The sequence below is a fragment of the Gastrolobium bilobum genome, unplaced genomic scaffold (assembly GCF_033153095.1).
Source record: "Gastrolobium bilobum isolate Gb01-03AN ecotype WA unplaced genomic scaffold, APGP_CSIRO_Gbil_v1 utg24468, whole genome shotgun sequence".
NCBI lineage: Eukaryota > Viridiplantae > Streptophyta > Magnoliopsida > Fabales > Fabaceae > Gastrolobium > Gastrolobium bilobum.
Window position 1 is genome coordinate 267,563 of NW_026898146.1, and position 60,948 is coordinate 328,510.

At 36.7% G+C, this 60,948-nt stretch overlaps 3 protein-coding genes and 1 non-coding gene across 4 annotated transcripts; 2 read left to right on the forward strand and 2 right to left on the reverse strand.

The window, feature by feature from the left end:
• Positions 1-6,446: 6,446 nt before the first annotated feature.
• LOC133313205 (uncharacterized) lies at positions 6,447-7,280 on the reverse strand. The gene has a single exon (XM_061514538.1). It carries the CDS (start codon positions 7,278-7,280, stop codon positions 6,447-6,449), a length of 834 nt encoding a protein of 277 aa, XP_061370522.1.
• A 1,668-nt stretch (positions 7,281-8,948) lies between these two features.
• Positions 8,949-9,055, forward strand: LOC133313221 (small nucleolar RNA R71). The gene has a single exon (XR_009751790.1). It is a non-coding gene; the product is annotated as a small nucleolar RNA R71 (small nucleolar RNA).
• Positions 9,056-38,701: 29,646 nt separating this feature from the next.
• LOC133313211 (uncharacterized) lies at positions 38,702-48,993 on the forward strand. Its single transcript, XM_061514545.1, has 14 exons — positions 38,702-38,723; positions 38,874-39,216; positions 39,381-39,458; positions 39,806-39,963; positions 40,779-40,842; positions 43,268-43,335; positions 45,374-45,626; positions 45,809-45,943; positions 46,068-46,174; positions 46,249-46,302; positions 46,412-46,495; positions 47,351-47,514; positions 47,986-48,135; positions 48,686-48,993. Exons 2-13 carry the CDS (start codon positions 38,934-38,936, stop codon positions 48,131-48,133), a joined length of 1,596 nt encoding a protein of 531 aa, XP_061370529.1. The 5' UTR covers positions 38,702-38,723; positions 38,874-38,933; the 3' UTR covers positions 48,134-48,135; positions 48,686-48,993.
• Positions 48,994-49,808: 815 nt separating this feature from the next.
• On the reverse strand, positions 49,809-59,021 carry LOC133313209 (very-long-chain aldehyde decarbonylase CER1-like). The gene is made up of 10 exons (XM_061514544.1): positions 58,962-59,021; positions 58,132-58,355; positions 57,710-57,942; positions 56,540-56,759; positions 52,769-53,144; positions 52,584-52,691; positions 51,424-51,624; positions 50,572-50,670; positions 50,078-50,251; positions 49,809-49,991 (listed from the first exon to the last, which is right to left on the reverse strand). Exons 1-10 carry the CDS (start codon positions 59,019-59,021, stop codon positions 49,809-49,811), a joined length of 1,878 nt encoding a protein of 625 aa, XP_061370528.1.
• Positions 59,022-60,948: the final 1,927 nt, after the last annotated feature.

Genomic DNA, 60,948 nt, shown 5'->3' on the forward strand with positions numbered 1-60,948 from the left:
GCCCTTCGAAGGGCAAGAAGGTCGAAGATAAAGATGAGGAATTCCAAGAAGCTGAATTTGAGTGCAACGTGATAAGCGAAGCTTTGGGTGGAGGAGGCGACACAGCAAATGCAAGAAGAAATTACCTGAAGGAGGTCATGTCGGTAAGAGACAGGCCGACCTTCAAAGGGAAAGCCAGCAATCTCGCTCCCCAAGATTGTCCTTTACTCAAGAAGACCTAGAAATGGTCGTACCTGGACACACCGATGGTGTGGTGATCACCGAGGTGCTAGTTAACTGCCGGGTTAAAATAATCTTCATTAATCATGGAAGCTCGACGGACATACTCTTTTGGGACGCTTTCCAAAGGATGAACTTGGATGAAAAAGACTTGAAACCATGTGCCACTGAGTTGATTAGGTTCAACGGAGAGCCATCCCCTCCAAAGGGCTATATAGACTTGAAGCTGACCTTAGGAATGAAGGATGCATTTCGAGCTGGAAGGGTTCGGTTCGTCGTAGTAGACTCTTCTTATTCCTACAACGTGATCATTGGCCGACCTACAATCCACGACTGGGACATGTTAATCTCCACCAAACACCAGGCACTGAAGATGCCGGGGGCAAAGAACGAGGTCATCACCATAAGGGGAGATCAGAAAGAATCCAGGGAGTGCTACTACAAGACTCTAAGGGTCAATCACGGAGGCCCATCATCTCCCCTCGGCTCCAAAGTGGAGGTAAAACCTCCACTAGAGACCAGTCGGTATACCCATGTGGAAACGAGGTAAACTTGATCGAATTGGACATGAGGGAGGAGCTCCAAGCACCTCTTCCAGAACCCCAAGGAGAACTGGAAGACGTCAGTATTGGGGAGGACGGTAAAGTATACACCAAGGTGGGAAAGGCCCTTGAAGCTGAGACCAAAAAGGAGTTGGTCTCTTCTCTCAACGAGAACTCCGACGTGTTTGCATGGAGGGCGTCTAAGATCCCGGGAATAGACCCAACATTTTGCTGTCACAAGCTTTCCATGTACCCAGGGTCAAAACCAGTGTCCCAAAAGAAGATGAAGTTAGGTCCTGATCGACGTCAGGCCTTAAACGAGCACGTGGACGAGCTGTTAGAAGCTGGTTTCATTAGAGAAATACAATACACCACCTGGTTGTCCAACGTGGTGATGGTGAAGAAGCCTAGTGGGAAGTGGAGAATCTGCGTTGACTACACCAACCTCAATAAGGTTTGCCCGAAGGACTCGTACCCGATGCCAAACATTGACCAGCTAGTTGATAATTCATCAGGATTTCAATTACTATCATTCATGGATGCATATTCCGGGTATAACCAAATCCCATTACACCTAGATGACCATGAAAAGACCGCATTCATCTTAGAAAAGGGAAACTTTTGCTACAACGTCATGCCTTTCGGCCTCAAGAACGCCGGGGCGACCTACCAAAGAATGATGAACTGCGTCTTCCAAAACCAAATTGGAAGGAACCTGGAGGTGTACATTGACGACATGATCGTCAAATCGGCGCATATAACTACACATGTAGCCGACCTCAGAGAAACTTTCGAGCAACTGAGAGCTCGGAAAATCAGACTGAACCCGGAAAAATGCGCTTTCGGGGTACCCGCTGAAAAATTTCTGGGTTTCATGCTCACCAACAGGGGAATTGAGGTCAACTCTAACAAATGCAGGGCCCTCATTGAGATGAAGCAACCAGAAAGCAAGAAAGAAATTCAGCAGCTCACAGGTCGCCTTGCGACCTTAACCAGGCTCCTGCTTAAGTCGGCAGAAAAAGCCTTGCCTTTCTTCAAGCTCCCGAAAAAAGAGGCGGAGTTCAGATTAGGCGAAGACTGCAAAAGGGCATTCGAAGAAATAAAGAGTTGCTTAGCCGACCCACATGTGCTGTCGAAGCCAGAGCCCGGCAAAACGCTGATCCTATATCTTTCTGTATGAGAAGATGCTATTAGTGCAGCCTTGGTAAAAGAGACCGACAAGGGGCAGCAGCCGATATACTTCGTAGGTAGAACATTGCAAGGACCTGAGCTCTGATATCAGAAGCTGGAAAAGGTGGCATTCACCCTACTCACCACAGCAAGAAGGTTCCGACCTTACTTCCAAGGGCATCGAGTGGTCTTCAGAACCAACCATCCCATCAGACAAGTGCTACACAAGCCGGATCTAGCTGGAAGGATGATTAACTGGGCCGTTGAGCTCTCGGAGTTCGACATATCTTACGAGCCCCGGCAGGCAATCAAGTCTCAGGCCTTGGCCGACTTCGTCATAGAGCTCACCTCCCCTAAAGATAAAGAAAAAGAGAATGAAGACCTTTGGACGATATACGTCGACAGATCCTCAAACTCTAAGGGAAGCGGAGCCGGGGTGGTAATAGAGAGGCCGGAGGGAGTGCCCATCGATCATTCACTCTATTTGGCATTTCCGACCTCCAATAACTAAGTCGAGTATGAGGCCTTCATTGCAGGAATCATACAGGAAAAGGAGCACGGAGCAAGACAGATAAAAATCCTCAGTGATTCGCAGCTGGTAACTTCACAAATTGAAGGAAAGTATCAAGCTAAGGGGCCCCTCATAATGAAATACCTCCAACAAGTCAAAGAGATGTTGGTCGAGTTTGATGAGGTGGTGGTCCAGTACATACCTCGAAATGAGAATAGTAGAGCAGACATCTTGTCAAAGCTCGCAAGCTCGAAGGGATCAGGAAATCATCGTACAGTGATACAGCAAAGCATCCCAGAGCCGACCTGCGTCATGGTAATAACCTAGAATGAAGACTGGAGAAGGCCAATAGTGGCCTACTTGGAAAAAGGAGTCCTGCCTGACGAGGCCCAAGAGGCTAGAAAGCTCGTAAGAAACTCTGCCTGCTTCACTATAGTAGAAGGGCAGCTCTACAAAAGAGGTTTCTATACACCCATGCTGAAATGCCTAAATAAGAATGAAGCTGAATACGCCCTGGCCGAGATCCATGAAGGAATAAATGGGCATCACATGGGAGGAAAAGCTCTAGCCAGGAAGGCAATTAGGGCAGGGTACTACTGACCTACTATGGAGGCGGACGCGGAACAACACGTCAAAAGATGCGAACAATGTTAGAAGCACAAACCCATCCTTCGTGCACCTCATAAAGAGCTACAAACCATCACGGCACCCTGGCCATTCTACAAATGAGGGATGGACCTGTTGGGACCTTTCACCGCGGCTAAAGGACAACTCAAATGGTTGATAGTAGTGGTTGACTACTTCACCAAATAGATTAAGGCTGAACCCCTCACCACCATAACCTCGGCCAGGATTCAGAGATTCTTTTAAAGAAACCTGATCAGCCGATTTGGAATCCCTGCCGAGATCATTACAGACAATGGAACATAATTCACTGATAAGAAGTTCCAAGAGTTAATGGCCGACTTCAAGATCACACACCGGTTTGCCTCAGTGGAGCACCCTCAGACAAATGGACAAGTCGAGTCAGCTAACAAGGTGATCATTGTTGGATGGTTTGCTGTTGGTGGAAAAATATATATTTTGATGGAAGACGTTCCTCTATTCTAAATTAGCAAGAAAAAATATATTTGTTCCCTTAGTTCCAACCCAAGTGTACAAGTGCACGCATCAAGTAATAATGAGTGTATTAATGCCCAGATTATCGTTTCCACGAGGATAGAACTCTAAATAATGCCTTAAACTATTTTATAAAGAATAAAAATGAGAAGAAAAGTTAGTGATTGAACTGTCTGGTCAAATGTTCCCTACTGCCTTGACAACGTTCCTCAAGAACAGTAAGTTCAGTCTGATGGCAAACAACTCCTTGCGTCGTTATATATGTGATCCTTCTTGATGAGAGAAGGCACAACAATAGTCATTGGAGGTTGATAGATACAATAGTTGAATAGATTAAAAATAACATAGTGATAACTATACTCAAGAGACAACAAGGTGGATGGTTTTAAAACAATTTTAACACAAGGAACAGATTTACTGCTCCATTCTTAAATAATTATTTTCTCTGCTCAAGACTTAGCACTTTTTGGCTTTGTCTCAGTTTCTTAACTGCCAACTCTGATCCTCAGCTCATGGACTAGATGGCTCACAAGTTTCCATATTCCTATGGCTTCCTTGACTCCAACAGATACTTGGTACAGAATCTTAAAATGGACGAAGTGGCCCCTTATTCCTAAGGTAACCAATAGTGTCGTTGCCAAAACATTATCTTTCCCCACTGGCTAAGCTGTCTGAAATCCCTTCCTTAAGGAAGTTTCTTTCTCAGTATGTGTTCAATTTCCATTTATAGACAATGAATATAGCTTACTTAGCCAGAGAAATACAAAAAGCTTCAGTACAAGAGTTTTGAAAACAATTCTTTAAGAAATTTGCAGCTTATCCGTTCCACAGATAGTTTAGCCCATGGCTGTTACTTTAAACATAATTATTCTAAACTGAAGTTCCATAGACCCGAGATCCAGTTCAGAGATAACGAGTGGAAAGGAGAGAAGAAATACTTATATTGAAATGAAACAAGAAAGATTACAACAAAATATAAAGTGGAGAAGATGGTTGATGCTCGTGAGGAGTCTCAAGTGAATGTTATAGAATAAAGGAGAAGTGTTGCACTTAACTATAGCTACCACTATACAAAATTAAACTACGAATTAACTAAATACTACTAAGTGATCTCTTCTTAAGGAATTCGATCCCTTAGGAATTCGATGATGTCTTCGTGTTTGGGACGTCCTATTTATAGGCAGAAGAGTGAGTGGCAATCTTGTAAAATTCCTTGAAGTTGGTTTCTTGACTGTATGGACAGGACGGTGGCAACAGTGTTTGGAAGCTTGCAACTTGCTGGATGAGACAGTTTTTGTTGAGATTTGCCATTTCTTGCAATCTCCCATGTCTTGCTTTCTTCTAAGCCAATGAGAACTCTTTATTCCCTGCTGTACATGTTTCTTCATGCTTAATTGATGCATCGCCTCTGCTTTATGGAAACTTCATTTTACATTTCCTGCAAAGTGATCAGAAGTATTAAATGAATGGAGCAGGTGCAATAAATGCTCTCAATCCGTTTCCCTTTTAATATGTTTTCCAAAGGGTTACGTCATCATCCGTTCCACCACTGTGTTTTTGTCACAAAGATGTAAAACAAGTGATTTTCATGCTGAAGTTGCTCATCAAATGAGGGAACAAATGGTATTTTGCCATCAAAATGGGCTTAGATGGGAACGAATTTACGTCCCATCAAACACCCCAAAACTAAACTGTTGGATGTCCTCAAACAACTCAGAAATAATGATTTAGGCTACTCAATTTCAAAGAATAACTCAACATCAAAAACTTGAGCCAGTGAGCAATCATAATATATTCAAAAAATGAACTACTTTCCATAGGTGTCAAGTAGAAAGAATTTGTTCCAAGGTAAGTGAAGGTTGCTGATCTTCTGTCTCACTATCACTCAGGGCTTGGTGTTTCTCTGTCCATTCCTGGATGTGATTCTTCAGAACTTTCTTTTCTGCTGTTTTCCTATGAAGTGCAGATGTCTTCCCTTCCAAGGATATTTTGAGAGGAAGGTTTGTGAGGATGTGGAAGAATGGTGGTCATAATTATGGGGCCAAGGAACGTTCGTTTTTGTGCTTTTGAACTGGACTTTTCCTAGTTGAGGGAACACCTTGTCTTTTTGTACCTTTTTTTTAAGGAAGGTTTTCTGGTATCTTTTTTTGAATTCTTTTGAATGGCTATTCCCGTATTCTTTGTTTTCCTTCTTCTGTCCTTTTTGCTCATTTTGGATCTGTTCCTTGCCTTTTTTTGGTTGACTTGGTGACTTGTTGGTGATTATGGATGGAATGGAAGTGTTTGTTTGAATGAAAAGGAGTGAGTGTTTGGTTGGTTGATCCTTGTTAGTGAAATCCATATGTTCTTCAGCAATACTCACAACATAAAGGCAAGTTTAGAAGTTTCGTTGTGGTTACACCTCAGGAACGCTCTCATGAGTAAGTGTTTGGCCTTTTTCCGTTCCTTACCAGCTTTAGTTCACACAGATCAGCATCCCTCAAAAATCTGAAGATTAAATTCTCTTCATTTTTCCTATTTCAAGTACTCAAAGAAAGAATAAGAATGATTAATCATTGACTTTGTGTTTCATGTCATTGGCTATTCAAAATTGTACAGCCATAATACTATAACTGAAATGTGTGTACCAAGCAGTTTGAACAAAAAGATTTTTCATTTTTTTTATATGGGGATTGTGTGGTTAGTGAACCACCCCAAAACTACGTTCTTGGAACAGAATGTATGTTATTTGGACTTTGGAGTTGAACATCAGACGTTCCCTCCTTTTGGAAGCTATGTGATTAAAGTTAACTACCCCAAAACTTTGCTCTTTGTTAGAGAGCCACTGGGTTTCCTCCCAGTCAGTGCTTAGTTTAATGTCTTTAGCTAGACATGATACTTACCTTTCAGTTGGGCTCAGAAATAGGGTTACTCTCTTTTTTTTCATTGAAGGTTTCATCAGTGTATAGCTTCAACCTGTGCCTATTAACTTTGAAAGAACGGCCATGTTCAGATCCTTGAATCTCAAAAGCTCCATTTCCTGCATCATTTATAATTTTGTATGGCTCAGTCCATCTTGATTTGAGTTTTCCTGGGAACAGTCTGAGTCTGGAATTGAAGAGTAACACTTTTTGGCCAATTTTTAGATCTCTGTTCCTGATCCTTTTATCGTGCCACTTTTTCATCTTTTCTTTGTATAATTCGTGATTCTCATATGTGTTCCCTCTGAATTCTTCTAACTCTTCAAGTTGTAGCAGTCTCTTTTCTCCTGCTGCCTTCTCATCCATGTTGAGAGCATAAACTGCCCAGTACGCTTTGCGTTCTAGTTCGAGGGGAATGTGGCATGCTTTGCCAAATATTAATCTATATGGGGAACATCCCAAGGGTGTTCTGTATGCAGTTCTGTAAGCCCATAATGCTTCATCTAACTTGAGAGACAAGTATCTCCGAGAAGGGTTGACTACCTTCTCCAAAATCCTCTTAACCTCTCGGTTAGAGACTTCAATGAGACCACTGGTCTGTGTATGAGATAGGGTTGCAACCTTGTGTCTAACTCCATATTTTTCCAACAATCTCTCAAGTTGGCGGTTAATGAAATGTTTCCCACCATCGCTGATGAGACAGCGAGGGGTCCCATATCTGGTCAAAATGTTTTTCTTTAGAAATTTTATAACCACCTTAGCATCATTAGTGGGTAAAGCTACCGCTTCCACCCACTTGCTTACATAATCAACAACCATTAATATGAATTTGTTCCCACAAGAAGGAGGAAAAGGTCCCATAAAATCAATGCCCCAAACATCAAATAATTCAACTTCTAAATGGGATTGAGGGGCATTTCATTTTGTTTGGTTAAGTTACCTTCCCTTTGACATTTATCACATTGTTTAGCATATTGAAGTGCGTCTTTAAAAAGGGAACGCCAGTAAAAACCTGATTGAAGAACCTTGGATGCAGTCCTTATTCCACCCAAATGGCCTTCATACGGGGATGAATGGCAGTGTAGAAGGATTTGGAGTTGTTCCTCTTCTGGAACACATCTCCTTATCATCTGATCTGCGCATCTTTTGAATAATAATGGTTCATCCCAGAGATAGTTCCTGCAATCATGAAAAAATTTCTTCTTCTACATCCTGTTTGCCTTATATGGTTCCAGTCCTGCTGCAAGGAAGTTGGCTATATCAGCAAACCAAGGAACGTCCGTTTCTTTGTGATTTATGACAAATAATCGCTCGTCAGGGAACGTTTCCTTGATTGGTAGTCCCATTTTAATGTGTTCTAATCTGGACAGGTGATCTGCAATTTGATTTTCACATCCTTTTCTTTCTTTGATCTCCAGATTGAATTCTTGCAGCAGTAGGATCCATCTTATCAATCTTGGCTTTGTTTCTTTCTTGGTAAAAAGATACTTGAGAGCTGCATGGTCAGTATGAACAATAACTTTTGATCCTAAAATGTAAGGTCTGAACTTTTCACAGGCATATACTACAGCCAACAGCTTCTTTTCAGTGACTGTATAGTTCACCTGGGCTTCATTATTCAAAGTTTTGCTGTCATAGTATATGCTATGAAAGAGTTTGTCCTTCCTCTGGCCCAGAACTACCCCAATGGCTTGGTCACTTGCATCACACATTAATTCAAAGGGTACGTTCCAGTCTGGAGGCTGGATGACAGGTGTAGTAATAAGCTTGTTTTTGAAGGCTTCAAAAGCTTTCAGACAATCAGAGTTAAACTCAAATTTTATATCTTTTACTAACAAGTGGCATAAAGGTCTAGCTATCATGGAAAAATCTTTAATGAACCTTCTGTAGAAACCTGCATGCCCAAGAAATGATCTGAGTTTTGATATTAACCGGTGGTGACATCTTTGCTATTACTTCTACTTTGGCTTGATCCACTTCTAGCCCTTTTCTGGAAATTTTATGTCCCAAGACGATTCCTTCTTTCACCATGAAGTGGCATTTTTCCCAATTAAGCATCGGATTAGAGGAGAGACATATTTGGAGGACTTTCTCTAAGTTATCCAAGCAATGGTCATATGACGCTCCCAACACCGAGAAGTCATCCATGAAAACTTCTACTCCTTCACCTATCAGATCAGAAAAATAGAGAACATACACCTCTGGAACGTTGCTGGTGCATTACTTAACCCGAAAGGCATCCTTCTGAAAGCAAACATTCCGTATGGGCAAGTGAAGGTGGTTTTGTGTTGATCTTCTGGTGCTAGAGCAATTTGGTTATATCCAGAATAACCACCACTGGAGACATCTTTCTGCAGTACCTTCAATGATTTCATACCTGGATTCAAGAGTTCCTGTAAAAAATATCCTCCTACAGCAAAATCTAAATGTGATTGAGAAATATGGTCAAGTCCTTTATAAAAAGATTGTAATACTCCCCAACTCTCTACTCCATGGTTTGGACATTTTTTGATGTTGTCCTTGTATCTCTCCCAAGCTTCTTAGAGATTTTCTCCATAAAACATCTTGAAGTTAGAGAGCTCTGCTCTCACATCAGCTTGGCGAGACATAGGGAGAAATCTCTCTATAAACTTGTTGGAGAGTTCCTCCCACGAGTGTATTGATCCAGGGGTGAGAGTTTTCATCCATGTTTTTGCTTTTAGGCCCAAGGAGTGAGGAAATCACCTCATTCTCATACTTTCCTCTGTCACACCCTCAGCTCTAAAATTATCACAGATATCTTGAAATGTTGTGAGGTGTGTGTAAGGATCTTCTGCAGGGAGTCCATTGAAGACTCCAGCTTCTCTGATCATGTGAAACATGATGGGTTTCAGTTCAAAATTAGGTGCTACAAGAGGGAGGATTACTCCTCTCTCTGGTCTGTTCCTGAAAGAAGCAGCCAAAGTTCTAAAGTTTTGTTCCGGAGGAATATCTTCATTATTATTGTGATAAGCCATATTTCCACAAATTTCTTCCCTGAGGTTTCTTCTTCTGTGCAAGGTACATTCTGGTTCACGATCAAAGAGAAACTCAGGTATTTCAGTGGAGTGGTCAGAATCTGTTTCAGACTCTTGACTCATAAACCATAAAAACACAGGTTATATGAACAGCAGAATTAGTGACAAGAAAAATAAAGGAATATGAAATATACAGAGTATGTACTAAAAACAATAATAAGAACAAAATTTAGTGTTTCTATCCCCGACAACGGCGACAAAAACTTGTTGGATGGCTTGCTATTGGTGGAAAAATATATATTCTGATGGAGGACATTCCTCTATTCTAAATTAGCAAGAGAAAACAGATTTGTTCCCTTACTTCCAACTTAAGTGCGCAAGTTCACGCATCAACTAGTAATGGGTGTATTAATTCCCAGATTATTGTTCCCACGAGGATAGAACTCTAAATAATGCCTTAAACTATTTTATAAAGAAAGAAAATGAGAAAAGTTAGTAATTGAACTGTCTGGTCAAACGTTCCCTACTGCCTTGACAATGTTCCTCAAGAACAGTAAGTTCAGTCTGATGGCAAACAACTCCTCGCGTCGTTATATATGTGATCCTTCTTAATGAGAGAAGGCACGACAATAGTCATTGGAGGTTGATAGATACAATGGTTAAATAGATTAAAAATAACATAGTGATAACTACACTCAAGAGACAACAAGGTGGATGGTTTTAAAACAGTTTTAACACAATGAACGGATTTACTGCTCCGTTCTTAAATAGTTATTTTCTCTGCTCAAGAATTAGCACTTTTTGGCTTTGTCCCAGTTTCTTAACTGCCAACTCTGATTCCTCAGCTCATAGACTAGATGGCTTACAAGTTTCCATATTCCTATGGCTCCCTTGACTCCAACAGATACTTGGTACAGAACCTTAAAATGGACGAAGTGGCCCCTTATTCCTAAGGTAACCAATAGTGTCGTTGCCAAAACACTACCTTCCCCCACTGGCTAAGCTGTCTGAAATCCCTTCCTTAAGGAAGTTCTTTTCTAAGTATGTGTTCAATTTCCATTGATACACAATGAATATAACTTACTTAGCCAGAGAAATACAAAAAGCTTCAGTACAAGAGTTTTGAAAACAATTCTTTAAGAAATTTGCAGCTTATCCGTTCCACAGATAGTTTAGCCCATGGCTGTTACTTTAAACATAATTATTCTAAACTGAAGTTCCATAGACCCGAGATCCAGTTCAGAGATAACGAGTGGAAAGGAGAGAGGAAATACTTATATTCAAATGAAACAAGAAAGATTACAACAAAATATAAAGTGGAGAAGATGGTTGATGCTCGTGAGGAGTCTCAAGTGAATGTTACAGAATAAAGGAGAAGTGTTGTCACTTAACTATAGCTACATCTATACAAAATTAAACTACAAATTAACTAAATACTACTAAGTGATCTCTTCTTAAGGAATTCGATCCCTTAGGAATTCGATGATGTCTTCATGTTTGGGACGTCCTATTTATAGACAGAAGAGTGAGTGGCAATCTTGTAAAATTCCTTGGAGTTGGTTTCTTGACTGTATGGATGGGGCAGTGGCAACAGTGTTTGGAAGCTTGCAACTTGCTGGATGGGACAGTTTTTGTTGAGATTTGCCATTTCTTGCAATCCCCCATGTCTTGCTTTCTTCTCAGCCAATGAGAACTCTTTATTCCCTGATGTACATGTTTCTTCGTGCTTAATTGATGCATCGCCTCTGTTTTATGGAAACTTCATTTTACGTTTCCTGCAAAGTGATCAGAAGCATTAAATGAGTGGAGCAGGTGCAATAAATGCTCTCAATCCGTTCCCCTTTTAATATGTTTTCCAAAGGGTTACGTCATCATCCGTTCCCTCACTGTGTTTTTGTCACAAAGATGTAAAACAAGTGATTTTCATGCTGAAGTTGCTCATCAGATGAGGGAACAAATGGTATTTTGCCATCAAAATGAGCTTAGATGAGAACAAATTTACGTCTCATCAATCATCAACGGGCTCAAGAAAAGGCTGTTCGATGCTAAGGGAAATTGGGTGCAGCAACTACACCTCGTCTTATGAGGATACAGAACAACTGCCCAATCTGCCACAGAGGAAACTCCTTTCAAGCTGACATATGGGTGTGAGGCTATGATTCCCGCCAGTGGCGGACCCATGATATTTTTTTTTAGGTCTGCACAATTTTTTTATTTTTATTTTAAAGATCATAATCATGATTCAATTTTTGCTTCCACTTCAAAAGTAAAGCTTTGGTGAATCAACCAAAGTTTTAAGGAAATAATAGATAATGATAATTTAAAAAAAAAATAAACACCACAAAAGACATTTGTCAAATATAGTATAATTATAAGAGTTAATCAATCAAAAACCAACCTTTGTCGATGTCTATTTGATCCAAAGTTGGTCACTTTTGTTTCAAAAAAAAGGTGAAAAATTTCGTGAGATTCTCCTCCACTTGATGAAGATTGAATTTCAGGAATGTTGATGTTTTTTAAGATTTGGAGCTAATAAGGTTTATAAAAGAGAGAGAGAGAGAGAGAGAGAGAGAGAGAGAGAGAGAGACAAAGCAATGAGCTAGGGTTTAAGCTTTAAGCTTTTAATTATAGGGGTTGGTTGGGTTGGACATATTTTTTCCTTTTTCCTTTAATCTTTCTATTTTTTCTTTCTATATTTTTACTTGACTTGAAGCACTCATCTAATGTGAAAAAACAAATTTCCCAACTTTGTGTCTGCAAGTGCAGACACTTGCACTATGGTGCGTCCGCCGTTGATTCCAGTAGAGATCGAAGAATCGTCCTAGAGGAGGGTGCAAAGACTATAGGGAACTGTGGAACAAAACAACGAAGCACTAGCTGTAGAACTCGACCTACTAGATGAAAGCAGAGAGAACGACAGATATAAGAATATGATGGCTAAACGTCTGGTGGAAGCTAGCTTCAACAAAAAGGTCTGACCTCGGTCATTCCAGAGAGGCGACTTGGTACTGAGGAGAGCAGACATCGGCAACAAGAATGCCAGAGATGAGAAGCTCGCCACAAACTGGAAAGGCCCTTACAGAGTTAAGGAAAACTTGGGAAGAGAAGCTTACACATTGGAAACCATCTCCAAGAAGCCAGTGAAGAGAACTTGGAACACGGACAAGCTAAAGGCCTACTACAGCTAGGCCTGAAGTCTGACTTCCAAGAATTTGTAAATAAATTTTCTATTCTTGCAAATAAGACGAGCTTTTAAGCTCAGTCAGTAGATAGATTTACTTCTACGCAAATAAGACGAGCTCTTAAGCTCAGTCAGTAGGTAGATTTATTTCGAAGCAAATAAAATGAGCTTTCAAAGTTCGGCATTGTAAATAGATTTCATTTGAAATGCAAATAAATAAGTATTGACATCAATCTTGTTAGTGCATATCGATTTCTATTCAAGCAATAAAAACCCTCGAGCTTAACGATCTAATAAGGAATAAAGTTTTGTTGACGAACAAAATTTGCCCAAGATCAATCAAAACAACCTTGGCAAACCATACGCCGAGATATAACAGAACGAGATCAAAATTGAACCTCGAATATGCAAATTAAAAGAGAAGTAAATCAAAGCAACGATCTCAGAAAATCAAAAGGCAATACAATTGCAAGATTTAAAGCCGACCTAAAGCGGAAAATATGTTCATACGAAATCAAAAAGGGGATCAAAACCCCCATAACAAAAAGAAACATTATAAAGGTCGGCATTCCGACCCATTCATTAATCAGCACGTGGAAAAACGGCCTCATGAACCTCGGCTTCAGTCTCCTCCTCATCAGCAGAATCAGAGCCCAGAGATCCAAGAATAATAGCGCCATCCTTCACGTCATAAGAAACGTCCATCCCATCAGTAATGAGGGCAGGGTTCAGAACCTAGGCTTGAGCAATAGCATTAGCAAAGGTTCCAATGGCAGCATTCACGACCACGGCCTTCGCCTCTTCAAATTCAGCCTGCAGTTGTCAGATCTGAGCATCCTTGTCGGCCAAAGACTTGGAGAGAGTCTCCTTCTCAACCCTCAAACTTTCTGCCCTGGTGTTGGCCGACTCCGAAGCCTTCTTAGCCTCGGAAATCTCCAAGGATAGATTCTCAATTTTCACTTCAAGCTCGGACTTAGCCTTACCAAGCTTGTCATGCTTCCTCAAAAGCTCCTCCACCTTAATAGTGAAAGATGAGTTAGATGCAACAGATAGATCGAGCCTTTGATGATGATCTTGGAAGGGCTGGAGCAAAGAAGATGCTTTCAAAGAGTCATCCTCCAACCGAGCTATCAGTTCCTTAAGGTCAGAAGTCAAGGTCGAGCTGCTGGGGGGCTTCAGAACGGCCCTAAGTCGGTCCGAGACTCTGACCTTCCACAGCTCCCCAGGCTCCAAGACAATCACATCCCCTTGTGGAATCACCAAAGGCGGGGGGAGTGAAGATGATGAGGGAGGAGAAGGAAGATCGGTTGAGACCATCTCAGCATCCACCGAACTGCCACCAAGTATGGAGTCAAGCCATCTCTTCTTTGAAACCTCCGGCTCGAGGGAGAAAACCTCTTTAGCTTTCCCTTTGGAATTTTTCTTGGGCTTAGGCAGAAAATTTTTATACTCAGAACTCGTCATGCTAACTGCAAAAGAGAATCAAAGATCAAAATGTAGGTTATAAGTTATGCTATAAACAAACCATGAAGATAAACTACATGCCGAGCTCATAAAGGGCATCTTCCCCAAACTTATCTACAATTCGACTTAGATCAATAATGCCATACTCGTTGGCATATTCGATCAAAACGGAAACCGCCAACCTCTCCAAACTGGAAAGAGCTGCTACTGGGGTAGTATAGTCTTTAAGACGCCTTCGATAATGCTTTTGCGTTTAGTACAGTTTGAATCGGCATGATAAATCCCCGGCGCCCAGCCATTCTTCGCCGAACCAGGGAAGAGAGTTAGAACGAGATGCCACCTTAAAATAGGCATCCTTGAAACCTTTGAATGATTGGGAGTAAGGGATGAAAATACCCCTACCCAGAGTACCTCGGAGGGTTACCCACCCCTTCTTTTCTTTGGCCTCGGCACCAGTCCGGGCAGTATATACATCAAATAAAAAGAAGAAAAGAGAAACTGTACAAGGCAGACAGAGGTAGGCACACAATTGCTCAAAACCCCGAACAAAAGCCCATGAATTGGGATGAAGCTGTGAGGGCGCAATCCTAAGTCGGCGGATCACGGCCGTTTGAAACTCGGTAAGAGGGAATCGAATCCCCAACTTGGTAATCAGATCCCGGTAAAAATAAAAGAAATGAGGCTCGTCCAAGGTAGGACCCGAGCACACTGGATGATCGCTTGCTGGGAGAATATCAACCCCACTGGGGTCTCCAACCGAAAGTTGGGCTACGTCGGCAGAAGACATCGTAGATCGCATGTGGAGAATCTCAAGAAGAACCCAATTTTGGACGACGGACTCTTCCATAATTGTAAGAACCTGCACCGTTAATTAAGGTATTTAATTAATTAATTATGTGAAAATAGGAAATAATTCCATAATTGACCCTAATAATTATTAAGATGCTTTAATAATTATGGTAAGTGATTAAGAATGCTGAAAGTCGCTTTTCGGAAGAAAAGTGCAGATACCGGTTCTGCTAGTCGGTATAAATACGTACCGAAAAAGTATCCCAGAAAATTAATGTAAGTGTATGATAATTACTAGAATAATATATAGGACTTGTAAAACGATTTTCAAGTCAAAATAATGAGAACTGATGCCAGAAGCTGATACTGGCTATGAAAAACGCGTACCGGAAAGGTGCTCAGAAAAATATAATAAAAATATGAAAATTCTTGTAAAATTGAGTAGGTTATGAATCCAGAGTTTGGGATTAAAATGCTAAGCGTAGCAATTAAAGCTAATATTGTGTGTTTTAACCCTTAAGTGGCCTATAAATACAATAGTTGGGCACAAAACCCTAGGTATGTTTTTTTGAAAGAAACTCAGCGGCTGAGTGTGGCTTCTCTTTAGAGTTTCTTGGAGTCCTAGCCTTCTTCTCTAAAGTTTCCATTTTTTTTCTTCCCCTCTTCCATTAAAACACCACCCATCCATTAAAGCTTTAGTTGTGTTGAAGGAGAACCCTTTGTTGAAGATTTGGGTGCTTTCTAAACCTCTCAAGTTGTCATTTTTCTGTTCTAAAAAGAACCAAGGTAAACTTAATTATCCCTTTGTAAATCCATAAATTGGTTATAACCCTTGTATTATGTGTTACTGTTATTTGTGCGCTCTCTGTAGATGGCCATTGTTTTGCCATTTTTGTTTTATCGACTTGCTTGAATTCAAAATATAAGTCTGTACCTTTTGTACAAGAAATCGGTCACTGAGTCAATGTGTATAATGCTTTTTCTGAATCCACTATGTCCAAGTTGTTTATATATATGTATATATATTTATATATATAAAAGAACCCACAGGGAGTCGAACCCACAGTGAGCCAAGTATTAGAAAAAGTTCGTTTATCTATGTATGTAGTTTCATTTATATATATAAGACAGTGTGTATATATATATATATATATATATATATATTGTCAACGTATACATAGTCGAAGTTGTTACAGGGAGTCGTTGAAGTCATTGTTAGAAAAGTAAGCAATTATATTATATATATATATATATATATAATAAATATATATATTTTGTGGCTATATATATATATGTATAAAAGATAATAATTATCTAAAACTAAAGAAGTTAAAGGTTATGTCTCAAAAAGGATCTCTAGGTTCGAAATGAAAAAGAAAATAATATCCGATTGCCTTGGAATTTTAGAATATGTATATTGATACTATGATGGTCATTGAACCAGATCTGTGAGTGCATTGGATTCTATTTGTGGTGTGGACCCTTGTGATACCGAGTTCGAGTCGGAGGGGCATACGGGTACAGGTAAGCTTTCGTTTCCTCGGTTTAGCCATGTTGTGGTTCCACCATGTCCCATGGGGATATGGTATATGCATGCTGTGTTACATGCTTTTGATGTTTTGGAAATGCTGTTGAGCTATTATATGTTAGTGCCTTGTTGATATGCATGGAGGTGTTCCACCTATACGGTAAGCCTGAGTATGTAGAACATACAAGAGGGTGAGGTGCAAGGGGTGTTCCTTGTACTACATGTAGGGAATAGACGTATTCCTACATTTCTTTGGCCAGTAGATAGTGATTACACACATGCCATAGATATCTGTTGCACTACATAGTTTTCGAACTGATAATGATATAAATGCTTTTTGAACTTATATTGCACATGTAAGTGAGCTTGGGGTGGAAGATCATTGAGGACCCCTTGTCTTACTGAGATTTCTTGTTTAGAGATCTCACCCCACGTTTGGGGAATGCTTATTTCAGGGTCAGGTAATGTTGAGACCTCAGGCGGCAGGAGGCCGGAGCTGAGTTAGAGTGTTGTTATATTATGCTGCCATGATTGGATGCTGGATTTGTATGCTGTTTTTATGCTTATAGCTTCAGTTTATGTTTTGGAATTTTATGTTGAGACTTGTTGTTTACTATGTTTATTTGGTGAGCATGGGGATTGTCCATGACACATAGTATTGTTATGTCTTGTTTATGTCTTGAGTCTTTTGGAGTTGTAATAATGTATCAGGATATTGTCCGGATTACGAGATGTAATACCGTGATTTAGATACACACTTTATTTATATATTAAGGTATTTCAGTAGATGTCTTATTGCAATTTACATACAGGCGATATTTTATGAAATTGATTAAGTAATCAAGTTGGTAATTGATAATGACGTCATAATTGAAAAGAAAAAGAATATTCCGCAATTTTTAATTAAGCACCGCTTAATACGATGTAATGTTAATATTCCGAGTATACACGAGGTGTTACATTCTATGGATGGGTGGTGTTTCAATGGAAGAGGGGAAGAAAAAAATGGAAACTTTAGAGAAGAAGGCTAGGACTCTAAGAAACTCTAAAGAGAAGCAACACTCAGCCGCTGAGTTTCTTTCAAAAAAACACACCTAGGGTTTTGTGCCCAACTATTGTATTTATAGGCCACTTAAGGGTTAAAACACACAGTATTAGCTTTAATTTCTACGCTTAGCATTTTAATCTCAAACTCGGGATTCATAACCTACTCAATTTTACAAGAATTTTCATATTTTTATTATATTTTTCTGAGCACCTTTCCGGTACGCGTTTTTCATAGCCAGTATCAGCTTCTGGCATCAGTTCTCATTATTTTGACTTGAAACTCGTTTTACAAGTCCTATATATTATTCGAGTAATTATCATACACTTACATTAATTTTCCGGGATACTTTTTCGGTACGTATTTATACCGACTAGCAGAACCGGTATCTGCACTTTTCTTCCGAAAAGCGACTTTCAGCATTCTTAATCACTTACCATAATTATTAAAGCCTCTTAATAATTATTAGGGTCAATTATGGAATGATTTCCTATTTTCACATAATTAATTAATTAAATACCTTAATTAACGGTGCAGGTTCTTACATTCACCCCACCTTTTTAGGATTTTGACCTCAAAATCAGAAACATACCTGGTCGAAACTCGGGGTACTGCAGGAGAAGCTCGTCCTCACGCTTCCAAGTACACTCCTCAGGAGTTCTTCCGGTCCATTGCACCTTGACCATTAGAATGATCTTGCTCCTCAGCTGCTTCTCGCCACGATCGAGAATTTTGAGTGGTCCGACGAGAGTTTTCAGGTTCTCCCGAACCTCCACATCATCCGGTTGCACCACGTGCGAAGGATTGTACTTCCGAAGCTGAGACACGTGAAACACGTCGTGGATGTTAGCCAGGTTCGGAGGCAAGGCAAGCCGATAGGCAACAGGTCCTACTCTACCAAGGATCTGGTATGACCCAATATATCGCGGGCTCAGCTTCCTCACTCTGAGTGCCCGACCAACACCGGTGACAGGTGAAAGTCTCACAAACACGTGCTCACCCTCACTGAACTCCAGCGAACGATGCTTGACATCATAGTAGCTCTTCTGGCGATTTTGCGCCTGCTTCAACTTTTCACGGATCATCTGGATCTGCAAGGTGGTATCTTGGACAAAGTCCAAGCCAAAAAGCTCCTTGTCCCCAACCTCAGACCAACAAGTAGGAGTCCGACACCTCCTACCATACAGTGCTTCGTAGGGCGCCATGCCCAGGCTAGCATGAAAGCTGTTGTTGTAAGAAAACTCAACCAACGGAAGGTACCTATCCCATGCTGAGCCCTGCTCCAACGTGCAAGCTCGCAACATGTCCTCCAAGGTCTGGATGGTCCTCTCAGTCTGTCCATCAGTCTGAGGGTGATAGGCGGTACTCAATCTAAACTACGTACCAAAATCCTCCTGCAGCGCCTCCCGGAACCGAGATGTGAACTTCGGGTCCCTATCACTAATGATACTCTCGGGCACCCCGTGAAGCCTCACAATCTCGCGGACATAAAGCTTGGCCAACTACTCTGTAGTGAAGCTCACCTTCACTGGAAGAAAATGGGCAGACTTCGTCAGTCTGTCCACAACGACCCAAATAGAGTCACAACCCGCCTGAGTCTTCGGCAATCCCACCACGAAATCCATGGAAATACCTTCCCACTTCCACTGTGGTACTTCAAGAGGTTGAAGTTCACCAGACGGTCTCTGATGCTCAATCTTCACCTTCTGGCAAACCAAACACTTAGACACAAACATAGCAACATCTTTCTTCATGCCCGGCCACCAGAAGTTCTTTTTCAAGTCTTGATACATCTTAGTAGCACCAGGGTGGATAGAAAACTGACCCTTATGGCCTTCTGCCATAACCTCCTCTGTCAACGGACCTCGAGGAACTACAATCCTCTGCTGAAACAAAAGCAATCCATCATCATTCCAAGACACACCGTCTTGGTTCTTCACATAATCCAGACACTCTCTCTGAACTTGTGCCTCTTTAATCTTTTCAAGCAGCTCGTTCACAACATCAGATGCTTCCAACTCGAGAAGTACACTCTCACACGGAGCGGTCACTGCCAAGTTTCAAAACTTCTCAACCATATCAAAGTTACCAAGTAACAAGCTGGATGAACTACTGGATTTTCGACTCAAAGCATCAGCTACCACATTGTCCTTGCCAGGATGATACCTCAGCTCGAAGTCGTAGTCCTTTATGAACTCCATCCATCTCCTCTGCCTCATGTTCAACTCCTTCTGGTCGAACAGGTACTTCAAACTCTTGTGGTCACTGAACACCACAAACCTCAAACCAAAAAGATAATGCCTCTAAATCTTGAAAGCAAAACACAATAACAGCCAACTCCAAGTCATGAGTAGGGTAGTTCTCCTCATGAGGTTTCAACTGCCTCGAAGCATAGGCCATCACTTTGCCCAACTGCATCAACACACAACCTAGCCCCTTCCCGGAGGCGTCGGTGTAAAGCTCAATCTCAAGCGCAGGATCAGGAAGGACCAAAACAGGAGCAGTAGTCAGTCTCTCCTTCAACTCCTGAAAACAGACCTCACACTCGTGAGTCCACACAAATGGAGTTTCCTTCCGAGTAAGGCGAGTCAATGGCAAAACCATGGTGGAGAATCCCTTGATGAACCTCCGATAGTAACCTGCCAAACCCAGAAAGCTCCTCACTTCCGTAACTGTCTTGGGTCTCTCCCAATCCAACACGGCCTTAATCTTGTTCGGATCCACTGCAACTCCTTCAGCAGAAATAACATGCCCAAGAAACTGCACAGACTTGAGCCAAAACTCACACTTTGAAGGCTTTGCATACAGCTTCTTCTCCTTCAGCACTTGCAGAATAGTTCTCAAATGCTCCACATGCTCTTCCTCCGTCTTGGAGTAAATCAAAATATGGTCAATGAAGACGATCACAAACTGATCCAGGTACGGCTGGAAAATCCTGTTCATGTAATCCATGAACACAGTAGGTGCATTGGTGAGACCGAACGGAATCACCAAGTACTCAAAATGAACATATCTCGAGCGAAATGCAGTCTTCGGGACATCCTCCGGCTTCACCCGAATCTGATGGTATCCGAACCGGAGATCAATCTTGGAATACACACAAGCACCCCTGAGCTGATCCAACAGATCATCAATCTGAGGAAGGGGATACTTGTTCTTGATTGTCACCTTGTTCAGCTGCCCGTAGTCGGTGCACAATCGCATTGTCCCGTCCTTCTTCTTCACAAAGATGACCGGTGCTCCCCAAGGAGACACACTCGGTCGGATGAAATTTTTCGCTGAAAGATCCTCAATACGCTTCTTCAGCTCTGCCAACTCCGGTGGCGACATCCGGTATGGAGCTAAAGAGATCGGCCCCACACCAGGCAACAGATCTATGGAGAACTTTATCTCCCTCTGTGGCAGAAACTCAGGAATATCCTCAGGAAACACCTCGAGGAATTCCCTCACCACAGGAATGCCGGTGATGTCCTCCTGTGTACCACTCACCAAACCTCCCAACATGACATAACCAAATGCCCCTGCTCTCAAGGCTCTCCTAGCCTGCAGCAACGAAATGTACGGCGAGGAACTGGCTGTGGAATCACACGAAGACAACACTACACGCTTGGCACAACAGTCAATCATCACACAATTTCTGGATAGCCAATCCATGCCCAGAATAACCTCTAAGTTGGCCATCGGCAATCCTATCAGATCCACCGATAACTCACGGCCATCCCACTGAAACGCCGCATCGCGTTGAACAGTGGTAGCATCACATCTTTCTCTGGTGGCGGTAGTCACCCGCATCGGTGGAGAAAGCACATCACTGGGCAACTCAAGCCCCACAGCAATCAGGGTAGCAACAAAAGAATGCGTAGCCCCAGAGTCAAACAACACATCAACAGCTGATGAACCAATTGTAACAGTACCTCTGATAAGGTTCGGAGCTCGGTCCGACTGCTAACGATCCAGGGTATAAACTCGCCCCGTGGAATGTGGCACATCTGATGCCGCGGTAGGTGGAAGGGGAACCATTCGTAGTGGAACTGCCTGAACTGCAGCAGCTCTCGCTGTCGCCGACGGACAGTCTCTGGAGAAATGGCCCTCCTTGCCACACTGAAAGCAAATCAAATGGTCGGTAGAGCACGGCCCAAAATGAGTCTTCCCGCATCCCGAACACCTGGGAGCAGGAGGTCTCGCTGCACTCCCCTGAACAGAAGTCCTCTTGAACTGACTCGGCGCCTGCCGAGCTGCCAACTGTTTACCCTTGCCCTTGTTCCCAAACTTCCTGTCTCGCCAAGAAGTGGAACTACCAGCTGCAACCTTCGTCGCCTCAGCAACCTTGGCCTTCTTGGCCTTACTCGAGCTGTAGTAATCTTCAATATCACGACACTGCTGAACCAGTGTCCCAAAATCTCTAGAAGCAGAACCAGCTAGGTAACCAGCAATATCCTCACTAAGTCCCCTGCGGAACTTAGCAGCCAGAAATGTAGGAGTAGGCCTCGCCATCCTGAAGTGTGCAAACTTCACCAACTGGTTGAACTTGGCCAGGTACTCGTCCACAGACAACGAGCCCTGAACCAATCTGTCAAACTCTCCCTGCTGCCTCTCCTGAGCGTCATATGGAAAGTACTGACCCAAGAAGAAATCCTCGAACATAGGCCAAGTCATCACATGACCCTGCATCTCGTAGACATGAGAAAGGTTTGCCCACCACTCATGGGCATCGCCCTCCAGCATGTAAGTAGCGAACATCAACTTCTGCGGATCTGTGCACTGCATGACCCGAAATATCTTGTCCAACGCCTGAAGCCATCGCGCCGCAGCAATAGGGTCATAAGACCCATCAAAGGCAGGTGGCTTATGCTTACGGAAAGCATTCAGCCGGCGATCGATCTCATCACGATCCTCAACAAAAACAGGGACGGTCTGCATGGCCCCCGTAAGATGACTGCCATCTCCCATCTGACTCTGAGAGTCATCCTGTAGACTGGGTGGAGGTGGTGGTGGTGGTGGCGGTAGAGGTGGTGGCGGTGGAGCATGACCAACATCAGGGCCATTCCTCATCTCTTCTAACATGACTCTAAACATCGTCATGTTCGCCAGACGGTTGGCCTCCAACACGTCCTCAGTGGCCTTCCTGTTCGCCTCTCTGACGGCGTCCAACATGGCCTGGTTTGCCATTCTCATGGCCTCCTGGTCGGCTAGTCGGGCCGCCTGCATCTCAGCCAATGCAGCCAGGACAGGATCGGGCCGATCCTCCGGAGTCTCGCGATTTCTCCCGGGTCTTACCATGACTCTGCACAAGTTACACAAATTATGAGTTGATCAGGCCCACGCAATGTGGTCACATATGCATTATCATAATAATACTCGACGGAGCAAACACACAGAACAGACACAACCAAACTTCCTAATCATTGCAATACATACAGGCTTTTCCCTTGAACCGTCGCTCTGATACCATAGAATGTAACACCCCGTGTATACTCGGAATATTAACATTACATCGTATTAAGCGGTGCTTAATTAAAAATTGCGAAATATTCTTTTTCTTTTCAATTATGACGTCATTATCAATTACCAACTTGATTACTTAATCAATTTCATAAAATATCGCCTGTATGTAAATTGCAATAAGACATCTACTGAAATACCTCAATATATAAATAAAGTGTGTATCTAAATCACGGTATTACATCTCGTAATCCGAACAATATCCTGATACATTATTACAACTCCAAAAGACTCAAGACATAAACAAGACATAACAATACTATGTGTCATGGACAATCCCCATGCTCACCAAATAAACATAGTAAACAACAAGTCTCAACATAAAACTCCAAAACATAAACTGAAGCTATAAGCATAAAAGCAGCATACAAATCCAGCATCCAATCATGGCAGCATAATATAACAGCACTCTAACTCAGCTCCGGCCTCCTTCCGCCTGAGGTCTCAACATTACCTGACCCTGGAATAAGCATTCCCCAAACGTGGGGTGAGATCTCTAAACAAGAAATCTCAGTAAGACAAGGGGTCTTCAAGGATCTTCCACCCCAAGCTCACTTACATGTGCAATATAAGTTCAAAAAGCATTTATATCATTATCAGTTCCAAAACTATGTAGTGCAACAAATATCTATGACATGTGTGTAATCACTATCTAATGGCCAGAGAAATGTAGGAATACGTCTATTCCCTACATGTAGTACAAGGAACACCGCTTGCACCTCACCCACAGCCTCACCCTCTTGTATGTTCTACATACTCAGGCTTACCGTATAGGTGGAACACCTCCATGCATATCAACAAGGCACTAACATATAATAGCTCAACAGCATTTCCAAAACATCAAAAGCATGTAACACAGCATGCATATACCATATCCCCATGGGTCATGGTGGAACCACAACATGGCTAAACCGAGGAAACGAAAGCTTACCTGTACCCGTATGCCCCTCCGACTCGAACTCGGTATCACAAGGGTCCACACCACAAATAGAATCCAATGCACTCACAGATCTGGTTCAATGACCATCATAGTATCAATATACATATTCTAAAATTCCAAGGCAATCGGATATTATTTTCTTTTTCATTTCGAACCTAGAGATCCTTTTTGAGACATAACCTTTAACTTCTTTAGTTTTAGATAATTATTATCTTTTATACATATATATATAGCCACAAAATATATATATTTATTATATATATATATATATATATATATATATAATTGCTTACTTTTCTAACAATGACTTCAACGAATCCCTGTAACAACTTCGACTATGTATACGTTGACACTATATATATATATATATATATATATATATATATATATATACACGTTGTCTTATATATATAAATGAAACTACATACATAGATAAACGAACTTTTTACGAACTTTTTCTAATACTTGGCTCACTGTGGGTTCGACTCCCTGTGGGTTCTTTTATATATATAAATATATATACATATATATAAACAACTTGGACATAGTGGATTCAGAAAAAGCATTATACACATTGACTCAATGACCGATTTCTTGTACAAAAGGTACAGACTTATATTTTGAATTCAAGCAAGTCGATAAAACAAAAATGGCAAAACAATGGCCATCTACAGAGAGCGCACAAATAACAGTAACACATAATACAAGGGTTATAACCAATTTATGGATTTACAAAGGGATAATTAATTTTACCTTGGTTCTTTTTAGAACAGAAAAATGACAACTTCAGAGGTTTAGAAAGCACCCAAATTTTCAACAAAGGGTTCTCCTTCAACACAACTAAAGCTTTAATGGATGGGTGGTGTTTCAATGGAAGAGGGGAAGAAAAAAAATGGAAACTTTAGAGAAGAAGGCTAGGACTCCAAGAAACTCTAAAGAGAAGCCACACTCAGCCGCTGAGTTTCTTTCAAAAAAACACACCTAGGGTTTTGTGCCCAACTATTGTATTTTAGGCCACTTAAGGGTTAAAACACACAGTATTAGCTTTAATTGCTACGCTTAGCATTTTAATCCCAAACTCTGGATTCATAACCTACTCAATTTTACAAGAATTTTCATATTTTTATTATATTTTTCTGAGCACCTTTCCGGTACGCGTTTTTCATAGCCAATATCAGCTTCTGGCATCAGTTCTCATTATTTTGACTTGAAACTCGTTTTACAAGTCCTATATATTATTCGAGTAATTATCATACACTTACATTAATTTTCCGGGATACTTTTTCGGTACGTATTTATACCGACTAGCAGAACCGGTATCTGCACTTTTCTTCCGAAAAGCGACTTTCAGCATTCTTAATCACTTACCATAATTATTAAAGCCTCTTAATAATTATTAGGGTCAATTATGGAATCATTTCCTATTTTCACATAATTAATTAATTAAATACCTTAATTAACGGTGCGGGTTCTTACATTCACCCCACCTTTTTAGGATTTTGACCTCAAAATCAGAAACATACCTGGTCGAAATTCGGTGTACTGCCGGAGAAGCTCGTCCTCACGCTCCCAAGTACACTCCTCAAGAGTTCTTCCGGTCCATTGCACCTTGACCATTGGAATGATCTTGCTCCTCAGCTGCTTCTCGCCACGATCGAGAATTCTGAGTGGTCCGACGGGAGTTTTCAGGTTCTCCCAAACCTCCACATCATCCGGTTGCACAACGTGCGAAGGATCTGCTATGTACTTCCGAAGCTGAGACACGTGAAACACGTCGTGGATGTTAGCCAGGTTCGGAGGCAAGGCAAGCCGGTAGGCAACAGGTCCTACTCTACCAAGGATCTGGTATGGCCCAATATATCGCGGGCTCAGCTTCCTCACTCTGAGTGCCCGACCAACACCGGTGACAGGTGAAAGTCTCACAAACACGTGCTCACCCTCACTGAACTCCAGCGGACGATGCTTGACATCATAGTAGCTCTTCTGGCGATTCTGCGCCTGCTTCAACTTTTCACGGATCATCTGGATCTGCAAGGTGGTATCTTGGACAAAGTCCAAGCCAAAAAGCTCCTTGTCCCCAACCTCAGACCAACAAGTAGGAGTCTGACACCTCCTACCATAAAGTGCTTCGTAGGGCGCCATGCCCAGTCTAGCATGAAAGCTGTTGTTGTAAGAAAACTCAACCAACGGAAGGTACCTATCCCATGCTGAGCCCTGCTCCAACGTGCAAGCTCGCAACATGTCCTCCAAGGTCTGGATGGTCCTCTCAGTCTGTCCATCAGTCTGAGGGTGATAGGCGGTACTCAATCTAAACTGCGTACCAAAAGCCTCCTGCAGCGCCTCCCAGAACCGAGATGTGAACTTCGGGTCCCTATCACTAATGATACTCTCGGGCACCCCGTGAAGCCTCACAATCTCGCGGACATAAAGCTTGGCCAACTGCTCTGTAGTGAAGCTCACCTTCACTGGAAGAAAATGGGCAGACTTCGTCAGTCTGTCCACAACGACCCAAATAGAGTCACAACCCGCCTGAGTCTTCGGCAATCCCACCACGAAATCTATGGAAATACCTTCCCACTTCCACTGTGGTACTTCAAGAGGTTGAAGTTCACCAGACGGTCTCTGATGCTCAATCTTCACCTTCTGGCAAACCAAACACTTAGACACAAAGATAGAAACATCTTTCTTCATGTCCGGCCACCAGAAGTTCTTTTTCAAGTCTTGATACATCTTAGTAGCACCAGGGTGGATAGAAAACTTACCCTTATGGCCTTCTGCCATAACCTCCTCTGTCAACGAGCCTCGAGGAACTACAATCCTCTGCTGAAATAAAAGCAATCCATCATCATTCCAAGACACACCGTCTTGGTTCTTCACATAATCCAGACACTCTCTCTGAACTTGTGCCTCTTTAATCTTTTCAAGCAGCTCGTTCACAACATCAGATGCTTCCAACTCGAGAAGTACACTCTCACACGGAGCGGTCACTGCCGAGTTTCGGAACTTCTCAACCACATCAAAGTTACCAAGTAACAAGCTGGATGAACTACTTCCGACTCAAAGCATCAGCTACCACATTGTCCTTGCCAGGATGATACCTCAGCTCGAAGTCATAGTCCTTTATGAACTCCATCCATCTCCTCTGCCTCATGTTCAACTCTTTCTGGTCGAACAGGTACTTCAAACTCTTGTGGTCACTGAACACCACAAACCTCAAACCAAAAAGATAATGCCTCCAAATCTTGAAAGCAAACACAATAGCAGCCAACTCCAAGTCATGAGTAGGGTAGTTCTCCTCATGAGGTTTCAACTGCCTCGAAGCATAGGCGATCACTTTGCCCAACTGCATCAACACACAACCTAGCCCCTTCCCGGAGGTGTCGGTGTAAAGCTCAATCTCAAGCGCAGGATCAGGAAGGACCAACACAGGAGCAGTAGTCAGTCTCTCATTCAACTCCTGAAAACAGACCTCACACTCGTGAGTCCACACAAATGGAGTTTCCTTCTGAGTAAGGCGAGTCAATGGTAAAACCATGGTGGAGAATCCCTTGATGAACCTCCGATAGTAACCTGCCAAACCCAGAAAGCTCCTCACTTCCGTAACTGTCTTGGGTCTCTCCTAATCCAGCACGGCCTCAATCTCGTTCGGATCCACTGCAACTCCTTCAGCAGAAATAACATGCCCAAGAAACTGCACAGACTTGAGCCAAAACTCACACTAGAAGAGGTATCCACACCCTTATAAGGCATGCTTCGTTCCCTTCTCCAACCGATGTGGGACATTACATCCTCCACCACTGGGAATACAGCGTCCCCGCTGTACACACCAGTCCAGGGCCAGGCTCTGATACCAGATGTAACAACCTCAAACCCTGTAGCATGATATTGTCCGCTTTGCCCTCGGGCTCACGGTTTTGTTTCTTGGGACACCCCACAAAAGGCCTCACACTAGAAGAGTTATCCACACCCTTATAAGGCACGCTTCGTTCCCCTCTCCAACCGATGTGGGACATTACAATAATCATGGCCCTCGAACACGAAGGATGAGGATCAGTACAAAAATCAGCCAAATCTGACCTCGAACTTCCGAAATCAGACGGCAACGAGCATGGACTCCAAGAAAAAGGGATAGAGCCGTCAGAACTACTGACAAGATCAACAAACGGCATCCGGCTTGAAGTCGAATCATCAAAGTGGAAAAAAGAGACATTTGACTTCAGAAAACCCAGCTCGGATGAAGAAGAGCTGGAAGAACTATCATTCAACCCAAGAGGAGGAATCCGATCTAAAACGGACCTCAGACCCTGGGCGACCTGAGATGACGACAAAATGTAGGATAAAGGAACTGGATCAGGGGAGGAGCTTAACCCAGGAGTCAATGGGTTAGAGACCGAAGGGGGATCACCCCTACCAAAATTAAGATGAGTTTGACGATCCCCTCCTCCTCTCCGACCTCTCCCTCTCCTACCGCGTCCACCTCGGGAAGTCTGACGAACTCCTCGAGGGCCCCGGAGACGTTGTTGGAGCTTCTCCTCCTCAGTATACTCCTTACCATAGAACCAATACTGGAATGCCCGAGGCAATTGTTTCACTACCTCCTCATCCTCCTCATCACCTCGGCCGAAAGCCGGACCTAAAGATGTGCTGGGAACACTTATATCCAGTCCCAAAATCAAAGGAGACAAAGAAACCCCCCTAAAAACTCCCGAACAGAGACTCAAAGGAAACACAAACTTTTCCCTCACCTCAATACCAGATACATGAATTCAACAATGTCGAAGCCGACTTAACGTCTATGCACCCCGGCAGTCCGAGCTTCGTAAGACCGGGCTGAGGGGAAACTGTTATGGATATATTCATCATATCCTAACCACCTACTCAAGAGATCATCAAAGGATAGATTCTCTATAATCCTAAAAATATTAAACAACAAGGATACTCAAGATAAGGACCTCATCCCAACAGAAAAGGGGAGGAATCCTAATGCAATCTGGGAGATCTCAAAAGGCCCAAGCCTAGGAAGGTAATCCTTATAAATAAGAGCCTAAAGACCCCAGGTACACACTTTTAACCTATTTACTATTGCTGCCAACACTGTGCACACACCCACGTCTTGGCTATAAGCCTATTGCTTGTGCGCAGTGATTGGGACATCGGCTATAAGCCAAGTATACATATGATTATACAGTATCTCTAAGCGCATACCATACGGTATAGCAATACGGTCTTTCCAGGACCGAACACTAACATATTATAAATACAGGTGGATCTTTGTCCACAGGCCTATATTATTACCCACATTAATCAATATTACATATATCCAATCCCAAACCAAATAATTACTTAAGGGATGTATTGGATTGAGATTTAAAAGGATTTTAATCGGTTATTTTTTGACAAAAAAATCCATTGGTATTCAATTAGGATTTTAAAGGATTGAAAAAGAGTCATGTGTTATTCGATTAGGATTTTAAAAGATTATTTTAGAGTTCGTCCAAATTCGTTGGTTTCAATCGGAATTTTAAACAAAGAAAAACAATCTTGTGCTATTCAAAAATCTAACAATTTAATGGATTTTCTATTGTGTGAATTTCGTGAGATTTTTTAGTAAAAAATATAAATAGGATGTTTATAACACCCCGTGTATACACGATTTGTTATCATATCATCGTATTAAGCAGCGCTTCATTAAAATGCGGAAATAACTTTTTCTTTTCAATTATGACGTCATTATTAATTACCAAGTTGATTACTTAACTCATTTTCAAAATATTTCTTGTATGTAATTGCAATTAAACAGATATCTACACTGAATAACCTCATAATATAAATAAGTGAGTATCTAAGTCACGGAACTACAACACGTAGTCCGGACATAATCCTGATAATTTATACATCACCAAGCAAAGCATAATTAACATCAATGTGGCATGGATAATCCTCATGCTCACCAAATAAGGCAACAAGGCCCAACAAAGTCTCAAAGCAAATAATCATATATTGTATAAAACATCAACACTAAATCAGACATGTCAGTAATCAGCATGCATAATCAACTCAACTCAGCTATGGCCTCCTACCGCCCGAGGTATCAACCCTCGAGTTACCTGAACCTGAAAATTTGCCACAAACATGGGGTGAGATCCCTAAAAAGAAATCTCAGTAAGACAAGGGGTCATCAAGGACTCTTCCGCCCCAAGCTCACTTATAAGTATAATATAAGTTCAAACTGTCTTTACCATTTTAAAAAATGCAATTGCAAATATGTACCAAATATTCTAAAATTTTAATATGTTAAACTAGACATCTCAAGCTTTCCAACGACATATTTTATGTCTCAATCGGAGTTGTATAACTCCGGTTATGATTTTCGCAAAGTGACAGTTGCAAGCTGAATTTCCAGCAACCAAGACGCGACTTCAAACTAACACTGAGATCAAACCACTTATCCAATGGCTACAAAATTTTACATGGTTGTATCTCTATGTTTTAGCTACGCATAGATTCAAACGGAACCCAATTTGGAGCTCCGTATCTCGAGATATATAATTTTTAGCAAACTATGTTCACTGTCGATTCCTGTACTCGGGTAACAGGGTATGTACCCGGGTAAGATGCTGAAGAAAATCTACCAGGGTAGGGTTGAAGATGTACCCGGGTAGAACATCAGCAGAACCCAGATTCCGACCAAAAATGCCAATTTTCGCAAACCAAAACCACAACTTGTCATTCTTAAGGTTCATAGAGGTTCAAGTTACCCTTTTAACGTATGTTCTACCTAGTAGTCCACTAAGTTATCATTTTTACTCATTAAACATGTTCAAAACTCAATCTTTTCAACAAAATTCAAGAGAAAGGGTTGAGAGGTATACCCAAGGCTTCTAATACAGAAAAAGAAGGATCTTTGGAGACTTTGATGCTACCATCAGCTACTGCCCAACTTCACCCACAAAAATGGTCTTCAAGTTTGATTTATTTTCCATCAAGAGTGCCTCTAGGTGGTCAATGGTGTGTTTGATGTTTCTTGAAGGCAAAACTATGGAGTTGTGAAGAGAGAAATTGTGGCAGCCAAATGCACCTACGTAGTGTTCCCAAAAATCTGCCTAGGGTTTTGTGCTTTTAGAATTTATAGGTTCATTAAACTAATCCCACTATATTAGCACTAATAGCTTCGCTAATCATTTTAACCTCAAATTTCATATTCTGAAACTAGCCATTTTTCTAAGATTTTTCATATTTTAATTTTAATTTTTAGCAACACTTTTTCGGTACGCGTTTTCACTCTGTCAGTATTAGTTCAGACACCAGTTCTCATTATTTTGACTTGAAACTTGATATTCCAGTCCTAAATATTATTATAGAAATATTCCCATACTTATTATAATTTTTCGGGATACTTCTCCGGTACGCACTTATATCGTGAAGCAGAACCGGTAGCTGCACTTTTCATCAGAAAAACGACTTTCAATATTATTTTCCTCTTACTATAATTATTTAAGTCTTCTAATAATTATTAGGGTCAATTATGAAATTATTTCATTAATCTCATAATTAATTATCTAAATTAATTAAATTTTTAATTAAACAGTGCGAGTCCTTACAATGTTTCTCTCACAATCTCACTCTAACCCCTAGGATTTCTTGAGATTTCTCAATTTCAGTGTCTTCTTCTTCTTTTGGCAAGTTGACTTGCTCGAAATCGGGTTTCTCCATGGAAGCTTCATCAAAGTTCAAAAATAACATATTTTTGAGCGATTTTCATCACACAACAACTCAGAAACAACAATCCAACAAGATTTTAATCTAATCCATCTCAAAAACAGTCAATTTTTGAGCAATTTTTAAGAGTTTTTGGAAGTTTAAAAATAATTTTTCAAGCTATTAAACTCGATTTTTCTTGGCACAAAATTATGTAATTTTTGTATTAAATATAATATAAAACAGTGGAAAAAAACAAAGGAACAAAACCCCCCAAACCATTTTTCATTTTAAATCAATGAAACAATATCAATTTAAAGAAATATTGAAACTTTTATAATATGAACCTTATGTTTAATAACAATACATTCATGAACGAAATTTCTCTGCTGTAGAAAACGATTTCAAACAATTTTTGTGTTAATAGATCACTAAAAATTTATTTTTCAAAAGTTTCAAAGCAATTTAAGTTTTCAATGTATCGATTGAAAATAATTTGGAAAATTTTTCTAAGCTTTTATGTAATAAAATCCAGATATCCAGATTCAAATTTTCTTGGAATAATCAATGAAAATATGCATATGATATATGGTTAGAAAACTCTCATCACATAGAATAAAAATCTCAAGGTTTACAAGATCAATTGCAAAAAATTCTAAATGGAATTTTATCATGATTTTTTTTTGGTAAACTATCATGAATTTTACTGATTGAGAAAATTATATTAGGTTTTACTTTTTTTTATTAATATCATTGTGTTTCTTTGTTATTTTTTTATTGACTTTTGTAATTTTGAATATTTGTTAAAAATTCATATGATTTTTTAAAATCTTATAAATTCACATTGTCCTTTCAAATCTTATAAGTTATATTAAAATTCTTTAAAATCCAATCTTAATTGTAAAAAATATCTTTTAAAAAAGTCTTTAAAGTCCCTCAAATTCTAAATAGTCTTTTAAAATTTATTAGATTTTTTATTTCAATTTTTTTTTTTAAATTCTAATCCAATACTCCTCCTTAATTAAATACATCCCATATAATTCACGACTTAACCCATTTTTTATAAAAGATAAAATAAATACAATTAATTGCGCCTTGTAATAATTATAAAAAAATCTAACATGATTCCCCCAACTTGTTCGTGAGGGATTTCAATGATCGCGTTGGATGCCACCTGCATGTAATGCCACATCAATCGCCATTAGTCATGTAGACAGATTGGTTGAGTGTGTTATGACAACCATAAACGATAGGGACTTATTTGGGTATATTTTTCCGTATAGAGATAAAAATGAGAACGAGTGTTACGTTTTGGGACTAAAGTTTTATTTTAACCCATAAATTACTATAAGAACGAAAACCTAAATTGGTAAAAAGCATTGAAACTAAAATCTTCATCAAATCTCCGGTTTCATTTTAGTTGTAGTTTTTACATATTTCAAAATTTCAAAATAAAATTATAAATACATTGGTTATAATTGAGTTTCCATTAATATGTATCACTAGTATTGTGATACAATAGAAATTGTGAAATTAGTTCTTAGTCAACATATCAAACTAAAAATAAAGATTTTTAAAAATTTTATAACTAAAATTAATATAAACACATATATAAATTAACAAGAAATTTTTTGATTATAAATGAAATTTAAAAGTATTTATAAAAAAATATATCAAACTAAAATAAATTGAAACAAACACTGTCTATATTCTCATGTGATTTCATATTAGATAATGTGAAATAATTTCAATTGTTTATGAACAAATTTATGATTATGGAGAATAGATAATAAGGATATAATACCCATTAATTTAATTATGAATGATTAATATCCTCTCAGGTCACTTACACGGCATGCGATGAATCATTACCAAGGAAGCACAGACACTTGTAAAAACATGAAGAGTCGGGTCCGACACGCTCCGACATGGCGACACACTCCGACACGCTCCGACACGGTGTCGGACACGCGGTTGAATTTTTTCGACACGTTGACCATTCCGACACGAGAAATTGACCGTGTCCGACACGGTCAAATGACATTTTCGTAATTTTTTTTTTTAATTTTTTTTAAAAAAATTATTTTTTAAAAAAGTTAAAATATACTAATAAAGCTTCCACCTGATCATATCAATTTTATTTTTTTGTCTTTTTTCCCCCTTAAGTAGATAAGAGATCATTTCAGCATCATTGTTGTCAATTCCTATCACGCTCTTGTTGTATCTTCTTCTCTCTGATCTCTCTAATATGATTTGATCTCTCTATATGATATTATATCTCTCTCTCATCCCAGTTCTTATTTTTTTTATTAAAGCTTCCATCTTTATAACGTGTTGATGGGTATTATTAATTTAGTTTCATTTTTTTGTTAAATTATTAAATATTAAATGAAATATACATTATATAAATTAAAAATATTATTTAATATTAAAACGTGTCCCAACGTGTCGAAATCCATAATTTTTTAGGATTGACGTGTCGGAGTGTCGTGTCGTGTCGTGTCACGTGTCGCGTGTCGTATCGGTGCTACATAGTTCATTACCACTCTAAACTCAGTGGCGGACGTACGTTTCTGCATTTGTCTGCACTTACAGACACAAAATTTTGAGAATTTTTTTTTCAAAGGGGTGAGTGATTTAGGTCAAGTAAAAAAAAAAGATTTAGGAAGATTGAAAATAAATTTTTTTTGGAGGATGTTTATTGTCCTAAAGGGAGATCAAGATGGAGATTGGAATCATTCACATTCTTGCACTACTTTAAGGTGGAGTTATTTAATAGAGTGATAGATACTCAAGTTCTGATAGATACTCAAGTTCAAGAGTTGGGTGATCGATTTGATAATGTCAATACCAAGTTGCTTGAGTGTTTGCGTTGTCTTGATCCTCGTGATTCATTTGCTAAATTTAACAAAGAAAAGTTGATTGAGTTTGCTAGATTTTATCCTTTGGAGTTTAATGAGCTTGCATATATTCCTTTTCTTTCTTCAAGTCTAGGTAATTTTATTGCTGACGTAAGAGCTGATTCTGATTTTGTCATTTTGAAAGAAATTTCTGACCTTGCTTTGAAGATGGTTGAGAAGAGAAAGGATATTGTTTATCCATTGGTCTATTTGTTGATAAAGTTGGCAGTCATTCTACCGGTAGCAACTGCTAGTGTTGAGTGAGTTTTTTCTGCAATGACTTTTGTTAAGGATAAGTTGCGCAATTAGATAAGTGATGATTGGTTTAACGCATGCATGTTAACTTATGTTGAACGTGATATATTTGATAAGATTGATGATGAAGATATAATGTAATATTTTTAAGGAATGAAGAATCAAAGAATGCTTTTATGATCGTTCTATTGTAACAGCTTAGTTGATTCTTGATTATTTTTTTATGTTAAGTTAAAGTTTTCTTTTCTTTTCTTGTTTATATTTTTTTTAATACATTTAAAATTTTCTGTAAAAAAAAATCTTTGAGGACGCTGCCCCCGAACCCCCGCCTTAAGTGTGCAGACATAAAAAAAATTTCTGAATCCGTCATTGTCTAAACTAACATGTAGTTTTACCCTTTACGCAAAAATTATTGATAACTAAATATATTTTATAGTGCATACTAACATGAAAAATGAAGCAGTTTTAAATTATAAGCTTAATCAATGGTCATTCTGGTTATGTAGTGATGTTAAAAACTTGGTAGTAAGAATTTGTTCATCCTTTGGCCGTGCCTGATTCGAATCGAATTAGAAGGGTGCATCAGATCGAGATTTTAAAAGATTTTAATGAATTATGTTTTGACAAAAAATCTATTGGTATTCATTTAAAATTTTAAAGGATTGAAAAAAAGTCACGTGATATTTGATTAGAATTTTAAAAAATTATTTTAAAATCTGTCCAAATCCGTTGGTATTCAGTCAGGATTTTAAATAAAGAAGAAGTAATCTTATGGTATTAAAAAATCTGATATTTTAATGGATTTTCTATTAGTGTGGATTTCGTGAGAGACTTTTTAGTGAGAAATATAAATATGATGTCTCTCTCATAATCTCACCCTAACTAGGGGTGTTAACGGATCGAGCCGAGCCTAGCAAAGTTTTGGTCTTAAAAGGCTAAGCTTGTGTTTAAATGTGTTAGCCTAACCAAGTTTTTTTTACCTGTTATGAATATAATTATCGACCTATGGCCTGATTTATTTACAAAAATTAAAAGCCTGGTTCAGCCTGTTTAAAAAAAATAAGACAACAAAAAATTATCCAAACAGAATATACAATCAACAGCAGTACATCACTAGTAATTCCATAAATATTCATAAATTCAATGTATATCCAAACAACATAATATAGAACAAAATTATTCAAAAAGTATGTTTAATCAATAAAATGGGGTGAAAAGGATTGAGAAGAGTGAGAGGGCTATTACAAGTAGTATAAAAAATTAAAATAAAAACAAAAATTAATATACTAGGCCAGCCTGAAAAGCTCTAAGGTCGAGCTTTTGAATTTGAGCTTGAGGCTTTTTTATTAAACGAGTTTTTATACAAGTCCAAGCCTGGTTTCAACAACCAATTTCAAACATGTAAGCTCATGCCTTTACGAGCCGAGCCAAAGGTCCCTGGTTTGTTTACCTAGGGATGGCAAAAACGAGCCAACCCGTCGGGTTGGCTCATAACCCCCTAAAAATGAGCATGGTTGGATTGGCAAAAATGAGCTGACAACTCGAGTTAGCTCGACCCGAGCCGGCTCGAAAAAAATTGAGCCACCCGCGGGTCAAATGGGTCAGCTCGCGGGTTGAGGGTTTATTTTTTTAATTAAAAAAATTAAAAAATAATATCAAAACCTATCACTCCATTTTTTTCGTTTATCACCACTGCAAATCTACCTCCTCTTTTCCATTCTAAGTCCTTCCAACCTCACCAGATCCTTTTATCATGAACCACCAAAACCCCAACATATTTCCTCAAATCCATTCGTGGCCACCCAATTGTTGTGAAGCTCAGTTCTGGTGTTGATTATCGAGGTTGGTCCCTCGATTTATCACTTTTAACAGTTTCTTTATGCTTTGTGAATGGAAAACCTGATTTGGTTGATTGGATGAGAAAGAAAGTTGTTTAATCTGGCTGTAATTATTGTTGGATTTTGAGCTCAAATATTGGTTTAGATTCCTGTATAACCTTTATTTCAACCAACAAGAAATTTCGAGTCAATCCTAACCTGGCTCGGGTTGGGTTTTTTGGCTCATTTTTTTTTTCCGAGCCAATCCTAACCCGACTCATTTTTTTCGAGTTACACATGAGTTGGACTGGGTTGAGCTGGGTTGGCCCATTTTGCCAACCTTACCGTTTACCACCCCTAACCCTAACCCCTAGGATTTCTTGAGATTTTTCTATTACAATGTCTTCTTCTTCCTTTGGCGGATTGACCTGCTCGAAACTGAGTTTCGCCGTGGGAGATTCGTCAAAGCTCAAAAACAACAAATTTATTAGCTATTTTCATCACAAAACAATCCAGAAACAACAAACAACCAAGATTCTATTATAATCCATCTCAAAACAGTAGATTTTTTAGAGCTTTTGGAAGTTTAAAAATAAATTTTCAAGTTATGGGTCGCGATTTTTCTTGGCACAAAAATGTGTGATTTTTGTATTAAAAACAACAAAAAACAGTGGGAAAACAACAAGGGAACTAAAATCCTCAAACCAATTTTCGTTTTACATCAATGAAACAATATCAATTTAAAGAAAAATTAAAACTTTCATAATATGAACCTTATATTTCGTAACAATACATTCATGAACGAAATTTCTTCGCTATAGGAAACGATTTCAAACAATTTTTGAGTGAATAGATAACTAAAAACTTATTTTTCAAAAGCCCTAAAAGCAATTTAAGGTTTCAATGCATCGATTGACAATAATTTGAGAAATTTTCTAAACTTTCATGTAATAAAACCTATAAATTCAGAATACTCAAAGAAAACATACATATGATATATGGTTAGAAAACTCTCATCACGTAGAATAAAAGCCCCAAGATTTTCAAGATCAATTGCAAAAAATTTCAAACAAAATTTTATCATAACTTTAGGTTCTATATGCAAATTTAGAATTATTTTAATAAATAAAAATATTGGATCTTATAATCATATAACATAGCTCTGATACCAATCGAAGAAGATAATTTTTAACTCATTGGTCAAATCCAAGAGCAGGAACGAGAAAATGCCAATGCATGGAAGACTATTATAACTTTAAATATGTGGAGAGATGTTGCTTAGTAATTTTGAATGTTTATTAAAAATTATATTATGTTTTACTGATTAAGAAAATTATATTAGGTTTTACTTTTTTTATTAATATCATTGCATTTTTTTATGTTTTTTATTGACTCTTGCAATTTTGAATTTTTGTTAAAAATTTATATGATTTTTTAAAATATTATAAATTATATTGTCCTTTCAAATCTTATAAATTCTATTAAAATACTTTAAAATTCAATCTTATAAAATGATTGTAAAAATAGTTTTTTAAAAAGTCTTTTAAAATCTTTAAGATTGTTTATTTATTTTTTATTTTTTAAATCTTAATCCAATACACTCCTAGTCGAGTAATTAATAAACTATTTTGAGAAATCCAAAAAAAAAAGAGAGTTACTTGAATACTTTTTCTCCTTGATAAAAATATTATTATTAGACTAACTTGTAACATGCGATTACAAAATCTCTTAATAATTGTCTTATTTATGATTTAGTGAAGAATTTAAATAAATATATCAAAATATATATAATTAAACGTAAAGTGCGTGTCATTTTAAAGGATGTAAAATTATGTCACTTTAAGAAAGAGAAAGAGATAGATAAAGGAGGAGAGAGAGAGTTGACAAAAAAAATAAAGATGTGGATTCTACCTCTTTGTGAGAGTGAAAAGATATAAATTATGTGATAAACAGGCTTAAAATACTACTTTATCGTAGACGATTTTTATTTTATTTTTTACAATATATAAATTAAAACACCAAATACTCATTGTTTTTTTTTTTTTTTTTTCTTTTCTAATTTTGAATTTATTGAATATTGTAGCTAATACTCGATTCTGTCACTCAGATCAGATCCCGTCGGCGAAGAAGAACACCCTGCATTGCTGGTGAGACTCTTCAAACCAAATTCTTTTGTTTCTTTTCCCAAAATCAAATCAAATATTTCCACAAACCCAATTTCCCATTGCAATTTCTTCTTCTATGGTTGGATAATTCATTGCTTATATTGCTTACCTATTAATTTATTGTCTTCATAGGAAAATCCGCAAAGTGAAAGCAAAAAAGTTCTAAGCTTCAAAGAAAAAGAAGAAGAAGCAATGCTAAAAGGGAGATTCTCGTTTTTTGGAGGTGGGGATTCCCATTTGGTGGATAACAATTCACCAAAGGGTGAAGAACTCCTCCCTACACTGAAGCTTGAAACGGATAGACAAGTTTATAGGCCTGGTGATCCAGTTGTTGTCACCATTCAGATCTCAAATCCCTCAAATGGGTATTCATTTTTGATTGAAAGACTCAGTTTTGAGATCAGAGGCATTGAGAAATTGGATACTCAGTGGTTTGCCACACAGAAGCCTTTGCCTGGTTCAAAGCAAAGGAGAGGTTGGTTGCAATAACAATAGTACTTGCACTTAATGCCTTAGGAGTATTAGTCATTTGGGTTGTTCTTGTTTTGCTTTAATTTGTAACACCCAGATGAAAATTTGTAGTTTTTTTTTTTTACTGTATTATTATTATTTATTAATTTGCAATTTTTTATTTTTCAGGTGAACATGTTTTTTTAGACTGCTCAACACCGATCTTAGTTGCAAATCAGATTGTTAATGCTGGCACCAGCAAATCATGTATGCTAAGTTCTACTTCATAGGATTCTGCTTTTTTAATAAACCCTCTTCCTGTTAGTTAGTTCTTATATTTTCTTTTCATGGAATGGCCATACTTGTGGAATTTTGAAATTTAAATAATTCTTTTACTTTTTAGATTATTGGCCATTGGGTGTACTAAAATGGATATTCCCCATTAAATGTTCATTCTAATTTTATGCTCTAAAAGACAGCAAGTAAAATTTTTGCTAGTTGCCAATGTACTGTCTTCGTGATCACTGATGAGATTGCATTTGAATGTGTCGCTTTATTTGTTATGTTGTTTATTTCGATTTATGAAGGTTGATTATGTGGAATGTTAATTGCAGATGTGGTGCGGTCTCAGCTGCCTAGCATTATTCCGCCATCTTACAAGGGTTCAAACATTCGGTATTTATACTATGTTAAAAGTGCATTAACAGGAGGGTGGCTAATACTGGAGAATGGGCAATCTCGTGGCGAGTCCACAACTGATGTTACTGATTTGGTTGGTTTTGCAATGACTTGCTCTGATTTATACTGACTTGTATTTACATCATTTTGTTTTCATGCCGAGTTTTTGGAGATGTAATACAAAAGACCATCAAGTGCCTTTACCTAATAATTTGAGCTTTTGGGAGAGTTGGTTTTGACATGGTGTCTTTGTTGTCCCTATTTTTTTTTTTAACAAAAAGGTGTATTAAAACATGATGTAGGTAGGCTTATGCATTATCCACATTTTAAGCTTAAAGAGTTGTTGCATAAGGGTGTGTGTTAGAGATATAATATAAAAGATGACTTATGTGTCATAACCTAACAACTTAAGCTTTTGGAGAGTTGGTGTATGGCAGTATATCTGAGAGTTATCAGTTATAAAATAATAGTATAGATAAAATAAAAGAAGTGGAGATCTAAACTGGCTGGTAGCATCCTATGTAGCTTTAAAAGATGAATTATTCTGCTTTGTTTTATCCCATTAAACGCGAATACTTTAAAATTCAAGTTTAATAAATCTAATTCAAGGTGCCAGGAATGTTTGGAATCATTAGGCATGTGCCAAATTAATGCATGAGCAGGTGGGTTTTACCTACTTATTATGAATTTTCAAATGCTGTTGCTAGAGTCCTTGATCAACATGCCTTGAAGTTTTCTTCTTTTGTAATATGCAATACATAAAAATCGTGGAATAGGTGCATGAAGATGTTATATGCCACAAACAGACATGTGTACAATCCCTTTTTGTAGTTTTTTTACCCAACCTTTTAATATGTTTTGATATGCATATTTTTAGAGTTTCAAGTTTGTTAACTTTCACTTCTGCAGGAAGTTCGTATTCCATTACAAATATGGGTAAATCAGAAAAGCAGCGGTTTTCCGATGGATGATGGTTAGTGTGGTTGCTTACTTTTCTTTCTATTTTTTGACTGTTGTAAACCTTTTATAATGGTTTCTGTCTTCTGCAATAGGAGGCCTACTTATTTTTTTCTAGTTATGAATAATAATAATTTTGTAAAGGAGTAAATGTGAAGATGTTCTTTTGAATAAACTAAGATTGCTTTCTGACAGCAAAAGAAAAAATTGCTTCATTTGATGAAAATGTTTATTTTGATATTTGAATTTTAATGCAGAACAAGATATATGCTAGCAACACACTCTTTTTAACACTTTATTATTGGGGTGAAATTTCATGTTGGCCCCACTAAATAACCTATGCCCATTCCCTATTAGTGTGGCCAGCATAGGATTTCACCCAGTGTTTGAAAAGAGTGTGTTTCTAGCATTCCTATGTGGAACAAATATTGTTTTGCTAGATGGATTTGTGGCATATTTATATCAGGTCATAGGCCTTGTAGTTGTTGTTTTTTGCTTTTTAGCCTTAGATTCTAAAATTTGTTGCTTCTAGTTATTGGTTCATGTTTATAGTTGTCAGAGCCATTGGATGGTCTGCTCCTTTATAGTTGGCGGAGATCGTTTTCTATTTACCTACAATTGGTTCTTTTTTAAGAACATACAGGACTTTCTGATTCTATGCCTTATGTACAGCTAGGTGTAGTTATTAGTTCCTATGTTTTAGTGTTTTCCCATCTGTATTTTTGGTTACCATTTAGGTAAATATTACCTCCTATTTTTTAAGTCTAGACTAGTGTACAGCCTTAACCCTAATTCCCTATTTATGCTGCCATCTTGTAATCAACAGAATAAGAAAAATATTATATTTTTTTATTGACTAATTGGACAGAGAATACTGATAATAAAGGTATTCTCGTATGCAAGACTCTAACTGTTGCAGCTGGAAAGCAAAAGTTTATTAATTGTCAAGTTTCTACTTTCTAGTATGCAAGGTTCTAGCTGTGACATAAGAGGAATCTTTTTACATTTTGAACAGGTTTGTCTTGTGGGTTTCTTTTTATATTATTTTCAACATTGATTCCGTATGGCTCCTTTTAGATTTTGTTACCTACTGGTGATCTGCTACATCAGATTCCTGTCTGTAGAAAAAAGGGGTATGGAGACTAAACGGGTAATTGGTGCAGGGCATAATACCTTGCTGTGGTGAGAAATAGTTTAAGTAAAGCTCTCCAACCTTTCTGGAAGAGGATAGGAATGCCTTTATGAATAGTCTTTCTATTCTTAAGTTCTGAGACTGTATCTGGTTTGAATGTTAATCTGTTTAATAGTTGTTGGCTTGTCTGAATGTGGAAATCAGATTCTTTCTATGTATGTTTTACTGGGTGTATGTGAAATTCTACATTTCCCTCTTACTTGGGATCTCTTTTGGGTTCTAGCCACTTCTTTGTGGAATCCTATGGCTCGTAAGATATCTAAGTGCGTGGATAACTAGAAGTTCTTGTTTACTCCTTGGGTGGTCAGCTTATGCTTATTTAGACTTGACATGCCCCTCTATTATCTCATGTTTTTTTTTTCTGATATCAATGGAGTTTTGGAAAGGTTGAAAATTATGTGGGACTTTCTTTAGTCTGGTGTGGGAGAGAGATAGTTCTCGTTAGTTGGGAAGTTTGTTGCAGGTCTAAATGAAGGGGAATTGACTCTTGAGAATTTGTAGTGTTAAGACATTGCTTTGGTGGCTACACTGTGGTGCCAAATCAGTGAGCAAAGTGGATCAAAGGGTCAATAATCCAATTGAAGTACATGATGAACTATGAAGAGATTATGAAAAACCATTAATATTGTTAAAGAGATATAAAGTCATTAATGTAGCTTTCACTTAACAGGTTAAGCTTTGGGTTGCAATTGTTCTTCACATGGTATTAGAGTCCATGTGACCAAGTGGTTATGAGTTTGATTCTCGCACTGCCCACCATTCTATTAATAAATAATTAAATATTGTGGAGTTTCTTATCAGATACAGGTGGGCTTGTGCATTGTCCATCTTCCAATCCCAATGAACTCTTGTGTGAGGGGCATGTTAAAGAAATATAAAACTATTAACGTGGCCTTTACCTAATAGTTTTTGGGTTAAAATGGTTCTTCACAAATATTATAATATTTTATGTATTGAGTTGTCGTTGCAATGTTCTCAGTCCATGGCATGTTAGTATTGGCATTTGTTCAAATTCAACCTTACAGTTTGCAACTCAAAAAAGAATGATTTAGTAAGCAAACTCTGATATAGCTCTATATCATTGGATAATTTACTCATTGTTCATAAAAATTGACTGCAGATCGTAATAATAAGGTTCTTGTTCTTTTGCACCTATACATTTTTCCTTTAATGTAGCTTCAGAAAGTTTTAGTCATCTTAATCTGCATTAAACATTGTAAGTAATATCCACGTGTTTATTTTTTTCCAGATATTGTTCCTTTAACTTCTGCACAACTGGATATATTTTGGAAAGAGATGGATGGAGATGCAGATTGGGTATGCTATTGGTGATATTTTTATATTGGGTAAACTATACTTATCTGTGGTTTAGCCTAAATTTGTTTGCAACCTATTGTTTTAAGAAATGCCCCTTATTTGTTATAAAATATAACACTTTCTATTTGCAAAATGTTAAATCACTTGAAAAATTACATTTAAACTGAGTGTGGATGGGATTCCGAAAAAAAAAAAAATTCATGTAAGAGGAATACAGAGAAAATGACAAGTGGTAGTGACTAGCTGAGGATATATAAATTTGTGTATGTCCCGGACACAGTTGATCTCTTTGTCATATCTGGATTACAGTCTATGAAGCACAGACACTGTATAAACAGTGATACGGGGACACACCAAATTTTGTAGGACACCGACACGGCATATATATATAGTTGAAAATTTAAGGAAAAAGATTCATGATATAATATTGACAAGCTTCAACATTTACAATATCTTGATGCATGTCATATATGCCAAAATAAAATGAAAAAGTTGAGGGAAATGAAATTGGTACATGACAAAAGCACTATTTTTTTTTTTATTATTAAAACTGCTTAAAAATTTAAACAGACCCAACGTCTGCGTGTGTATATTTATTTATTTAATTTTAATGACTTTGTTCACATCATGTCTTTGTTGTATGCTGCCATGTCAGAGCTGATTTTTTTTTTTTTTAATTGGACCTTTATGGGATCATATCAAAGACATGTTATTAGTGTGTCGTGACAAATCACTAGGATTGGTCTAGTGGTGAGGGGTTTGGGTAGTTTGTATTAAGTTATGTGTTCAATTCTCATTATTGTATCAAAAAAAAAAATATTAGTGTGTTGTGACATGGCAACAAAATGATGTGTATGTGCTTTATAGATTACGATCAATAAATGAAGAAATCAAAGAATTAACTTACTGTTAATAATCAGTTGCTAACTTATAGCTTAATCACTAGATAATCAACATAATTACAATCACTAGATAACTTATAGCTTTATAGATTACGATCAATAAATGAAGAAATCAAAGAATTAACTTACTGTTAATAATCAGTTGCTAACTTATAGCTTAATCACTAGATAATCAACATAATTACAATTGGCTAGTGCTAATATTTTAACAGCTACAACATTTATAAATAGAAAACTGAGATACCATTTTTAAGCACTAAATTAATATAATCCCCTGCTGCATAACTTCAAAATGTGTGTTGGCCTAGTGGCATTGTCATTCCCATTTATGCAGGTTCAGATGTTCTAAAGTCAATTTTAATGTGAGGAGTGTTTAAAACAAGATATGTCATTCTTTGAAACACTTAACCTGGTTCAAGGCCTCTATGTGGCTTGGTTCTTCCGGTTTTCACTTTTAAGTTAATCTGTTGATTTCACAAAGATATTGGCTCGTTTAGGCAAAACTTTGGTTATTAAAGGATGACTAGAGGAGTGTGTGGTTGTAGTAGATTCTGGTGATACAGAACTGGCTGGTTGGTTTTGATTTTAAGAACACTGGTTGTAGGTGTATTAGAGATCTTCAAAGGTTTTATTTATCTTGAATTCTGTTTTGTGTTTTATGAGTTTAAAGGCTAATGTTCTTTTATTCCTTCATTTGTTGCTTGGCATTTGGAATGGCTTACTTGCATTTTTACTTAAGAGTAGCCAATAGGCATGTTCATAATCCTTGGCAAAGCTGATGCTAACTAATTTAATTTTTTAGAAGGAAAATTGTTTGTAGGGGTTGGTTGCCTGTTCCCCTTGTGTTATGATTTATTCTTCTTTTCCCCGTTAGTTTTATTTGATTTGGTCTCATCCTTAATTATATTCCATTCCCCTCCCCCCACTTGAATCTAAATCTCTTTCTTGACTCCCCTTTCTCAAAAGAATTCAGTTCTGGTTATTGGTTAAACTGTTCTATGTTTCAGATTCTTTTTGGGGAATCGTGTATTTCTTCCATTTCTGGCTGCAGTTCAAGCCATCATTTGGCATGCTCTTTTTGAGTAGTAACTTTTACTTACTGCATGCTGTCCTTTTTATTGGACCATTGGTAACAGGTTAGAGCAAATGATATTGATGATCGTGTTGAGGAGGGCTATGACAGCTCAAGGGATGACGTCTCATCTGTTTCTTCGTATAACCCCATGAAAGAAAATCTACACAGAGGCTTTGGAAGTTCTCTATCATTGCGATCTTCTTCTGCAAAATCATTGACCCGAGATGCTTCTGCTTTAGAAGGTTTTAGGACAAGTTTATCTTCAAATGTGGCACTTCCTCGGCTGTCTGTTGCTGAAGTGTTAAATGATTCTGGTGAGCAAGTTAAACTATACCTACATGTCAGTTTATTTATGTAACTGCTCATTCTTGTACAAATTTAGTTCTGAAACAGTGTCAAGTTGTATTCTTAGTGTCTGATCAATAGGAGTCATCTTATGCTATTGCTTTGAATCCAAGGACCTGCTTTGTCAAATAATAATTCATTTAGCAAACAGATGTCTTATCGACGCAGAAGTCATTTACCATTGTCTCCCCAAGTGAGCAACAGAAGTTCAGAAAGCCATTTTCTGAAGAAGATGATGCAGGAGTATCCTCTTCACCAGAAGCCGGAGCTGTTGAATCTTTATCATGTAAATTGATGCATTTTCTTCACTTCTAAAATGATTTTATCTGCGTTGGATATATACTGGATATTGTGCTTCAAGTTTTCGTTAGATTCTGCTTAGGTTAATTTTGTACAGACATTTTCTGCAGCAGAAGGCTTCGTTAGAGGAAGGTCTTATAACATCAGACTCGATGATCAAGTTTTGCTTAAATTTTCCCCTAAAAATTCTGATTCAACTTATTACTTCAGTGACATGGTAAGGATAATCATATAGTTTGATACATGTGCACAAATTAAGAAGTCTAATCACCAACAACTTTCTTATAACAGATAGGTGGGACTCTTACTTTCTTTCATGAAGAAGGAGCTAGGAGATGCCTTGAGGTGACTGCCCTTTTGTCAGCTGTGGAGAGTTAAATTAATAACTAAAAAACCATTTATTGTGATTGATGCACTATCAATGAATTTATTGTTATAATAATTATTTTTCTAGATCTCAGTAACATTGGAAACTTCGGAAACTATAAATCGGCGATTTGTCCACCCTTCTAGAAGGAATTCCCCTACAATCACAAAGGTATTTGCTGTTGCTTTTAGCTCTCACTGCTTAAGCTTCTTTTAAATTTTTTCTGAATGGTGGTATCAAAAGCCAAAATTTCATTAAATCCATCTAGATTAAAGTCTTTGTAAGTGGTTCTTCTGGCTTTCATATAGCTCTTTTTTCTTTTTCTTTTTTTGTAACTAAAGAGGGCTCAAGCCCTTCATGTAGCTCTTTCAATCAGACTTTCTTTGACTTCTCACTAGAGCTTGTGTTCGTCTAAACCTCACATTACCCTACCACCTTGGCAAGTTTCTGTTGTCTTCTTGATAGATGCTGTTCCAACTTCTACCAAGTACACTTGTTCCTAATAATAAAGTTCCTTGTATATCTATTCTTACATTTCGACATTCTCATTTGCTATACTTATTTGTTTTTGCTCGTTGGCACTTCACTTCCCATCTTTGTGAATTGTGATTTCAAATTACGCTTGAAGCATTTGTCTATTTTATCCTATACTTATTTATATATTAAGCGCAATGTTTCAAAATAGCCACACTAAGAATGCACCATTTGCTATAGCCCTAAAAGCCCCTTGTGACTAGAGTGTGTTATTCATTGTTATTAATAACGTTGATTTGGTTTACTGGTGCCTTTCGGTTGAGCAAAATGCCAGGATTATTCAAAGGCCAATCTCTTGTTGACTTTTTGAAGGACTTGTTCTTTTAATGTCTGTGCATCATTCTCTGCCTGTGTCCTATCTTCTTTATGCAATATTCAAGAGAGAAAAAGTAATGGGATCATTATCTAACTAGTAAAAATCTGAGCATGTATATATTTCAATATAATATTGGCTCCTGATTCTGACAATTATGTTCTCAATTGTTCTTTTAGGTTCAGAGTGATCATCATGAGGTCGTCGCAGATTTGGTACAGACAAGCTTTCTTTTTTCTATCCCTATGGATGGTCCAATGTCCTTCTCCACTCCACGTGTATCTGTGCAATGGGTTCTCCGCTTTGAATTTTTCACAACTCCAAAGCACGTGGATTGGAAAAAGTATGATTTTCACCCTTCACCTCTTCTACCTATATTCTGCGGTTTTTGGTTGGTCTTACTTGAGATCAACTCATTCTACAGTCTACAGACCATACATGCCATCTTTGGCTGCACCCTACATATATTTTCATTAAATAATCCAACTATTGTTTTCTTTTAAGGTTTTGCAATTTTCCATTCTTAGACTCTAACTATGACATGTGTACTTGTCTTCTTTGACTTGTACCACTTTTTGTCAGTTTATACATAATGTACACGTACTTTAGGCTTCTTGATCCTTTGATTTTAGTATTTGAATCTTATATTTCTTCAAGGCATGGCTAAAGATCAATCTTTAATTTTCATTGCTTTGTATTGTACATATTATTACAGTAGAGACAACCATAATACATACTTCAAATGAAGAAAATAGGTCTAGTCGAATTCTTTCAGGCATTTGTCATTTAAATTTATATGGTTTCTGAACCACAGGTACGAGCATCCTCTTCTGATCGAGGGGAGGGAAAAAACTGAATGGGTTCTTCCAATTACTGTGCATGCTCCACAACCTAGGACTCCTGCTTCTGGCACAAGAAAGGATAAACTTTTCTCTCTGGATCCTTTATGGGTGCAAAATTGAAGGTATTGATGAATCTTTGATTTACACTTTATATATATAAAAATGGTGGAGGGTGAGCATTGGAGCAGCGGTAAGTTTGCTCCTTTTGATTTCACAGGTTCGAGTTCGAGAAAAAGTCTCTTTGGAAAAATGCAAGGGTAAGGCTGCATACAATTGACTTTCAACCCCTCCTACCCTTGCAAAGTCGGGGAATCTTGTACCCCAGGGTTTGGTTTTTTTTTTTTTTATATAAAAAAATGGTATGATTACCAATATAAACTTTATGTACCTATGAAATACATAATATAGATTATAGAATATCAAATTCCTGGAATCTGTGAAGTGGGGAATACCTGAATTCAGAGATGTTTGCCATCCCTGTTGGCAATCGTTCAATTCTAGGACATATCACTGCAGCAATCTTCTGTTGCACTATTCCAATTCCCCAATTTCTGTTAAACATCATTCTATATACTTTTTTTTTTTTTTGTTAAATTTGGTTATCACTTTTTTACAGTTATGATTACTATTTACTCAGAATAACTGGTTTTGATATTGGTTTATTTTCTGCAGTTCAAATAAACTGGGGCTGAAATGTGTGCAATCGACCATCTTGGCCTTTTTAATATTCCTCAAGCTTCATTCTTAATGTACAAAATTTTCACAAGACAGCAGCCAGTGAAATTTCGTAATGATCTTTTGTAGCACACCAGAATTCGGACAATTGTTCGCGATCAGTTAGCTCTAAAGTTTGCCAGAGGTCTTGGAGTACAGTATTCTTTTACCTGTTGTTTCTTGTTTTTCTTGTTTGCCTTTGGTACTGGGCTGATTTATGTCAAATAGTTCATCTAGTTCTTAATTTCCTTTTTTTCGTTTTTATTACAAAGCTTTTTTAGTAGATTGTATGGATATTTGTTTCAGTTATTAAATCTTCAATTTGAGATTGAAGTCTATAAGTTGTTGCCTTAGATTTTGATGCTTTTATGTCTTTGGACATCTTGGATCAACACTGTTAGCATTGCTGTTGTACGCTTCTTTTATTTCTTTTACATGTTCTACATTCTTTTTGTGCTATTAACTACCAATACTACTGAACACCCCTCCTCTAGATACCGTCAATGTATAATCTGTCTTGAATTGTAAAAATCTGTCTTTGAACTCAATCTAGAGTTACTGGCTACCATTATTGTGATGCAAAATATAGCTTTATTTTGATGTTGACATAATCATATTTTTAAAATTGTTAATTATGTTGAGGCAAAAGTGGGTTATATGAGTCGTTAATTGTTAAGAGGGTTAGCTGATACCGGAAGAAAAGAGATTTAGACCTTTTAAAGAGGATCACCTCCCCAAATCACACCCTTTCATTATAATCACCATTGTTTCTCTTTATCTTTTCCTTACAATATTTCTTTCCACGTAAGAAATTACAGTAGTCAAGTGTTGGATATTAGTGAAATATTTTAATGAATATCTTATAATATTTTATAAAATAATGCGACTTTGGTGTGGAGTTCATGCTACTTTATTATAACCGACAAAGACTATATTAACAAAGGACATAATTTATTGAAGGAATACGATTTTCAAGAGAGCTATATAGTTTGAAAAAAAAAAAAAACTTGCTTCTTGCAAATAAAATAAGCAAATAGATTAAACCATTGAGATACTTCATATGCTGCCTAGAAAATGCTAATTAATTTAGAATTGAAGTAAGGGGATTAATCTTCAATGGCCTAAACCCATGATGAAGACTTGCTTGCCATACTTTCTCAATGCTAAACATGATGTCTCCACACTCATTAACGTTCCAATCTTCTAAAGCATGCACTATTCCAGCAATACGCCACGCACTCATCACTCTTCTTGGCAACCAATTCTGTTGCATATTGAAATTCGTAATTTTACTTAAGAAATTTTAACATCAAAATGGTTGAAAGCATGGTGCAAAGTATATCTACTTACCTCACAAGAGTGCACATTCTCTAAAGAAGGGGGAGTTATCATGGCTGGTGTGCTATGGTAGAAGCAGTCTTTGCGCAGTTTCTTCGGAGGGAATTGTGAAAAAGGGATAAACAATGATCCTTTTGGTGCCTTTTTTTGTTCAGCCTCATTACATTGGTCTCCTACTACCCATATCTGCAAATTCAAGTGGGACCCATGATTTTGATATAGAAGTAGGATATTTATATTATTATTTTTTTCACTACTAATCCACTACCACTCTAATCACCGTTGGATCAAATTTTTCAGCAAAAAATAGCTGAAGAGAGAGAAAAATTGTTGAAAAATTTGATCAAACAGTGATTAGAGTGGTAGTGAAAAAAATGATAGTATGAATATTCTACCTCTTGATATATGATAACTTTAAATAAACTGAAGCATTTGCTTTTTCTTGAATTGAAACTGTGAAATATAGAAATAAAGTGGGGAATTATTAAATGGTTTGAAGGATTTACCTTTGCAGTATAGGATCCCGGGAAAACCAAATTCTTTTTGGACTCAGTGGAGAGCCTTAATTGAAGATTGTCATAATCATCCTTGTACATTGTTGTAACCTAAACAAAAATTCCATTTATTATATATGGAAACAAAGCGAAATTAGAGTTCAATATTTATTTTTTTGTAAACAGATTAGAGTTCAATAATATATTGTTTAGAATTTCAATATTTAAAAAGGTTTTCTACACTTTGCCCATTAATCCTTTCTCATATTGGTTTAATTAAGATTTTTATGTGGAGTTTACACAATTTACGAAAATTAATATGTAAATTTAAATTTGAAATATTATGATAATAAAACGAATTGTCTTACCATTTGAATAAACTAGTGTGGTATATCCCGATATTCTACTACAACAAGTTGACTTCAATTCATTGAATGGTTTACCTATTCTATAATTCTAAATTCAAAAAAATGACATAAAAGATTACCTCAAGTTGTTTTAAGTTTTTTTTTTTTTTTTTCCCGGTAAATCTAAATAATTTTGGTTAATCTAGACTATTTTCACAACTTTCTCTGCTAAAACGTTCAAGCTTATTGAAATTTTAAATTTAATAAATGAATAAAAAAAAGGCATCTATAATTGTGATAGTAAATTAATGCTCAATAAACAATTCATTGAAATGGCTAGCTCTAGCTATTTAGTCACGATGATTCAATAAACAATTCATTGAAAAGCCATCTTTAGTGAAGTGATCGAAGTCATGTTTCTAATGATTCTAAAATCGCCTTTTGTATTTACAAAAAATAAAAAATAAAAAAAAATCGCCTTTTGTTGAAATAATTGCGCAAATAAAATCAAACATACCTTCGTACCCCTTTCACATAAAGCATTGGCAATGGCATACGAAACCTTAGTAAGTTTACCACAAAGAAGCACTTGGGTTGCCTCTATGGGAATACTGTTAAGAACAATGGCCACAACTAAGCTACTGCCATCCACAATCTTTATCTTAAGCTGGGGATATTTTTGAATGTAAAGCTCCCCATATTTATTCAGCTTGTCTCCCTGCATTATTAAAGATAAAGTTTATATTATATATATATATATATATATATATATATATATATATATATATATATATATATTTTGACACAAATAATTATTGTAATAGATAGTTACACTTCGCCGGTTAGGTAAATATAAATTAATACAATATTAAATTATTTGTGTATTTTTTTTTTAGAAATATTTCAATCGATTTATTGCTTCGCAACTAATCCGATTCGAGACGGGTCCAGAATTAAGACTTTAAACCTCTCTGAAAGATGGTTTATAATATGATATTAAAACTTCTGTGAAGACCACATTTCTTTCCACAAGATATTACTTGAGATTAACACCTTGGACACAGTCGCGAATAGGTCATGTGACAATTATGTTATCACTAATATATTTTAGTCTCGTCCTTTCTTCGGTTGCGAAGCTTAGTGCACCCACTGTTACAATGAGGGACTAGCCCAAACGGGCCATACCCTAAGGGCATGGTGCCCGGAGAAGATTGAATGGGGATACCTCCCGGCAATGTACCAAAAAAAAAAAATATTTTTTTTTTCACTTGATCTAATCATGTTTATATATATCGTAATGCCTAGCTATCAGCTAAAAAAGTGAATAAAGTCATTGAACATTTTCATTTTTTAACTTTCATATAAGAAATATCTGCAAAATATATAAGATAGCGTGCCTAGATGACCTTAATCATCATAAGTACATGACAAATGTTCTAATAGTTACTTTATAGTGACATGGTTTATGAATCACTATTAAATGGATGGGATGAGCTAAACTATAATATTTTTCATCGTTTGAGAACTTCAACCACTAGATATATCACTTTTAATTTGGTAGGCGCAAACAACATACCTTATATAATACATGATGAATAAAAAATGCTCATTAAAATAAAAAAAAAATAAGTCATACAAAAAAGAAAAAAAATGAACATATAAAAAATAGATACTCGCCTGGTTTAAAAGACCAAGACTTAAAACCTTAACTTTGCTCAACTCTGCCTGAATTATTGCTTCTTCAATAAGTTCGTTTAATGCTTCTCTTTGCCATTTGGAAAGGTACTGTAAATGTATAAAAGAGAAACAAAATTATTTATTTTTCTCATGGAAAAATTAGAGTAATCTTACCCAAATCTTACTTGTACATGGAATCTTGGTATAACCCATGATTGCAAATTGAGCATTTGGAAAGCGTTCCTCTCCAGAACAAATGTTTGACCATAAAACCAAGTCACAAGAGCAGACCAAAGAGTGAATGGCCACATCAAATAGAGGTACCATGTAGAAGATTGGGGTCTTGATGCTAAGGAAGCAAATCCCAACCTTAGATGATAGATGGACTCAGGGGTTGTAAGGTGTGTTAGATGTACCACATTTGGGGATCCTTCTTCTTTCTTCAAGGATATTTCATATGTGGTGTCTGTAGTCTTGTCCATGGTTCCAAAAATGTAATCATAAAAGGGCATGAAAAGTGAGTAGTTTGTCCGAAACTGTGTATGATGCAGTGAGTGGAACCTGTCACATACCAAGTTTAGTTAGTTATTCTCCTCTTTATCTTTTTTCTTCCTTTTTGTTTTCAATGGTTAACATTGGTGTTTACAAAGAATATATGCAATATTTTAATATTTTGTTTGTAACATAAAAAATTGACTATGTTTTGGATCTCATTATTAAATGTGATAGGTTATTCTACCTACCATTTTTTCTGCCTACCTATGCTTACCACTCTTCAACACCGTTAGATCAAAATCTCAACTACATTTCTCATTTCTCTCTCCTATTGAGATTATGATCTAGCAGTGTTGAAGGGTGGTAGGCACAGGTAGACAGAAAAAATAGTAAGTAGAATAACCTATTTTTTATTAAATAAGAATAATTTTAAATATTGGAAAATATATTTTTATAATTCAATTTTGATTTTTACATTATCTTGTGTATTGGAAATAGGTATTAGTTGAACATGTTATTAATGTAAAAAAGTATTTTTCAAGGATTTACAAATATTGGATGCAATTTTTGAAAAATTATTCACTAGTCAATTTACGGTCAAATATAAAATAAACGAAACATATTTCATGTATATAATATATTTAAAATGCAATATATTTAAGACTTATTGACAATGAAGAAAATGATCAGCATAATAAGTAACGGTGTCAATTTATTAAAAAAAGTAATTTTATTTTATAAAATATGCTTACGATCAATTGAATATTTGCAATGTATTGAATAAAAATTTCTTATACATATTTAGCTAATCATAATTGCTACTTCAGGAAGCAGATTGAAAATAAGTTTGACGGAAAAATATATAATTAGGTTTTGGGAAAAAGAAGTATCATTTTAAAGAACGCAAGCTTGTGTCTTTTTAGGTGATTTATACAAAGTATGACCGCTCATACTATGTGTAAATCTGAAAAGTTATTTTTTTTTCTCTCCCCAGTCACATCGTTGACGTGTAAAATGAAAAAAGTAACTTTTCAGATTTACACAAAATATGACCGGTCATATTTTGTGTAAGTCACTAAATGACACACACTAAACCCTTAGTTTTAATCAACTTTAAATTTAGTAAAATGATAACTTTTTATTGATTAAGTCTACGTTAATTAGGTTTACTGATCTATATGAAACAATCTCTTTTAAATTTAAATGAAAAGTCGTATGTTAATTATTTACATTAATCAGAAAGAGGTAATTAAGACTATAGGTAACACAGAAACTTGCATCTTTTTTTTAAGCGTATATGTTTATCAACTTAGTTCAAAAGCAAAAATGAACAAAAGAATTGAATAAAACTCCTTTAAGGTGAATTGTTAGTAAAACAAATAAGTAGATATGTTTTTAATTCTCAACCACAAAAGAAAAAGATATATTTAATTTAATTTAAACTTTTTCATAATTTTAACCCACCAAAATAAGGATAAATAAATATTTTTTTTTATAAAAAAAGTACATTAAAATAATTTTTTTAAGATATTAAAATTCATATAATTAAATAATAACACATTCAGAGAGGTTCGAATAAGTATCACATAAACTTCTAAAATCCATCACTATTAATTTATTCATAATATTAAATTTAAAATCTAATTATTTATATCTTATTTTTCACGTCAGGCACTTGATATTCAAGTTAATGTTTTTTAGAATTTGTAAAATGATTTCATATTTTGCATTTTTCTTCTTCATGTTTTTACTATGAAAACTGTATCATTAAGAGAATAGATATCAAATCATCAATAACTGCACAAGTCAAAACAGAATGCAATAGTTAATAATGATTGTTTTGAATTTGAATAAGTTCAATATTGAGAAATCGTTATCAGAAACAATGACATACATTAATTGCGTACGTAAATGTCCAAATTGTCATGGCCCATATGGGTTGTCTCAGTTACACAATAACGATTTATGCTACTTCAGACTACATTGGTAACATGTACGTTAATTAACTAATAATTGATAACGATTTATGCTACTTCAGACTACATTGGTAACATGTACGTTAATTAATTAATAATTGAACTATTTGATTGAAGTATAACTAATTGGGATCGGATCCTCTAATGTGAAAAAGTAGTCATGTTATTTCATCACAACCACTCATTAGATTTTTATCTAAAATTAATCAATTTAATTTATTATATACTTTAGCCTATTTTACGAATTCGCAACTTCAAAACTACAGAAAGTGAGCTATAATTATGTGATTTAGTTTACCTATAAAACAGAAAATAAAGAACACCCGTGGACGACACTCAATCCATTCAAGTCATTGCCCTACCCTTTTATACTCGATAAATATATAGTACAAAGCAAACTTGAAATGCGTCACCTTTATTGAGCTGTATGGTTTTTCATGGTTAAAAGTATCCAATGAGTTTATTATACGTGACCACTTCCAAAGTGCTCTAATTGCTCAACCGCATCTTTATCAAAATGAAAGCTACATTTCTGACAGTAAATTTTACAAGTGATTAATTCTTATGATTACCAGGAGTTTTTATACGAAAATTTGGATATTAATAAATTTTTAAATTTTTATTATTTATTATTTATATGCTTATTGTTATCACTTTATAATTATCAAGTTTACGTTTTATTATCTAAAGTACAGAATACACTTTCTAAAATCCAAATACATTATGAACATCATTTTACAACGGGATTGATTCTAAGGCTTTCTCTTCTATGCCGTTTCCTTTTTTTCTTCTCTCTCTCTCTCTCTCTCTCTCTCTCTCTCTCTCTCTCTCTCTCTCTCTCTCTCTGTGTGTGTGTAACAAAATTCACATAATTTTTTTATCGTTGATATTTTTTAAGATAATAAGTAAAAGTCACATGATATTGAATTATAACTTGATGAGATCGAAGTTCAATAATTTATTGGATTTTTTATTCCAATGATCTTATGAAAAATTCATCTTAAGCTCTTGAATTCCTTTAATTTAATATAATAATATAACTGATAAACTATTTAGTAGTTAACTTTGAAAAAAAGGGTATACTCTTATTATAGGCTCGTACCTACAACGTAGGCAGCATTATTCAGGAATATATGCTATCTATTTGGGATATCCAATATTTATCAAGCGATGAAAGGAAAGGAACCTTTTTATCATATATTAAGAAGAATCCTTAGTAAAAAAGAAAAAAAAAAGAACCCTTAGTATAATTCTTAGTTTTTTAAATTTTTGGTTTTCTATGTATGTACCACCCATTTACATAAGATTAATGATTCTCGTGGTGAATGTTTTTGCTATTGACCCTAAATTGTTTCGTATAGAATTCAAATCAGAAACCTTTCAACCGAACATATTTTTGTTTGGGCACAACTCACTTATCTTGAGGTTCTAGTTTTTTTATTTAACTCTCCTAAAACTTGATAGTGTGAAGAGTTAGAAACTTACGATGGCGTATACATGAGATACTTTAGGAAGGGAAAGGTGGAGAAGATAGCCTTTGGAATGAACTCGAAATTGCAGTGTCCCAAATTGTTCATGAAGTCAATGTATGCGAGATAGCCTGCAAAGGATGCTATGGATGCTGTTCTTGTAACTATTGTTGTTAATAGTGGAATGGCAAATAGCACAAAGTAGGCCATGTGTTCGGCAAATGGATGGATCACAGCTGCAAAATTGAAGAACCCAATAAGTGCATCTCGCAAAAATATCTTCTACATTTTGAAGTTTTGCTAATTTGTCTAGAACTTTCCTTTCAGAAATTAATTAAAGCCACATGCCTTGTTAAATTTGTGGTCCATGTCACAAAGCCTATTTCGATGTAACAAAACCTATTTCTATTTAAGCTTATAGATTTATATCTCATATAACCCATTTTAGATTCTTGACATATATACCCATATATATTTCCTTAAAACAAAATATAAACAATAAATCACTTTTCATAAAATCCCAATTTCGAGGATAGCAATAAAAAAAATTCTCATGCATAACTTTATTATTATATAATGAGTAAGGATCTGTTTACAAATTTTTTTGACAAATTTTTATAAATTATATCATCTTCTTCCAGGAGAACATAGTGAAACCTAGTGTTCTCCCGGGAGAAGATAATATAGTTTGTAAACAAAAAAGTTTGTAAATATAACCTGCCCCTTATATAATTATTTATTTGCTCGGTTTAATCTCGTAACCTAGATGAGAGTAGTACTAGAATGAATTATCTCTTGGAAAGTTCTCGTGTCGCATTTTTTTTTTTTAAAGAGTGAACTTGGTATAGTGGTAAAATTACTCATTTATGATTAACAGGTTACATATTCAAATTTACGAAACAACTTCTTTATAAATAATAACATAAAAAAATTGCCATCATTATTCTTACCCTTTGCAGTCCAGGATTAATAATGAGTGGAATTGTTCAAATCCGTGGCCTCATCGCTATCAAGAATAACTTTACTATCACTCGAGGCTCGTCCTCTCTTTGAGGACGTGATAAAAAAGAATTGTTTCAAACATTATTTCCCCCCATTAAAACAACCATGCAAGTGTTGGTATAGCAGGAAAAAAATATTTAAAAGTATGAATTGCAATAAGATAAAAAGGAAAAGGAAAACGTACAAGTAATGGGTTCTGTAACAATGGATGAATGATGGTGAGAATGGTAACGAGAATAGAGGAAGTGGTGATGAAGTGCTCTGTGTAACCAATAATAAAGATACTCCACTGGTCCAGCATGCAACAAAGCTGTGATAACAACACCATCTGTTTTCCACAAGGGCAAGTGAGAAGATTCTGGAATTAGCATATGACCTATATAAAACAAGAGCCCATTGAACAAGATCTGGTCATCCCTGAAAAATTAACATTTACATAAGATGTAGGTAAAAGGAATATAAATATCTTCATATAATTAAAATGATAAATTGGAGCAATCATTCACAGTCAGATATATAACCATATATATTTAGAAGGCACCGTGCCTATATAAAAAGTTTTGGAAAATTGTTATGTTTGAAATCATTAAAATATTAAGCACTAACCAATTGCTTTCTCGATCAACTTGTTCAAACTCAATGCCCTTGTCAACGATTCTGTTTTTGCCTTTGGCAGTTCGATACCGAGACAGAGTGATCCAAATCTGGTCGTGTAGCATTCTCACCATCATATATGGGAAGATGAGGAAGTAACTAAGGTCCCTCTCCTTTGGATCTTTTGCTAGGAAAGAATAGGTGCTGTGTACAATCCATGGTGTCAAAATCACCCACTTTTCATCCATTCCATACATAGAAATAAAAAAAAAAAAAATGTTAGCTACATTATTTTTTGCATAAATTTATGGGTAATAATGCATGATTGTTCAAGTTATGAGTTTGATTATGGTAACTGTGAAGAATCTTGAGATACACCACTCCAAAAGCTAGCTCAAAGGGTGAGAGTGTCCAAGGCCTTATAAAGGTCATATTAGTTGCCCATCCAATCAATGTGGGACTATATATCTCAACACGCCCCCTCACGCAAGAGCCCTTTAGTATAGAAGGGCGGAAATTGCACAGGCCCATCTTTGGTTTACCTTTTGTGCTTTTTATTTTTTATTTTTAATTCCACTTTAAAGCGGGGGACAGTAAGACTCTGATACCATGTGAAGAATATTGAGATACACCACCCCAAAAGCTAGCTCAAAGGGTGGGAGTGCCCAAGGCCATATTAGTTGCTCATCCAATCAATGTGAGACTATATATCTCAATAGTAATTGGTAAAACTAGTATATATTGCTTTAAAATGTGAGAAAAAAATTGGTTAGAAATACTAACAGTAGAATATAAGTATCTTAGAAAAATAATGATTACACAGTTCATAATAACTACGAAACCTTAAAACTCCCAAGAGGCTTCCATGGCCAATTAGTTAGTATGCCAGGCTTGGACGCCATCGTTATGATAATATAGGGTATAAGAAGTGTGCCAAAGATGTGTGTACATACATGCTCTTGGGGACAAGGTAGCTATATTTATAATGGCCAAAAATAAGCTAGCTGTATTTATGAGCTTGATTAAAACCGAGGGTACAGAAATATGTCATGTCATTACAAATTTCGGAACCAGATCTAAACAAGGAAAATAAATTTTGGAAAAACTCCGTATAGTTAGGTAAATGGGGACGCAAAGTTAGTTTTCGATGAATTATATAATAGAATTAATTTATGGAAAATTATTTTCTCATTTTACGAGATAACTATCTCATGCTACTTTCATATAAAAAGTTGTGCCACCACTTTTTCTTTTTTTCTTTTTTTTAATGTGTGGTGGGCCCCACCACGTACATCATGTGTGTATTACTTTTGTAGGGTTTGCATTTGTCATTTAACATGACACAACAAAATTTTCTACTTGCACAACATTTTGTGGGTCCCACACTTTTTGAAGAAAAAAGAAAAATAAAATAACGGCATGTAAAACGAATTTCTATAACATTACAGAATCAATTTTCCTACAACATAACTCTTATAAAACCCTTTATATATAAACACAACAAAACATAAAACAAAAGACAAAGTTCATTATTTCCGTAAAAATGCTATTATAGTCAAATTTTTTTTAATGTTATTACTTTAGTTACTAACGTTGATTTTGTATCACTTTTGCCACCCAATATTGAAATTTTATTGAGATATGGGCTAAATTAACCCAAATGCCGATCAGTCTCGTAAGCATATCTAATTCAAAGATAGATTTAGTAAATAACATCTCATATCAATTTATATCCTAAACTTATTAATAACTCGCCTTTAGGAATATATAGAGTAACTATTAAGGCTTCAAAATAAGCCCTTTAATAATCAAATGTTAATTCAAATTTTGCCCAAGTGAAAAATGTGTTAGGCTCATCGATGATTACTGAATCTATAATATCCACACACACACACAAAAAAAAAAAATTATGTGAGTAGGAATCAAATTGATAATATAATCAAATAATTGGTTGCATTCTTTTAATTATGCAATTTTATGATAGAATATTATGTTAGAAATTTTATTTTATGGGCAATATTAATGAATTAGTTTTGTATTTAAATTAATCGGGTTAATGGATATTCCAATATTATTATTGTAACTAGCCCATTGTGATCACATTAAATTGGACTTCTGGCATCTGTTGTTATTGGGCTTAGTTGGGCAGCAATGTAAGCTTTTGTGTGACCCAAATTTTTCATGATGGGTGGACCCAGTGGACACAGACTATTATCTGGGTTATTAGCTAGGTTCCCTTTCTATCCTATTTATATTGGAGTTAAACTCCATAAGTCATCATGTTCTCATCGCTGAGGCTGCCTTTATCGAAATAGGTGATAGAGAGGAAGATCCGGCATGTAGTCCCTTCTTTCTTTTGACTTTGTGATGATCCAATAAAGTACGCACAATCTCAACTCTGATTTCATATTGTTTGGTATTTTATAATTATATACATGATTCAGGGATAAAATAAATCTAACATTTAGTATCAGAGCCACATGTATATGATTATAGAATCCTTTCATTTTGAGAAAATTGAATTTTTCATTAATTTGTTGTTTGGTTGAACTCAGAATCTTAGGACTTTAGCGCTGCTATAATTAAAAAGTCATTTTTAGATTTTCTATTTTCAATCCTTCTATGACTTCTAGATCACCATTTGTTGTGTACTCTTGTTCTGCAATTCTTATTTAAATTCTCTATGGTCTACATGTGTAAGAACCCGCACCGTTAAATTGGAAATTTAATTAATAATTATGAGTTAGAAAATACTTTCATAATTGACCTTGAATAATTATGAGAGAGCTTAAATAATTATAGTAAGTGATTAATAATGTTGAAAGTCTC

Bases quoted from the DNA above. Each gene is read 5' to 3' on its own strand.
- LOC133313205 (XM_061514538.1), bottom strand. From the start codon at position 7,280: ATGGTTGTTGATTATGTAAGCAAGTGGGTGGAAGCGGTAGCTTTACCC.
- LOC133313211 (XM_061514545.1), top strand. From the start codon at position 38,934: ATGCTAAAAGGGAGATTCTCGTTTTTTGGAGGTGGGGATTCCCATTTG. The intron at 39,217-39,380 runs GTTGGTTGCAAT...TTTATTTTTCAG, and splicing joins TGGTTCAAAGCAAAGGAGAG to GTGAACATGTTTTTTTAGAC. The intron at 39,459-39,805 runs GTATGCTAAGTT...TGTTAATTGCAG, and splicing joins TGCTGGCACCAGCAAATCAT to ATGTGGTGCGGTCTCAGCTG.
- LOC133313209 (XM_061514544.1), bottom strand. From the start codon at position 59,021: ATGGCGTCCAAGCCTGGCATACTAACTAATTGGCCATGGAAGCCTCTT. The intron at 51,625-52,583 runs GCGAGTATCTAT...TTAATAATGCAG, and splicing joins GTCTTGGTCTTTTAAACCAG to GGAGACAAGCTGAATAAATA. The intron at 49,992-50,077 runs GTAAGTAGATAT...AATATGCAACAG, and splicing joins AGAATGTGCACTCTTGTGAG to AATTGGTTGCCAAGAAGAGT.